This window comes from Apis florea, unplaced genomic scaffold (genome assembly GCF_048593485.1).
Source record: "Apis florea isolate Af1SG1 unplaced genomic scaffold, ASM4859348v1 contig_1653_pilon, whole genome shotgun sequence".
In the NCBI taxonomy this organism is placed as follows: domain Eukaryota; kingdom Metazoa; phylum Arthropoda; class Insecta; order Hymenoptera; family Apidae; genus Apis; species Apis florea.
This window is the reverse complement of record NW_028256433.1, coordinates 263,397-335,485: the sequence shown is the minus strand read 5'-3', so window position 1 is coordinate 335,485 and position 72,089 is coordinate 263,397. Positions and strand designations below refer to the sequence as shown.

The 72,089-nt window shown below is 25.7% G+C and overlaps 2 protein-coding genes and 1 long non-coding RNA gene across 5 annotated transcripts; 1 reads left to right on the top strand and 2 right to left on the bottom strand.

Annotated features, from left to right (window-relative positions):
• The first annotated feature begins 3,326 nt into the window (after nucleotides 1-3,326).
• On the top strand, nucleotides 3,327-6,153 carry LOC105737408 (uncharacterized). The gene is made up of 9 exons (XM_012495283.3): nucleotides 3,327-3,582; nucleotides 3,681-3,800; nucleotides 3,935-4,052; nucleotides 4,529-4,790; nucleotides 5,073-5,189; nucleotides 5,365-5,455; nucleotides 5,533-5,675; nucleotides 5,767-5,899; nucleotides 5,976-6,153. Exons 1-9 carry the CDS (start codon nucleotides 3,439-3,441, stop codon nucleotides 6,024-6,026), a joined length of 1,179 nt encoding a protein of 392 aa, XP_012350737.3. The 5' UTR covers nucleotides 3,327-3,438; the 3' UTR covers nucleotides 6,027-6,153.
• Nucleotides 6,154-14,294: 8,141 nt separating this feature from the next.
• Nucleotides 14,295-15,047, bottom strand: LOC147658761 (uncharacterized). Its single transcript, XM_086908275.1, has 2 exons — nucleotides 14,803-15,047; nucleotides 14,295-14,682 (listed from the first exon to the last, which is right to left on the bottom strand). Exons 1-2 carry the CDS (start codon nucleotides 15,045-15,047, stop codon nucleotides 14,295-14,297), a joined length of 633 nt encoding a protein of 210 aa, XP_086764401.1.
• An 11,729-nt stretch (nucleotides 15,048-26,776) lies between these two features.
• On the bottom strand, nucleotides 26,777-54,981 carry LOC147658760 (uncharacterized). 3 transcript variants are annotated; one of them, XR_015292123.1, is made up of 9 exons: nucleotides 54,608-54,981; nucleotides 51,217-51,496; nucleotides 47,027-47,986; nucleotides 46,442-46,631; nucleotides 35,383-35,516; nucleotides 31,984-32,157; nucleotides 31,720-31,884; nucleotides 27,272-27,338; nucleotides 26,777-26,953 (listed from the first exon to the last, which is right to left on the bottom strand). It is a non-coding gene; the product is annotated as an uncharacterized LOC147658760 (long non-coding RNA). The 3 variants fall into 3 exon arrangements; XR_015292120.1 differs by lacking the exon at nucleotides 35,383-35,516 and having other exon boundaries at nucleotides 51,317-51,496; nucleotides 54,608-54,957; XR_015292114.1 differs by lacking the exons at nucleotides 35,383-35,516; nucleotides 46,442-46,631; nucleotides 47,027-47,986; nucleotides 51,217-51,496; nucleotides 54,608-54,981 and having other exon boundaries at nucleotides 31,984-32,484.
• Nucleotides 54,982-72,089: the final 17,108 nt, after the last annotated feature.

Below are 72,089 nucleotides of genomic sequence, written 5' to 3'. Positions count from 1 at the left end.
TAATCTTCTTTTTTAAAAATATGTTTCACGAATTAGAGAAATGTTGTCGTATTTAATAATATATCCAACCTCGTATTTATTAAAAAAAATTGTTTTTGAAAATTTTTTTCTATTATACAATGTGGATTTTCATCTATCCGTATCTAATTATTATATGTATTAAATATTTCATATTATATAAATATAGTTTTGTCATAAATAGTTTATAGTTTAAATAAATGTATCGTCAGTATGTTTTCTTCGAAATTCTTCTGTAAAATAACAATCTTTATGATGTAATTTATTAAAGTTAATTCTAGTATTTTTTATCAAAGAAAGAATTTCGATGAATTTTCATGAAAAAATTTAAAAATTGACAGATCAATTAAAAAAATATTTTCGTAATGCAAATCTTATATATTCTTTTTTATTCAATTTATTTCATCCAAATTATTTAATCATTATTTTTGAAATATATTAGTTATTCGTTAATTTTTCTTCGAAATAAAATTATTATTAAAAACGAGTTTGTGCGAAGAATTATTTTTAAACAATGAATGAATTATAAATATTTTATTTCGTTATGTTAAATTTTACAAAATGTGAAAAAAATCGTATGAATGAAAATGATAATAATGATTCTTGATCATAATATTTCATAACATTTCATAATTAATACCATATTCGATGCTATTAAACAATTAATTTGTTTTGCACATGCTAAGAAAAATAATAAAAAAAAAATCGAAGATGAATAAAATAAAAAAAAAAAATTCATTGATTGTACATTGTATCAGTTTAATTTTTAATGAATGAAAGATAGAAATATCTTAGTAACAATTACAAAATAGAATTTTATAAAAAAAATTGCAAAAATGATAATATACTTAATTTTATAAGTAACAAAGCAAATATATATAATAATGAAATGAAATGAAAATTTTTTTAATATCTGTTACCAGTTTAAAAAAGTTACAATGAGTATTATATATTGTTTATGGGTCAATCTGTGAATCAATTGCAATTTTTCAATTTCTTTCATCAATTTCTTTCTTCAATTCAATGATTTGAATGAAGACTAAGGAAAATTAACTTCAAATAAAATAGAAATAACAGTAATTAACTGATTTACTGTCTAAATTGATTTATATTTGTTAACTTATGTGAATGCGATTCAAATTACTTTAAATAGCATTATGTTTCATAACATTTTTATCAAAAAAGTTTCATTCAAGATATATTCAAGAAATTTATTTTTTTAATTTAAATAATGTACATAAACATTTTATTATTAATATTTATAGATATTTATGCGATATATCTTTTCATATAAGAAAGAACTATAACTAAATAGGCAAAAAAAGTACATTCGATCTTTCTCATTCAAAATCTTATAAAGATGGATTAATACGATTTAATTTTATCGATCACTTTTAATCAAATATCGTGCAAAAATCATCATCTTACAATCGAATATTATAAAATTTATTGTAATTTATTCTAGATCTTGTTTTTTTTAAAAACAAATTAGATTTTATAACTTGCTAATTAAAAATGATAAAATTCTTTTTTTTCTAAAATGATAACACAAGTTAAATAATTATATAGTGCATATTAAATTTCACTAAAATTCAGAAATGATCATTTGTATCTAAAACATTGATTGTTCAAGTTAATTTTCGAATTTTTTAAATACACTTAAATATAATAAATTATATAAATAATATTTTAACCATAAATATAATCCATTATCAATCTATTATAACACTTTATATGAAGAGAAAATAAAAATTTTATTTTTTATAAACTAAAAAGAATCAAAATTTGATTTCAAAATGTTAAAAATTTTAGTTTTTTTTGCAAAACAGATATTTTAAAATCAAATTTTAATCTATATCTAATAATATTTAAGTTTATAGATAATACAAAATAAAACTTGAGATAACTTATTGCTGAATAAAAATTATTACTATTTATGCAAAACAAAAAATCTTATTTACGTGATTATCTCAATGCGGTGATATTATTATTGCATCTTACATTGCATCTTACATTTGCAATGGTAACCATGGAAATATATTTAATTCCATTATTTAACTTTATAATCAAATTAGATCATTTTAGATAATTAAAACGTATTTTTATTCAATGGAATAAAAATTTGATCGATTAACTATTATCTTTCGATATAAAATTGAATAATCAACATCAACAAGGAATATTCAATGTCAGAATATTAATGTACATTTTAGAGAAAAAAAAAAAATAAAATATCAATAAATGTTTAATAAAAGTATTAAAACAATTAAAAATTAAACTATTTTTAATTTACATATATACTTTTTTTTAAATATATAACTTTTCAATATTATTTTTCATATAATTATAATATTTGAAAATTAAAAAAAGAATCAATTATGAAATAATTTAACAACAAATAGTGTTAGTGATTTATCATATCATTTATTATGTATGTTAATAAGTTAAAGTATTTTTTAAATGATGATTGTTTATAATTCATAAAATTTATTTGTAAAATTTCATTTATTACACAACTAAGTTTATTAGAATTTTTTAGTTTATATTTAATGATTTGTGATCAATGAAATTTCATTGAGATAATTATGCAAAAATTAAATATAATTTTTCTTAATATTTCCTATCCTCATATTATTATTACATACTGCACATATAAATGTTCTAAAATAGTTATTTATTTTTAACTTCCTTAATTATAGTTTCCATTATTCTATTAATATATTATTTTTACAAAAATAAAATAATATAGAATTTTCTAATGTAAGTATATTAATAATTTCAATAAAATAATAAACTATAAAAATGCATAAAAATTTCAACAACGTTTATAAAAAATAAAATAAACACTAAATATCAAAAATCACGATAAAAATAATAAAAATAATAAAAATCACATTTGAAACTTACAATTGCTATTATCTATTCTGATTGTCTAGTTATAAAACGTATATTGTGATACACAAGTGATACGTTTCTATCAAAGATATATAAAACGAATAAAATCCGAAGTATTTTTTGTGTCCTTCTTTCCAGTCATATTGGAAAACGAATATATACATACGTATATTAATATTCGATAATTACAGAAGAATTATAGAACAATAGAATACGTAACAAAGAAATTCTTATTTTCCTCAGAATTAAAAATTATCTTAGAATTGAAATAAATTCTTACATTTAAATTCTTGCAACGTTTATATCTTGAAATTACCAATAACAGATCCCTAGCCCCACAATTAAACTATAGTCAGTTGTCCATCACTTGTCACGCGATATACAATCAACATTATTACTTTTTGATTTTCATAACGATCGGGCATATGGAAAATATTCAAGAGAGGAAAAAATTGTGGGAATATTCAATGAGACAAAGAAAGATAGTGTTCAGTTGCGTGGCTGTCGTTGAAATTTCCTGAAAGAATGGACTTCGAAGGTAGTCAATATTATAACATTAATCGAATTCTCATGATTTGCGTTGGTCTTTGGCCCTACGAAAGAACAATATATTCGAAATTGTTGAATATTTTTATCTTTTTTTTTTTAAGCACTGGGATATTTCTACAGGTATTTCATTATTTAATTGTTACAATTAATTGTATTATTAATTTTGTAATTGTGTAAATTAGCTATTTTATATTGAAATACCCTAATTTAATTTTTAGGCAATGTCATTCATAACGTTACAAATGGACATAAATTTAACATTAAATTTGTTGTCCTATATCTCGTGTACGTGTATATGCATTATGAAATACTTCAATTATTTGTTTTACTTTAAAGATGTGAGTAAAGAAGAAAAACATATATTTTCGATATTATTTGTTATACAATTGTTGAAATTTTGAATTGAATTTTTGTTTTTGTTAACTTGTACTTTAAGAATATTATCTTAAGGTACTATTTTTCACAAATATAGATGAAAGACTTTCTAGATGAAATTAAAAATGATTGGAACTCATTAAGGAATGTAGAAGAGCTCCGAATCATTCACGAATACTCTAAAACCATAAAAAGGATAACAATATGTTTCGTTAGTAAGCGGAAATTTTTTATTTTCTTTATGATCATTTCATAATCTCATATAACTGTCGTGTTATTCAAATTATCGTTCAAATTCCTATTACCATAAATATTAAAATATAGAATATTTTTGTTCCGATTAAATTATACGAACACAGATCGAGCAGAAATTATATCGATTGCATTGATCAAAAAATAATATCGAGTGTTCGGGCAGGAATAATCAAACATTGGGTCTATAGTCTGTAGATATCAATTGTACGCACAGTAACATCGTATTTTCAATTTTTTATCTAACATATTATTATGAAAAAATAATATACAATTCATTTCTATATTATATAATAATTAATTAAGAATTTTATTTATATTTTCATCAAATGCATGAAAAGTGATGCATGAATGTTATTATTATACGTAAGATTTCTTATAAAATTGTTTACGATTTCTTTTAAATATAACAACTGTTTAACAAGTGATATTATTACAGTTATTATCGTGCCACTACAATTGGTATTCTTTTTGAGTATATTCGGTAACAATATCCTGGATATTTTGATTCCTTTAAATCACACTCGTCCACGAACAGTTCCGATCACAATTTACTATTTCGTCGATCAGCAAAAATTTTTCTATTTTTTTGGCATGCATTTGAACATTATTAGCAGTTTTGCAGGACTAGGATATATCGCCATTGAAACAATATCCATGGCTATGATACAACATCTTTGTGGATTGTTAAAAATTACTAGGTAAACGAATTAAAAAACATAAATGTTATTAAATTAAAAAATAAATTATTTATTTTAAATTTTTAATTTGATATAGCCATTCAATATTTTATTTTCGATTAATATTTTTTATCAAGCATTGATATCGTCTTTGAATTGTTTGAAATTCGTTTCTTGATTTCATATACACATTTATGAAGCATTTCATTATTTTTATTATATAGTATTTGCTTAATATCAATTATTTCGTTTCAATTATTCATTTATCTATTGTACATGTGATTTCTCTCAGTCTTTTTACAGCTTTCGCATAAGTGATACATTCGTTGCAAACATACCAAGAATATCTTCTGCAGAAAGAAATATAATAATCCGCAAAAAAGTGATGTCAATTGTACATTTACATGTAAGAATCAAAAAGTTAGTATCAATTGATAATCAAAGAAACAAGCCTCTTAAAGCGTAATAATATTTTTTTATAACAATATGAAATTTTTCATTTATTTCTTCTTATTATTTATTTTCATTAAAATTTTCAAAGATTAATATATTTCGTACAATTAATGAAATTGTTTTTTTCTTTTTTTTGTTAAAGTTATATCAATTGGATTCAAGAAAAGATAATTATAAGCTATGATTTATTAATATTATTAGGTTTAATTGCATTTAGTATTTTCATGTTCGAAGTGAGTATCAAATGTCTGCACGATATAAATGATAATTAGTCACAACAATTAATAATTGTGATTATTTTCTGTCTTAGCTTGCCAAATCAATAATATCCAGAACTACGAACGAAATATTTTCATCTTTAGTCTTTGTAATTTGTATTACTGTTTACGGATTTATTCCAAATCATTTTGCGCAAGAGATAATCAACCATAGTTCTAATATTTTTACGGATGCGTGAGTATTTTTAATTCACGTTGAACACGTTGAAGAAAGATTTTAATAATAATACGATAATAATAATTCATTAGCTATGAACTAATTCTAGATACAATACAGAATGGTATAAACTTCCGATAATGGAACAAAAATTATTATTGTTCATCATGCAGAATAATTTGAAAAGTCTTAATTTCGTGTTATTGGGTTCCATGATTGCATCTTATAATGTATACGCGACGGTAATAAAAATGATTGAAACAATAATATTTAATCTTATTAGATGTGTCTGTTTATCGGAGCTGGATTATTTTTCAGATATTACGTACGGCATTCTCGTATTTCATGGTTATATATTCTATGGATTAAAAAACTGATGAATAATCGATTGTACGATTGATTGTAAATGAATATTTAGAAAAATTTGTCGTATTCAAATTTTGAGATATAGATTGAGACATAGATCATATTTTAGCAAAAGGAAAAGACATTAATAAAGTAATATTAAAAAGTAATAAAATTAGATTTTTATGTGATATATACTTAAAATCAATTTTTTTTTCTAACCAATAATTGCGATTTTGATTTTTTTTTTTTTTTTTGACATGTGTCATCGAAGAACGTTATTTTGAATAACTTTTCTTTATAGATTAATTGAGATATTTGCAAAAAATGTAATGGTATCTCATTAAATTTCTATGATGTGGTATATGTCGTTTCTTTAATTTAATATTAATTTCAAATTTATGTCTAAATTGTGGATATACAATTTATGTAAATTTATATTTTTATGACACATAATTGAAGAAATTATAAATTACTATACATGTTTAAGTTTAAAAGACATTAAATAATGTGAAGATAATAGTTAAAAAAAATTAAAAATTTTTCATAAATCATAAAATTAGTTACATCAGTAAGTAAAAAAAAAAAAAAAAGAATTCTAACAAAAAAAAAAAATTATATCAAGAATGATAAAAACATAAGATTGACAGTTGTAACAGGAATTTAACGAATAACTATAAAGACTAAAAACAACATATTTCAAAAGATGTATTGATTCATAAATTAATATATTTGTTTTTTATTATTTTTGCAATTATATCTATTTTTTTCAGAATTTATTAAATACTATAAAATTATTTTATATTATTGTCATGAATAATGAACAATTATAAAAACTTTATCAATAAAAAATAAATATTATATATTCCTCAATTTTTATCTATAAACTTGTAATGATCCTTAGTTTGCTATTCAGAAGCAATTTCAACATTGGTGAACAAATTTGAATTTGTTGTGTTGACGTTATCTGCATGATTCATGATTCAAAAAAAAAAACGATCAATATTATTATTGGATTCAAAATACAAAAATGTTCTAATTTATGAATAATAATGTATTTCTTTAAAAATTATTACAAGATTAATGATATACCAATGATTATATATATATATATATATCATAGACATAGTGTGGCCAAGCAATCAGTTAGGTTTCTCAAATGTGGTGCTATATTAAAGTTAAGATTTTATATTAAAGTTAAATGTTGCCTTTTCTAATAATGCAAGAAAAAAGACTAAACAAATTTTAAAATTGAGAATAAAAATAAAAAATATTTAATAATTTATAATAATTCCAAAAATATATTTATTGGATAGTAAAAATTGCTTTTTTTCTGTTCTAATCTGAAAGATTTAAAGTTTTTTTTATATTGAAAAATTAATTTTTTTATGAAAATGTATTATAAATTCTTATTTTCAAATCTTATTTCAATGTAAAATTGAAATTCAAAGTTAAAAACTAAAACTTTTTAAGAAAATATGATATTCATATTGGATCTAAATATTTTATGGTATTTATTTTTTGGTTTTTATTTTATTTCATTCCATGTCAATGATACTTTTCGCGATAATTAGATAATTATATATGTATATATAAATTAAATTTATATATAAATGTAAATTTTACATTTTTTTTAAACAAATTTGAATATAATGATTTAAATATCTTTCAGTAAAATTTTTCAGTAAAATTTTTTTCTAATTTAATGAAATTTATCATGTATCTATCTGAAAAAAAAAAATAATGAAAATACATTTGACAGAATGATTTATAATTATTTACCGATATTTTTGAATGCTATTCGTCAATTACTATCAAAAAACATAAAAGAATTTTTAGTACAATTCTAAAGTTGTATTTCTAACCATCGTTCTATATCTAGAGTCTAGAATTTAGTAAATCGCTTTATTTTTATCTTTTTATGATCTTTTCCTCTTTTGTTATGATCTTCTGTTTTTAAGTGTTCTCGCGTGTTTGTCTTTCCTCTCTTATGTCAATTTTGTTTCTCTTTCTTCCTATCTTTGTCTATTGTTTGTTTTCTGCTTTTTTAAGGATTCGTATTTTGCTTCACGACGATTAGTTTGCAATCTGCTCATACGAAAGATTGTCCATTTGAAAGGTTTTCCAATTTTTCCAATATATAAAAAAAATGTAAATAATTTATTTATTAAGAAAGAGTGCTTATATTATATTGCAAATAAATTAGTTTAAAATAGATTTGTGTATGTGTGTGTGTACTATTTTTTTATTTTATCAAAATGTGTGACTCTAATATATTAATTTAAAAAAATAATATAAAAGTGATATAAAAATGATAAATATTTTTCCATTGATCACAAGAGAAATCAAGAGAAAAATTAATTGTAGGAATATGTAATATGTCGAAAAGAGAGCAGAGATCAAAGATCATATCAATATTCAATTTCCATTCACATTTAAAACGAATTCATCTAAGATAATTTAAAGAATATGAAATTCAAATAAAATCAAGAAGAAGAAAGGCTCATGACATGGAAAGTCCTGGTGTGTCTCTAAAAAAACAAGTGGAACATGAAATATATGAATATATTATTGAAATTATGATATTGCTTCCATTGAAAAATCAAAATTTTAAAAATCTCATTAAAAAAGATGTTCATTCTATAAATTGGAGAATGGACATCAAGTTCATTGAAGCAAAATCAATAATAAAAGAAAATTTTAAAAACATAGAATACATTTGTACAATTGCAGATATTTGGTCAGGAGAAAAATGAAGCTTCTTCGGTATAAAAACGTACTGGATTTATTTATATTATATATATTTACGAACATAAATCCGTAACGTTTGTATATCGTCTATTTACAAGAACGCATTCTTTCAATGTAATGGCTGAGTTATTGTAAAACATACATTCAGAATTCTATTTAAATTCACAAAAGATTGTTGCATTTATTACTGATGATGCAATTAATTTTTCGAAAACGTTCAGATTATTTACTTTAAACAGCAAATCAATGAATAAAATGCTAGTCATATCAGTGAAGAAAATGAAGAATAAGAAAAAGAAGAATTAGAAAAAGAAAAAAAATCTTCAGAGAAAGAAAAAAAAAAGAAAGAAGGAGGAATAATCTCCTTCTTCCACGACATCTTCGTTATTCAGCTCATATATTCTATGTTAAATTTGTGTGATAAATTTTCAGATATGATCTAAAGAAATGAAACACTTTTTCAAATACATAATAATGTAATGGAGATTGAGAACAATATAATAGAGAAAATATAACGCATTGTAAAAGATGATAGGAAAGTCAAAGTCTGTTAAATATATTGAAAAAATTATTGGCTTTGAAAAGACTAGGCAAGACTTGGAACTCCATGTATGATTCGCTACATCTATTATTGTTATGCAAAAAAAAAAAAAAAAAAAAAAGACTGCTAAAATTCTCTATATCAAGTAATAACATAATATATATCGAAGAATCCTTAAAATGTACATCATCAATCACCGAAGCAATAAATACTACAAGATGAAAAACATATATTTTATGGTTTATTATTGCCATGTATTTTATCTGTCATGAATATATTTTATTTACAAAATTATTAGAAAATAAATTGATAAAATTTATTTCTTAAAAAAGGACAAAAGAAGCTATAACAAAAGAATAAAAAAAGGACATAAAAAGAGGATAGAAAGAGCATAAAAGAGAAGAAGATAAGAGAACATAGAAAAAAGAAGATAAAAAAATTGAAAAGAAAATAAAAATATCATGAAAATTTAATCTATAAACATCAGGTAATATCGTTTTTATATTAAAAAATATATTTTTAATATTTTATATTATATTTTATTTGTATTAGAGAAAAAACTTGCTACGTCGTCAGGAGGATTATTTTTGTGATAAGAGGATGAAACTATGAAGAGATGAAGAGGAAAAAATCATCAAAAAGAATAAACGAATAGAAACAAAAAAGAAAAAAAAAATGTAATGACATAATGTAAATAAAATGAAATGTAAAAATGTAATGAAATAATGTAAATGAAATGAAATGTAAAAATTTATTGAAAATAACTTAAATAAAATATAAAAATATAATACAATAATGTCAAATAATATATAAAAAATATAATGAAATAATGTAAATAAAATATAAAATATAAAACGTTATAAAACGTAAAATATAATAAAGTGTAAAAATATAATGAAATATAAAAATGTAATGAAATGTAAAAATGTAATAAAATATTAAAATATAATGAAATTTAAAACATTTATTTAGAATATATGCCAGCTATAAATAAAATATCATCAAATTTCAAACTGAAATTTAATTTGTATTTAATTTCTTAAGTTCATTAATAAATTAATATTTTACTAATAAAATTTTTTATAAAATTTTTAAAATAATTTTTATATTTTTTTATATTTTTTGTTCGCGAGCACCTACTGCTTGTGAGATTGTAAACAAACATTTGTTCGGGAAAGTTCCCTGTGAAGATCCTTTCCTGATTTTAGATCTAAATCTATTACATCTAATAGATTTGCGTTAAGGCGTAAAGCAGAGATTCCTATAGACAATGTCAGGCTAAACATCATACTCTTATACATATCGCGAAGATAGCCGATTCATTGAGGACTAAAGGTTACCTGAATCGTTGGAAAACATTCGTTGCCAATCACGTATATATTTGTATCGCAGATACAAACCGTTTCTCAAGATGAAGAGCGCCACGTTCCGTTCGAAGAAAATCTTGCTGATCTCCTATCGCGAGGAATGCGTCCATCTTCCTTACGAGACGCGTGTCTTTGGTGGAATGGTCTCTACTGGTTATTACGGGACCGCAATGAATGGCGCCCTGCAATCATTATCAGTGGAATTAGCCCCAATTTTTATGACTGTAAGGACACAACGCGATCCAGAATTCGTGGCTTTTCGTAAGTATTTGAATTATAAACGTTTAATACGAGTCATCGCATATTATTTATTTAGACTACGGACAGATGGTGTCCAGCCAAGCACAAATAGCTTAGAATAATGCTAGGCACAATTTATAAGTGAAAGTTTCTGTAAATTCCCTTGCATATTTAGAAACTTTCACTCATACCTGGATTGTCAATATGGTTAATATCTAAGACGACCTTTATAGCCAGTCCCAGCATGCAGTTAGCATCATCCTGCATGAAGGAAAATATTGTAAATATATGCGGAACAACTACTTGGAAAAACAAAGGATTTATGAGCGGCGTAGCCCCTGAATTCATCATAGAGAACTTTTCTTGGACCGGGATACCGTTCAATCGGGGAGTTAATTTGCACCTTTATTGGACATCTATGTTCATTGAAGACTCATAGGCTCATAATCAGAACATGGCGGAAACCTCAAAGACTATCAGGCTTGGGGAGAACCTTTATAAAGCGGGTGAGGATCTCAAGGACTTCAGAGTTACATAGAACCTCAAGAACTCTCACCACCTTCAGAAGCCTGGGAACTCAAGAATTATTTCGACACAAGAATTACCAAGAACTGGCGGACTTTTCGAAGTTAAAACGTATGTAATATTTTGATCAGAGTAATTCGTGCATGCATGAGTGGAGAATAAATGAGGCAGATATATAGAATCAGTCGTGGGAATATTTTCCCTTTGCAATCTTCTTCGCAAATTTTTAATGAATCGAAAATAATAAGCAATTACATGAAGTCGATAAGAAGAAAATTTTGAAAAAAAGTTTTATTTCCTTATCTTCGACCACCGGAAAGGTGTAAGTGCATTGTCTTTCCTTCGATAGATCTTCGATGTAGAAATTTATTTGTGGCCATTATAAATTGTGCAAGTAGCAAAGCATCGTAGAGTTCCAAGCGCAGTAGGGTAGTTTTGTTTAATGTGCCACTCTTGATTTGCAATTGCATGCCATTGTTCATTATCATCAGCAAGGTAGGTAGATGCAAGCCCATCCCGAGGCATCACAAAATTCATGTAATTTGATTATCTTGTGAGTGATTGTGGCTAGTCTGAGGATTGCAATCTTATTAATTAAATCTAATTCAATCCGGAAATTTGTCCATGAAGCATGAATATCCCGAGGAAGAGATTCATCTTAGGAAATTTTTAACTCACACAATTGTTGGAATAACAATTTAGCGTGTAGAATAACTAGTCTCAATTGAACTAATGGATCGAATATCTGTGATATGTCGGGGAGGATGGTGCGTTTCGTTACGTGAAGTTTATTGAAGGATAATTGGTCTTGATGCGCATCCCAAAAGAATCTTAGTGTTTTCGCTTCCTTTTACGATTTGATTTCGATGTCTTCTGATTTTCCGCCATAATTCAACAATTTGGTGTTATTGGTGGTTCATTTTCGAAGTATGAAACCTGCAGTGTATAAGATTTTGTGTACGTGCTAGAAAATTTGTTTCTGTTGGCAAATCATCGACATAGAAGTTCCGAATAATGACTTGGCGGCTGTAAGGGAAGCTGTCGCTGTGAATTTTGCCCAATTGTCGCAGGGCTCGAATCGCTAAAAAAAGTGCTGATGCAGTCCCATAAGTCACGGTGTTCAATTCGTAAATCTTTAGTGATTTTGTTTTATGTGATCTGCAAAATATATGTTGAAAACGGCGGTCCTCTTCGTTAACAAGTATTTGTCGGTACATTTTTTCGATATCAGATAGAACATATTTATGTTTGCGAAATCTTATTATTACTAAAATAATAAGTCCTGTTGTACAGTTGGTCCGACATATTGAACATCGTTGATGGATACATCTGATGTGGTTTTAAATGAACCGTCAAATACTACACGTAATTTAGAGGTGATGCTTGATTGCTTAAACATTTCATGATGTGGTAAAAAGTACGTTAATGTGGTGGATTCAGGATTGTTGATTTGGCGCATATATCCCAATGTTTTATCATAATGTTTTCTATTATAAATTCTGTGTATTGTTGTTTCAGTTCTGGATATTTATCGAATTTTTGTTCGAGTGATAAGAATCTTTTCCGTGCTTGTTTATGGGAATCTCCTAGATTGTATATTGTTTCCTTGAACGGAATTCTTACAATGAAGCGTCCGTCGCTGTGCCGGACAGTGTTTTGTAGGAAGTGTTCTTAAATTGGATCAATTACTGATGAGATTGATTTGGTTGATATGTTATTTTTCATGTCCCAAAATCGCTCCATCTGCTTATGAAGCTGTTCATTCGTCACTAATAACGAATTTCAGAATGATTGTAAGCGTTGTTGCGTACTATTCCATGGGATGTTGAGTCTGCCGGCAACAATCCATCCCAATTGGCTTGTTTGTAAGATGGGATTGTTTGGACCCAACGAATGTCTACCGATGCATTGAAGAATAACTGCGCCAATTATTATATCTATTTTGTCAGATTTATTAAAATACGGATCTGCAAGTTTTAATCCACAAGGTATGGAATGTTTGTCTAATGGGAAGGATGTTCTTGGAATGTTTCCGGTTATGGTTGGTAGAACAAGACACGAGATGGTACGACAGAAACCATTATATTTCGATGATATTTGAAAGCGTGTGCTGAATTGTGCATCGCGTATGGAACCCCCAATGTCTGATTCGGTACAAGATAAACCAAGTTTCCTTACCATTGCATTGGTTATAAAATTTGATTGAGAGCCTGAGTCCAATAATGCTTTGCACTCGTGTTTTTGTCCATATTGATCCTTTATAATTACTACTGCTATAGATAAAATCACTCTTTCTATTGGTGATTGTAAGAAATATGATTGGACTGGATCCTTTGGTTTTGTCTCGTTTGTTGTTGTTGAAGGTAAAGTCACTGTTGCAAGATTGTCTTGTATTTTAGTACGTTTGTTGTGATCAACATGCAAAAGGATGTTGTGTTTGTTGCCGCAAATTTTGCAACAACTGCGTGTACAATCCTTGTTTCTGTGCCCAGTACTTAGGCAATTGAAACATACGCCAATTTGTTGTGCGTAGATGGTACGTGTGTTGGCAGATAATTTTTTAAATTCCACACAGTTGTAAAAATTGTGTGAGTTATTGCACAAAGAGCAAGGGGTTTGTGGGACAGCAGTGTATGTGATCGTCTGTCCCATCCGAGTTCAAACACTCTTATTTACAATCTGTGGCTTAGAAGATTGCGATATTGGTTTCTCTATGGTCGTCCTTTCCAAATAAGAACACTGTCTTTCCAAAAACTTGGTGAGGTGTGATAATGTAATGTTTCTAATTATGACTGATTGTGCTTTCTCCCATTTCTTTTTTGTCACTGGATCCAGTTTGGCTGACAATAAATAAACCATGAAGAAGTCTCAATTGTCCACGTTCTCTCCTAAGGCTTGTAATGCCAAGAGATTGCTATTTGTGTTGTCTGATAGCCTTCTTAGTCCAAAAAATGATTCTTTGTTTAATGCAGGAGTTTCGCATAGAGTTCGCATGTGACTTTGTTTCAGGAGTCTTTTGTCCTCAAATCCGTTTTTTAGTGCCGTCCAAGCAACTGTGGAGTTGTGTTCAGAGATGCCAAGGGTTTCTATGACTATCGTTGCATCGCCTTTAAGACATGATTTCAAATAATGAAACCTTCCAATATTTGATAATGCGTCATTGTTATGTATTAGTGACTCGAAAGTGTCTCTAAATCTTATCCAATAGTTGTAGTTTCCGTCGAAGGTTTGTAATTTTATTATTGGTAACTTTATTCTACAATGTGAGTCAGAACTATTATTTGTAAATGTCGATGTAAGTAGAGCAAGTGGAGTATTATGAGCTCCTTATAATTGGGCTAGAAGCTCCTCAGCAGCACTCACGATATCGCAATACATCTGTTCGAATTCAGTTCGTACTGCGGCATGAGCTGCTTCGAATTCAGTGTTTAGTACATGTTCTTCAATTGTTGTTTGAACTGCGTTAAAGGCTTCAAAAATTGGAATGATTTTGTTTAGTCGAACCTTAAACGAGGAGATAGCCGTGGTTCGATCATAGATTTCTAGATATGATTTAAAACGAGTTAATGCGGGCTTGTGTGAGGCGCGTTCTCTGATGAGAGGTTTCAGTATGGATTCCATGGTGTTTCAGTAAAGGGAACTTACTCATTAAAGGGATTAAGATGATGTCACCCAGCTGGTATGTGTCTTGTATGTTGCGTTCAGAATTCGTTGATCTGCAATTCGGCAGATAGCAAATGTACTTGAAAGTCGAGTCTCTAGCAGATATCAGACAGAGTGATATACTTAATAACGATAGCAGTCTTAGAGTTGTTTTTGAACTTCTTGTGTTGCACTAACAGCACGACGATGCAAATGTTACACTTCACACGTTGTGAATTTTCGGTTAGAATCCGGCTGCAAGGATCGAAATGTTAGCTCCAATCCGTTGGTGGAATGTAATAATAAATAATTATTACAAAGTTCGGTTAATAAGTTCGGTTCACTAAAAATTTACGAAGAAGATTGCAAAGAAAAAATCTGTCCACAACTGATTCTACATATCTGTCTCATTTACTCTCCACTCACGAATTCATGCATGCACGGAACGTGTTCATCAAAATATTACAGCAAACCCATTTCAAAATAGAAATTCAGAACTTAAGGAAAAATCTAGAAATTCCAAGGGACAATGCACTGCATTCGTTAAACCCATTCTTAGATGCTTCCGGATTTCTTAGGATGGGCGGCAGATTAATCAATGTCCCACTCAAATCGATCACAAACACCCGATTATCATCCATCGAGATCATAAGTTAACCAGATTACTCATTATTCACAAACATTTATGGTTATTACATGCCGATTATCAGACTATCGTTTTCTCATTACGCAAACAGTTCTGGATACCGTCTGCTAGAAGAGTAGTGAAGAGTACCATCCGGAAATATTTGAGGTGTAAAGCTCAGGCCAACAACACAAATAATGGACAATTTACTTGCTGCCCGACTTATCCCTTTGTTACCTGTGGAGTGGACTATGCAGATCCGTACTTAATTAAGGAGAGAATTCTTAAGTATTGAGGTCAATACTAAAGCGTACATTTGTTCATATGTTTCAACAACAAAGATAGTTCATATTGAACTATCCATCGATCTTCCTACAAATGCATTTCTGAATTATTCAAAAAGATTTATTGCACGTCGAGGATTATGTCACGACATCTACTCGAACAACGAAACCAACTTTATTGGCGCAAGAAATGAACTACTCGAATTTAAAAAACTCATTTCGAATTAGAAAAGAAACTCAAAAATATTATAATTTTTTTTGAATAAGAAAATTCAGTGTCTCCTCGTGCACCTCAATTGGGAGGTTTGTGAGAGACTTCCATCAGCCAAAACTCATCTGAAGCGAGTAATCGGAAATGCAATACTGACATATGAGAAACTATATACTATCTTGATACGAATAGAGGCAGTCCTTAATTCCCGCTCTTTATCATCTGATCTTGATGACCTAATTCCTCCACCTGGTCACTTTTTAGTAGATGATTCACTTTCCGCTCCTCTTGAACTTGATCAAGATGTACCAATGAACAGATTAACTAGATCATTCAAAGGAGCGTTCATCATTTTTGAAGACATTGGCAGAGCGAGTACCCATCAAATTCGGACCCAGTACTATGATGGTTATCAAGAACGATAATCTTCAACCACTGAAATTGCGCTTAAGATGAATCCTGGAATTACACCCTGGAAACAACAACATCTCTAGGGTAGTAATAATTCTAACAGCTGAAGGAATAGTAAAGAGACCAATGACTAAGGTCTGCATTTTACCTACGGACGAAGATGCTACATCCACTTCATTCCAGGATGCACAAACAAGAAAACATTAAGAGCTAACTCAATAGATTCACAATATTTGTTAAGATGATCAATCTATTTGTAAATTTTAGTTTTAGAATCATGTGACTTACAATGCATTTTATGAATTAACATCGCACTTATTAAGGAACTATCGATTTGTATATGTGATTGAAAGCAACGCGTTCAAGGCGGGCGGCATGTTTAGACTACGGACAAATGGTGCTCAGACAAGCACCATAAATAGCTTACGATGATGCTGCAAGAGCAATGCAGTTAATGAGTGAAAGTTTCTATAAATGCCTTGCACATTTAGAAACTTTCATATCTGGATTGTCAATATGGTCTTAATACCGAAGACGACAATTAGCATCAACCTACAATGAAGGAAAACATTGTAAACATATGCGGAACAATTTCTTGGATTTATGAGCGGTGTGACCCCTCGAATAGAGAGCTTTTCTTGGACCGCTCAATTAGTCTACCGTTATTGGACACCTATGTGAAGACTCATAGGCTCATAACCAGAACATGATAGGGACCTCAAAGGGTACCAGGCTTGAGGAGAATCCTTATAAACCGAGCAAGAACCTCAAAAACTCTCAGCACCTTCAGAATCTTGGGAACTCAAGAACTACCAAGAACTCGCGAACTCTTTAAACTTAGAACATCTGTGATAGTGTGGACCTTCATTGATATAAAGACTTTGACTGCTTAATAAACCAAACTTACTAACCAAACTTTGTAATAATTATTTATTACTATTTTCCGTAGCTCCACGAACGAGTTGGAGCTAACATTATCTATCAAGCGGTTTGTGTCCAACTTTCTGATCGATAACCTTCACAAACCTTTGCAATATCGAAAAATCAACCAAGTTAGACTCTCAGTAGTCCGAATTGGATCTTATAGAGAACGCTATCTTAAGATGGTACAATCAAGCACATTTATATAGGAGAACGCGGAAATAAGTGTAAATAGAAAATTAGCACGGTATAGCACATTGCGGTAGTTAAATCCCTTTCTTAACAATTGGGGACTTTTCTGGATGGACAGAAGGCTTGGCCGAATAGATGTGCCGTATAATCAGCGACATCCTATTATATTATCAAAGAGAGAGTTCATTATTAAACTCATTGTGCGAGTCTGTCCTGTCATCAATCCATATCTGATATTGGCCACTTGCAGTTAGGAGCATTATATGAAGCGTGCTGCATAAATGCATACAGTGCAACAGGGCAGAACCCAGAGATATCAGTTACCTGCAATTAGAGTCAGAGTTCAAGCATTTTTTTACAATACGAGTGTGGATTAGCCAGACCGTTTCTCATCAAGGAATGGACACAGAATAAAGTCACGATAAAAGCCTCTTTATGCGTATTATTGTTTATCTAGCTACAAAGACAGTTCATTTAGAATTAACCATGAACCTTACAACAGGTTCTTTTTTAAACTGAGTAAATTTCTTTCACATTGGAATCGATGTCGTTAAACGATACATACTGTGTACAATAAGAGAAACGCGTTTCACTTTGAAAAATTGTACATCATGACTTGAAGAGGCTTGTATGAATTCTTGATCATTACATCCCATTTCATTCGATTCCAAGGATTTTAATCTATTAACTCCTGGACACTTTTTAATTGGAAGTTTAATAACTGACTTAACTTATCCTGACGTCACTGACGTCAAGATGAATCGCTCGATTTCAGCAGACGATGCACCAACAGTTTTGGAGATAATGGCAATGCAATTATCTGCATCAAGTTCAACAACAAATCAAATATGATCTGGAAAAATATGGATCTGAGACCTTTGGAGTGAGCACAATGGTAGTAGTAAAGGAAGAAAATCTGCCACTGCTACGAAGAAAATTGGATCGCATTGTGGAAATGCACTCAGTTCATTATTTATATAATATTGAAAAATTAAATCGGTTTCCAATATATTTCATTTTGATTTGAATGTCGGAAGTCTGAAAGAAGTTAGTGCAAATTCAATCCAGTCGAATCGAACATAACTGGTGTATTTTCAATCTATTAGCATTTATAAAACAGAATCGTCTTTTCATTTCTTATAAACTTTTTTTATAGAAATACCTATAGTCCATTATTTATGAAATCTGCAAATTTCAAAAATCTATAGACATAAAATAATTTATGTCTGTATAGAAATACATACATGAAAATTATTTACATCAATTTTTCAAAATTTATTGAAAAGAGAGAAATTTTGTGATTTCAAAAAATGACATATAATTTGAATATTTATTATTATAATATAAAATATCCAAGTTATAATTTTATGTAAATAAATTTAAGGGATTGTTTTTTTATGGAATAAAAAATATTTGAAAAATATTTTATACTTACTTATTTCTATAAATTTTGTAAACATTTAATTTATCCATTAAATCAAATTTCACTGTTAATATTTCTATAAATTCAATTTAATTTTGACAAAGTTATCTGAAAGTTATAATGTTATAGATTATATTTTGACATTACATGTTGAAATCAAAAATATATTTAAAAAAGTAAAAATGATTGGTTTATTTTAGAGAAAAAAGGATTTTTTGACTATCATAAATATTGCAATTTCTAGTTCAATAGATTAATTTTTATTTAAAATATAATTTTTTTTACATTATATATATATAAGAAATATTTCAAAAATCGTATACATTATTAGCTCTAAATCTATATGTGTTAAGACCCGGGCTCGTGAAATAGTCGGATTGTGTTTTACTGTCAACAGTTCGTTCAGAATCCCTGCCAAATAGTTTTACAGTAATTTATGAGTAAGCATGGGTTTCGTAATGGTTTCCAGATCTTAGTTTGAACAGAGACCATAGCAGCGACCACTTTACGAGCTGCATTTGCGTGCTATGATGGACCACTATAAAGATGAAAGCAAAGATCCTGACTCCCATGCACTATAGCGCGAGGACCCATCCCTTGAAACCGTCCTTCGACGTAATGATTGGTTCCTCTAATCTCTCTCTGTGTACATTTTCACGAAATGCAAGAATAAAAGGAAAAACCGAGACTCGCGGTAGAACATTGAGTAATCGAACCCGAGACGTCCAATGAGAGCCGGCGTAGAACATAGTAGTCGAAATAGAGTCGTCGAGGAAGATAATAGTCGATTTGGGTAGTCGAACACTGAGTAGTCGAACCCAGATGTTCAACAAGAGCCGGCGTAGAACATAGTAGGCGTAGTAGTCGAATTATAGTCGTCAAAGAAGACAGTAGTCGATTTAAGTAGTCGAACATAGTAGTCGAACATAGTAGTCGAACCCAGACGTCCAATTAGGTCCATCGAAGAAGACATTAGTCGAACCAGAGCCGTGAAAGAAGACACTGGTCAAATAGAACTGGCAGAGAAGACAGTAGTCGAAATAGAGCTGCCAGAGAAGACACTGTGGAGTCAAGATCCGTCATAGAAGACACTAGTCAAATTAGAGAAGACAGACAGATAGATCTCGGCGACGATACAGTTTATTAAAGCACAGTTAGCCGCAAAGAGTTAAAGTATCACCATTCGTTCACTCAGAGCTCATAAGATAAAATTTCTACAGTAGTAGAAATGATCCTTCGAGCAGTAATAATAGATTAGGCATCCTATTTGTGCAATATTCGAAATCGTACCAGCTTGCGGCTTCAACAATATGTTAGATATTTGATTTCATAACATATGATGTTATTAATTTAAAATGTATAAATCGTCATTTCTTTATTAATATACATATATATATTTTTACTGTCAATATATCGTTTGGAGAAACTTTCAACATTTTAATAAAATTTAATTTAAAATTACTTAAAATTTATAACTTAAAACAATTTTTTTGTTTATTTCTTTTACAATTGAATCATATTATAAATGATATATTAAAAATGATGTATTTTTATTTCACTTTTTATTTTTTAGAATGTTAAGAATAAATATATTTAATATGTAATCATAAATTAAATGAATATATCAATTCGATACATTTTATCTTATTTTAAATAAAATAATTAATAATAAAAACTATATATTTCAAATTTTTCAATATCAAAGATGAATAAAATTAAGAATTATCAAGAAATTGAAACATCAATTTATAGGTAAATAATAAAATGAATTTTATTATTTATACAAACTTATTTGTTGCAACAAATCAGAACCCGGCCAACATGATTTCTAGAGGGCTTCTCCCATCAGAACTACACCCAGCAACTCTGTGGTGGAATGGCCTAGAGTGGCTGCTGCAAGATTACATACAATAGCCACAAACAAATCTTCAGATTGAAAATCCACCAGAAGAAAGGAAATGTATTCACACCTTTCCGGCAATCGAAATCAAGGAAATGGAACTTTTTTCAAAATACTCATCTTACAGTCAATTACTTAATGTGACTGCTTATTGTCTTCGTTCATCAAAAACTTACGAAGAAGATTGCATAAGGAAAAAGATTGCCCGCGAATGATTCTATATCTTCTGCATCTATTCTCCACATGTGAACTCATACATGCACAGAATGCACTCATTAGATTATCACAACAAACACAACAGAAATTCAGAATTTAGCAAAGAATATAGAAATTCCTCAGAACAATGCATTATAGTCGTTAAACCCATTCCTAGATGCTTGTGGGCTTCTCAGGATGGGCAGATTGAAGAATGCCCCAATTAAATTTGAAAACAAACACCCAATCATCCTTCACTCTAACCACAAGTTAACTAAATTGCTCATTATTCATGAACATTTACGGTTACTACATGCTGGTCATAAGACCGTCGTTTTTTCACTACGCAAACAATTCTGGATACTATCTGCTAGAAGGGCAGTGAAGGATATCGTCCGGAAATGCTTAAAATGCTTTCGAGTCAATCCTAGACCAATAACACAAATAATGGGCAATTTATCTGCAGCTCAGCTCATACCTTCACGTTCTTTTGCTACCAGCGGGGTGGATTATGCAAGACCATATTTAGTTAAGGACAGAACTCGCACAAAGGCCAATACAAAGGTCTCTATACATCTGTTTATTTGTATGCTTCGCGACAAAGACAGTTCATATTGAACTGACCATCGATCTTTCTACAAATACATTTCTGAACTGTTTAAAACGGTTCATCGCACGTCGAGGACTATGTCACAACATATACCCGGATAATGGAATTAACTTCATCGAAGTTGACGAAATAAACTACTCAAACTCATTTCAAACAAAGACAGGAATTCAGAAATAGTACAATTTTTTTTAAATAAGGAGATTCAGTGGCACACCATCCCTCCTCATGCACCTCACTTCGGAGGTTTATGGGAGAGCTCCATAAAGTCAGCCAAAATTCATCTGAAACGAATAATCGGGAATTCAGTACTCACATACGAAGAACTATACACCATTCTGGTCGAAGTAAATTGAAGCAGTTCTTAACTCCCGCCCCTTAAGTCCTCTGTCATCAGATCCCGATGACTTAACTCCTTTGACACTTGGTCATTTTTTAATCAGCGATTCACTTTCCGTTCTTGAACTTTATTTACAAGATGTGCCAATCAACAGACTAACCAGATTCCAGATCATTCAAAGGAGCGTTTAGCGTTTTACAACAACGCAACAAATGGCGGTCAGTCTCATCCAACAAATTCGGACTGGGTACAATGGCAGTTATCAAGGACGACAATCTTCCACCACTGAAATAGCGTCTAGGACGAATCCTGGAATTCCATCCTGGAGAAGACAATGTTGCCAGGGTAGCAACAATCAGAACAATCGAAGGGATAATAAAGAGACTAATGACTAAGATATACATCTTACCCACGAACGAATATGCCGCATCCACTCAAATCCAGAATTAATTTAGAATTATGGGTCGCTATATATACAATGTATTCACGAATTAACTGAACACATACTATTAGGTTTTCAAGTTATCTTGAACACAAAGTGTTCAAGGTGGGCGGCATGTACAGACAAATGAACACAGTTGTTCAGATGAACATCTGCTGTCCAGACATGGACAAATGTTTATGATGATACTGAAGGCACAATGCAGTTTGTCAGACGACGATTTCTGTAAATTGCTTTGTCAATGCAGAAATTTTCACTTATATCTTACTTTCATTTTCAATATGGACAATATGAGACACCGCCCTAATATTTTATATATATTATATATAATATTATATATATAATTAGCAAGCCCTAATAAACATCAACACCCAAGAGGGAAAACATTGTGCATTTACGGAATGACTTAGAAAACAATGGATTTATAAGCATCTTAGCCCATTAGAGAACTTTCCTTGGTACAACCAGATATATCAAGCTCGAGGGAAAACCCTTATATACGGAAATGAGAACCTCAAGTCGTCAATGACGCACAAGGCAGTCATTCAGAACTCAGCAACCAGTTACAAGTCTAACAAGCACGCAGTGACCCGTACATTCCTCTCACCACGGAGAAGGAACTCAAAAACTATTCGTACATTTCTCTCACCATACTGTCAAGAATTCGTGAATTCATTGAACTTGTATTTTGTATTTGTGATAGTATTAAAAACTCGTACCTTTGTACTCTAAAATACGATACTCACATATAAAGAGAATTTACGTTTAAAAATAAATCGGACACACTGAATTTTGTAATAATTTACTTATTACTAAATCTCATAACTCTAAGGACGACTTCGAGCTAACATAATGTGGTTCTAGCTGAACCGTCAAATACTACATGTAGTTTAGAGGTGATGCTTGATTGCTTAAACACTGCATGATGTGTTGTAAAAAATATGTTAATGTGAATTCAGGATTGTTGATTTGGCGCATATATCCCAATGTTTTATCATAATGTTTTCTATTATAAATTCTGTGTATTGTTGTTTCAGTTCTGGATATTTATCGAGTTTTTGTTCGAGTGATAAGAATTTTTTCCGTGCTTGTTCTTGGGAATCCCCCAGATTGTGTATTGTTTCCTAGAACGGAATCCTTACAATGAAGCGTCCGTCGCTGTGCCGGACAGTGTTTTGTAAGAAGTGTTCTTCAATTGGATCAATTACTGATGAGATTGATTTGGTTGATATGTTATTTTCCATGTCCCAAAATCGCTCCATCTGCTTATGAAGCTGTTCATTCGTCACTAATAACGAATTTCAGAATGATTGTAAGCGTTGTTGCGTACTGTTCCATGGGTTGTTGAGTCTGCCGGCAACAATCCATCCCAATTGACTTTTTTGTAAGATGGGATTGTTTGGACCCAATGAATGTCTACCGATGCATTGAAGAATAACTGCGCCAATTATTATATCTATTTTGTCAGATTTATTAAAATGCGGATCTGAAAGTTTTAATCCACAAGATATGGAATGTTTGTCTAATGGGAAGGATGTTCTTGAAATGTTTCCGGTTATGGTTAGTAGAACAAGACACGAGATGGTACGACAGAAACCATTATATTTCGATGATATTTGAAAGCGTGTGCTGAATTGTGCATCGCGTATGGAGCCCCCAATCCCCACAACGCGAATGTCTGATTATGCTCTGCACTCGTGTTTTTGTCCATATTGATCCTTTATAATTACTATTGCTGTGGATAAAATCACTCTTTCTATTGGTGATTGCAAGAAATATGATTGGACTGGATCCTTTGTTGTTGAATCTCGTTTGTTGTTGTTCAAGGTAAAGTTGCAAGATTGCCTTGTATTTTAGTACGTTTGTTGTGATCAACATGCAAAAGGATGTTGTGTTTGTTGCCGCAAATTTTGCAACAACTGCGTGTGCAATCCTTGTTTCTGTGCCTAGTATTAGGCAATTGAAACATACGCCAATTTGTTGTACGTAGGTGGTACATGCGTTGGCAGATAATTTTTTAAATTCAACACAGTTGTAAAAATTGTGTGAGTTATTGCACAAAGAGCAAAGAGTTTGTGGAGCTGCAGTGTATGTGATCTGTCCCATCCGAGTTCGAACACTCTTGTTTACAATCTGTGGCTTAGAGGATTGCGGTAGTGGTTTCTCTATGGTCGTCCTTTCCAAATAAGAACACTGTCTTTCCAAAAAGTTGATGAAGTGTGATAATGTAATGTTTCTAATTATGACTAATTGTGCTTTCTTCCATTTCTTTTTTGTCATCTGTCATCCAGTTTGGCCGACAATAAATAAACCATGAAGAGGCCTCAATTGTTCACGTTCTCTCCTAAGACTTGTAATGCCAAGAGATTGCTATTTGTGTTGTCTAATAGCCTTCTTAGTCCAGAAAATGATTTTTTGTTTAATGCAGGAGTTTCGCATAGAGTTCCAATGCGACTTTGTTTCAGGAGTCTTTTGTCCTCAAATCCGTTTTTTTGCCGTCCAAGCAACTGTGGAGTTGTGTTCAGAGATGCCAAGGGTTTCTATGACTATCGCTGCATCGCCTTTAAGACATGACTTCAAATAATGAAACCTTTCAATATTTGATAATGCGTCATTGTTATATATTAGTGACTCGAAAGTGTCTCTAAATCTTATCCAATAGTTGTAGTTCCCGTCGAAGGTTTGTAATTTTATTATTGGTAACTTTATTCTACAATGTGAGTCAGAACTATTATTTGTAAATGTCAATGTAAGAGCAGGTGGAGTAGTATGAGCTCCTTGTAATTGGGTTAGAAGCTCCTCAGCAGCACCCACGGTATCGCAATACATCTATTCTAATTCAGTTTGTACTGCGGCATGAGCTGCTTCGAATTCAGTGTTTAATACATGTTCTTCAATTGTTGTTTGAACTGCGTTAAAGGCTTCAAAAATTGGAATGATTTTGTTTAGTCGAACCTTAAACGAGGAGATAGCCATGGTTCGATCATAGGTTTCTAGATATGATTTAAAACGAGTTAATGCGGGCTTGTGTGAGGCGCGTTCTCTGATGAGAGGTTTCAGTGTATTGCATGGTGTTTCAGTAAAGGAAACTTACGTAGGATTAAGATGATGTCACTGATATGTGTCTTGTATGTTGCGTTCAAACAGCGTGATGTACTTGATTACAATAGAATTACCTTTCGATTTCCTGTGTTGCACTAACAGCACGACGATGCAAATTTTCACTTCACAGGTTGTGAATTTCCGATTAGTATCCGGTTCGAAGGACCATTATGTTCAAAGTCGTTCTTAGAGCTATGAGATTTAGTAATAAGTAAATTATTACAAAGTTCAGTGTGTTCGATTTATTTTTAAACGTAAATGTTAAACGTGTATATGTGATGGTTCACCGTATCACAGTACAAAGGTACGAGTTCTTAATACTATCACAAGTATAAAATAGTTCAATGTTATAAGTTAATACTATCACAAGTATAAAATAAACGATTTCTTGACAGTATCACGTTGAATAGTTCTTGAGTTTCTTCTCCGTGGTAAGAGGAATATACGAGTCACTGCGTGCTTGTTAGACTTGTAACTGGTTGGTGAGTCCTGAATGACTGCCTTGAGGTTCTTGTCTCCGTATATAAGGGTTTTCCCCCAAGCTTGATATACTTGGTTGAGCTGTACCCCGGCCCAAGGAAAGTTCTCTATAATGACTCTAACGGGCTAGAATGCTTATAAATTCATTGTTTTCTAAGTCGTTCCGTAAATGCCGAAAACGATGTTTTCCCTCTTGGGTGTTGACGTTTACAGAAATCGTCGTCTGACAAACTGCATTGTCCCTTCAGTATCATCATAAAAATTTGTCCATGTCTGGACAGCAGATATTCATCTGGACAGCTGTGTTCATTCGTCTGAACATTATTTTTATTTTATAGAATTATAGAATTTTATTGAATTTTATAGAATTTATTTTATAATAATATATATATATTATATTTATAGAATTATATTGTATTTTTCTCTTTCTTTTTCTTGCCAAAATAATAAAAAAAAAAAAAAAAAAAAAAAGAAAAAATATCGTAGTTTCTTATTATACATAATCTGTGTAAGTGTTATCCATAAGAATATATCTTAAAATTTGCATAAAAAATTTATTATTAAAAAAATTCAAATATATCAAAATTGTCAATGTTTATTCTTTTCTATTTTCTGCACAAAAAATTATAAAATTACAGAAAATTTACATTTTTAATAGAACTTAAATATATTCAAATATAATAAATGATATTTGATAAATTTTCATGTTTTCCCAAAGGTGATTTGATATTAGTAGGTTATGCCTCTTCCTCCTATAATGAAAAATAAAGTAATAAAAAATTAGAAATCTAATCATTATATATGTTTCTTCTTCTATAAACAAAAATATAAAAAATAAAAAAAAATTTAATTACAATTATTGAAGCTATTAAATTAGATTATGAAATTTTTAAAAAATAAAAAATAAAATACATTGAATAATATTGATTTAAAAGTTCTTAATTTAAAATATTAAATAACGATATTTACTAAAATTTTATTATATTATTTAATTAAAATTTTTCTATCTAATTCTTTTTTTAGTACTTTGAAATATATTTAAAATTAATTTTTAGAAATAAATGTCTTACCAATTGATTTAAAAATCAACAAGGATTAGTGGATCAATATTTTCTTTTATTCCAATAAGAGCTTGGGCTGAAATATTACAAAATAATTTTTGATAATTAATTTTATTATTATAATTATAAATTTGTGTCTAAAAAAAAATAATTAATGATTTATAACTTATTCTATCCATTTCAAAAATATATCATTGATGTTTACAAGTTTTATATGTCAATTTTAGTAACTTCTTATATATCAATAACTATTTGTATCTGGATCAATAGATTATAGAAATAATGTTTCTTTTGGATAATGCAATTCTATATTTAGATTTGATAATAATCACATAATGTGAAATCCTATCTCTTATTATATATATCTGTAATATGTTATAATATATAATATTGAAACATGTCTATAATTTTATGAAACTATACCAAAACATAATTATAAAATTAAAAGATAAGTAAAAAAATATAATTTATTAAAAATATATTTTTGTTCTTACATCACATTCGAGGTCACATTGCATAAAGAATTTTTTGAAAATTCGTTTTCACAAGATGTTTGAAGTTCGACAACAAATCGAAATATGTCGAGCGACGTGCAATCATGAATCAATCATCGATTATCCGAAAACAAAATATTTTCTATCTTAAACGTAATATCAAAATAAATATAAAAACATTTTATTCTCTAAAGAGACAGAATTATTGTAAAAAACATTTTTAGCTTTGAATCGAATGCTAAATAAACACATTTAAAGAGAATATGAAAATATGTACAAATATGATTGATAACAATTTTTTCTAATTTTTATTTCTTAATTACTTTATATATGATTAAAAAGCAAAAGAAGTAAAACTTACAATAATTATTGTCTTCTATTCCAATAAATTTTACCATATTTGCACGAAAGTCGTAATGCATAACCTATTACACCTTTGAAATCATTCCATTAATTATCTAATCATCATTATTTAATTAAAAGATAGTCTGCACAAATATAAATAGAAATCAGAACCATAAAACCAATTTTACATTGAATAATGTTAAAATAAAACAATAACTAAATTCAAATCCGACTTCGAACGTTTTTAATCCAGATTATTGATAACAGAAAATAAATTTAATTTCAATGAAATAGTATTTGTAAAAAATGATTTAATATAAACATATTATATTAAAAAAGAACTAATAATCTAAAAATTAAATTCAATAAATATCGAATTTTACAAATTTCTAAATTTATATAACTATATCGAAGTAACACAATTCCTCTCTATGATTTTTGACAATATACTAATGCCATGCACACTGACTCATCTAAATATTGAACTTCAGCGATTTCCCGATTGTTTGAAATGATTTTTTATTCATTTAGTCACGTGAAAATTGAAATATAACTATATTAATAATAATAATGAATAATTAATAATAAATTTTAAAAACAAAATAAGAAATTCATAAAAATTAAATACATAATAAGTAAAACATAAGAAAAGCATAAAATTATATAAAACTGAATAAAAATTATATACTGAAATACTACAAGAATTGTTTCAATGAGCTTTAATATAGCAAAAATTAAAATATTGATTTCATCATATCATATATTTGTGATTATTTCCGATTGACAATTTTAATTTATGATTATTTTTAATATTAATGAATAATATTTAAAATATTTTAATATAATTTAAAAATTAAAAATCAATAAAATCAGATTTAATTTGTATTTGTAATACAAAGAATATATTAATTTTTAAATAAATATATTATTGTAATATATTAATTATATTTATATAATATAAATTATATAATATAAATTAATAGCAAAAATCTAATAATAATTGAATTGAATTATAATAAAAAATATCATTTTTCATAAGATGAATAGATACATTCAAATCCAATCATTATTACTTTACATCGCATCACAACTTCAGAAAAAAAAAACCATGATTTAAGAATCATTTTCTCAATCAAATTTTTGTAAGAGACACATCTAGTTCAATTTTTAATTTTACCTAAATTTAATTCTTAATTTGTTTTAATTTTTAACTTTTAATACTATTTCATTTCTAACTTTAATTTTTAATTTAATTAATAAATTTTTGATTTTATATTTAAATTTTTTATTTATTTATTATTAACTTTTATTTATTAACTTTTAAAATTTATATTATATAATTTTAATTTATTCTGTAATTTTTAATTTTATTTTAACTTGTTATTTAATTTTTAATTAAATTTAACATTTAAATTTAATTTTATTTAGTATTTAAATTATGATTTACCATTCAACGATTAATTTTATTTTAATTTAATTTATAATAATAATCTATTATTTAACTTTTATTTCAATATAATTTTTAATTTCATTTCATTTCTAACTATTAATTTAAAAAAAAAACTTTTAATTTTTAATTTAATTTGATTTTAAATTTCTAATTTCTTATTCGCATCCATTACTATAAAATTGTGGTCCTAGTTGTAATTTTTATAACATAAAAGTTATCAATTATAATATTTGTCTTATTATATGCAATATAATATACAATTATAAAAATATATTCCTATATTTCTAGTAGTATATAGTTTAATTTTTAATTCTATGATTTTATGAAAATTTACATGATATTTAAGAACATTAGGGTCCAAACTTTTTTCATGACTTTCACAACAAAACACAATGTAGTAGATTGTAAAATGAATATTGTCATTTCATTAGAAACTGTGGTATTTAATAACAATTGAACAAATATATGATAATTTGGACCTTTATCTCCAACTCTTCTACAGAAAAAACTTGAACAAATCTGCCCATAATAAATTTACATATGCTTCACAATTTTCATTTTTCATCAGATTCTTCTTGAAATATTCTTCTTCTGCATCATAGTATTTGTTTTTATGCAACACAAAGCATGAGATCCATTATAAGTTCTACATTTTGGAATATTTTATTATAATTTAATTCCATGTAATGTAGCTTTATCTAAGTCAAAGACTAGTTTCCTCAAAAAGTAACTCCTCATTAGACGTAGTAAATAATATTAATCTTAATTAGTAATAAAGAGAATTAAATGTTATTATGGAATAAAATATATATATTAAAAATAGATTATTATTATAATTATTATTATTATTATTATAATGAATGTTTATTAATATATTTAATCATAAAAATTATTATAAGTTTAAATATTTCTATATTATAATTTTTAATTATATCATATAATTTTTAAAAAAATGTTAAAAATAACAAAACTATGAAAATTAATATGGATACAAATTATATGTGACATTTATATTTATTTATTTTTTAAAATCCTATTATATAAATAATTGTTAATTTTATAATAATAATAATAATAAATATTTGTTCAATGTTTGTAAAAATATTGAAAAGAAAAATAATTAAATTATTTACACTTTTACATTTTCAAATTAAGAATAAAGAAATAATACATAAGAGAATTAAAACATTTTGCTTAACTAAAATACTTATTAAAATATTACTATTTATTTATCTCAAACGATTGATATTTCTTTTTTATTTTTTTTAATGCCAAATTTTAAACTTTTATAGGACAGTTATAATCTTTTCATATAGCTTATAATCATTAAGGTTATGTATTTATTCATATAGCTTATAATCATTAAGGTTACGTATTTATTCATATTTATATTGTATTTTTAAATATATTTTTAATGTATTAACTGTATTTTGAGTATCGTACAATTAGATTGTCACGCGGACTGTCTCGCAATAATTTTTTTAAAGATAAGATTCGAGAACTTATCAAATAAATTGATTGGATCCAGAAATTGGATTTAATTTCGTTCGATTTTTATGATGATTGCACAATGCAAAGCAATCGAATTTTATGTAATTTATTAATATTATAAATCTATTCGACAAACTTCTCTTTTCTAGATTCAAATTCAAAATGGAAAAAGAAAAAATTAAGCCATTATGAAAGTTGATTAATCGCAATGATACATTCCAAATTGTCAAATCAATAACAAAATATAATACGGCATTCTCATACAAAAGGAAAAAATTACTCAATAAAAAATATCAACCGTAAACAAGATTCATTCTAACAAACTGGCACTAAACTTCTTGTACAAACAAGCAAGATTTAGAAAATATTTTCTTCAAAATTCATTTAGATTCAGCAATCCAAATTAAATAATATTATGATACATATAAGATACAGTAAATGTATTCATTCTCATATCATTATAAAATCACTAAATATTATTTTCTTTGATAAATTATATTTATGTAATTAAGAAAATAAAAAAAAGAATTCGAATTCGTATATTTAAACAAATATTTTTTCAGATAGATTTTTCTTGACATTGCTTACAATATATTAATTTCATCTTCCGATGAAAAGTATCGAACAGTTTTTTTTTTTTTTTGAATCCGTCATGGAAAATAAAGATTTTTACTCACCTTATAAATTGTATTCATAGTCAACATATAAATATTCATTAGTCAACTGATTACAGACTTCTCTAAAAATTTTTGGGTGGCTGCACATTTTCATTTATTATATTCTAAATCTCGATTATCAATGATGGTGGAAATACTTTTATTGTTTTGTCATCATCTTGCCAACTAGAGAATGTCAAATTAACGATTTGGAATTTTTCTTGTTTCTTCGAATTGAAACAATTGCAGATAAATTATAGAGAATAAATTGAAATTTCTACTTACAATTTTTTTATATAAAATAATCACTTCCTTCATTAAACTGATAAAATATATTGCAAAAACTATTTCACATAGAATTTCCTGGATTCATTTTTTTACTATCAATGGTTGCGAGAAGCAAAAAATTCTTCAAGCAAATGATAAAAAATTTCTCGTTTCTATGATGATGCCATATTTCTAAAAAGTTTTGAAATACCATGTTGAAAAATTTAGGTTATTTAGCACTAACATCACGAAATATGATGTACAGGAAAATCATATGAAATGGAATAAAATGTTAAAAAATATTTTTTCTGATACTGCAAATATCTGTATGTTTTTTTTTTAAATGATGCAGCTGATAAGGATTAATAACATAACATTCAATAATTTTTTTAAATGATTTAAGGTAAAAAAATTTGTTAATTTTTTTTTAATAACATTACTTATTAATTTTCCGTTATTTAAATTAAAATAAAATCTAATTATAATTATTTGAAACATTTTGTTTATTCAGGAATAGATAAAGAATCATAACATATATATGACATAATTTATTCATATCATATATAGTCGATGATGTAAATTATAATAAATAAATTTTTTTATTAAAATTATTATTCTGAATCAAAAAAATATATCTCAACTATATTTATACAAATATAATAGTAAAAAAAATTATATAGAGTTTACACTAATAAAAAATAAATTAAATAAAAAATAATAAATAATAATAAATTTATTTTATTCGTTAATTATTGTTTTAAAATTAGTTTTTAAACTAAATTTATTACCACTTGTTTAAAACAATATAAAATTTTATTATAGTTTTTAAAATAATTGAATTTAAAATAATTGAATAGTGATTTATATAAAAAAAAATAAATTTTAAAAATTTAAATATTAGTTAATAATTAATTCTATAACAATTAATAAATTTGGAAATTAAATTAAATAAAAATAAATTTAAGTACTAGCAAAAGCGGTTAAACTTAATTTATAAATTAATTTATTTCAATAAATTAATATAAAAATATTTTTTAATAATTAAATTTATTAATTTTGAAATTTTGAATTAATTTATAGTTATAAATTAATAGTAGTAAATTAATAGTTATTAATCAATTTAATTAATTAATGAAATACTTTAATTAAAGACTATTATTAGATATCCTATTATAGAAAAATTAAAAAATTTATTAAATTATTAAATTGTTAAATGTAAATCATTATTTATAAAATTAAATAATATAGCTGCTTGTTCTAATTAGAGAAATACTTAACTTATATTTATGTATTTTTGTTTTATTAATTTTAATAGTTTAAAGTTATCAATATTTCATTAAATTTAAATCAAATCAAAATGTAGTATACTTAGGTTAGTTCAATTAGATTAATTCAATGAATTAAATTTTTAAATAATTTAATTTTAAAATAAATTTGAAAGAAGGTTTAGAAATAAATTAAAATAATTTTTATTTGAAAATAATTTTAAAAAATGTACAAACCATCTATCAATTTCATTTAAGTTGAAATAAGGTGTAACATATATGCAATCAAAATATTGGAAAGTGTTCTTGAATTTTATAAAATTATAATTCAATAAAAATATTTTTTTTCATCAAAAAATTAAATAATTAATTTAAAATTTTATTTATTTAAAAAATAAATATTTTTATTAGGATTTAAAATTATAATATATATTAATAAATAAATTAAAAAAATATAATATATATTAATAAATAAATATTAATAATAAATAAAAAAAATTAATAAATAAAAAATTTATAATTAATTATGGTTAAATTAATTATTTTGAAATAATTAAATATTTCATCAAGTAAAGTAATATAAATGAATAAGTTTAAATTTAAAAAAATAGAGGTAAATTTGTACTTCTTATATATCAAGATTAATTAAAATTATTTTAATAATAATTAATAATCATGAAAGTAAATGAGATAAATCTTTATATCTTTTTGTTGTTTAAATAAAATTATTAATATAAATTTAGAGATTAAATATTAAACGAATTTATTAATATCTAATTTTTTAAAAAATAAATTTTATTTAAATATAAAATTATTTAATAAAATTAATTTAAAATAATTTTATTAAATTTTACATTAAAAATTTATGGAATAAGTTATAAATTTAATAATAAAAATTTAATTAATATATTTTTAATGTATAACTACTATATCATTAAATTAGATAATTTAATACTTTTAGAACTTGGTAGATATATTATTCATTTGTTTATCAAAACATGTCCTATAGAATATAATTTTGTAAGTCAATTTGTTCCATGAATTTAAATAGCTGCAAGAATATATATATAAAGATAACGTAATAAATTGTCTTTTGAATTGTATAGAATTATATAAATGAATTAATGAAATAATTACAGAATCTAAATTAATTTAAAGGAATTTAAATTTTTAATTAAAATTCTAAAATTTAATTATAGGATGATAAGACTCTAAAATTTAATTTATTTAATTATTTAATTTTTTCAATTAATAAATAGGTAATTAAATTTAATTGGGAGAATTAATAAATTAAATGAAGTTTATTTTAATTTTTATTTAAAGATAAATATTGATTTATAATTTATAAATGAGAGAATAAATTACCTTAAGAATAACATAATATCTTTTGAAAAATCTTATTGATAAACATTTAATTATGACCTCAATATTGAATTAAGATAAAAATTAAATACAGGAGTTTATTTTTTCTTTCTTTCTTTTTTCCTCTAATTCTTTTTGCTATTAATTCTTAGATTCATTTTATTTTTTTCTCTCACCTATAGAATTCTATCTATCATTTCTTTTATTCTCATTAATACTCAATATTAATATATACTTTTATATTTTCTCTTATATTTTTCAGTTCCAGATTCTTACTATCCAAAATTATTATTCTTATTTTTAGTTATTTCCATTTTTTCTTTTTCTTTTTTTCTATCTCTTTTTTTTTCCTTTCCTAATTTTAATATATTTTTTTAATCTTCTACATCCACCTTTCTTTTTAATATATCTGTTTCTTTTTCCATTTTTCGTTTTTTTTTTTTTTTTTTTTTTTAGACTCTATCTTTTTTGAGATTGATTTTTATCTCTTTGATTTAACCTCTAATTCTTTAATTTTTTTTCTATAATGTAATTGTATCCATATCATTTTTTTTTTTAATTTATCTTCTTTTCTTTTTTACATTTTTTTTTTTTTATAAAACCACAACAATCTTAATCATTGATTATTTTTATCTAACCTCCTTTTTGGTTTTTTTTATCTTTTTTCTTTTATTCTCTTTTTCTCTTATCTTTCTCTCCTTTTTTTATGTTCTTCTTAATTTTACTTTCTGAATTTCATTTTATTCTTAAATAAAATTTTATTTTTATTAAATAAAACTTTTGTGTTTACCTCTCTTCCTTATTCGCGTGCTTAGATTTTTAGGTGTTCTTCCGTTTTTCCTTCTATGATGTAATTTTTTCGATCGACCACGAGAAGGAGCATCATTCGTCCAATAAGAAAACAAGAAAATTTCAATCTCCTATCTATATAGGGAAAAGTTAAAAAAAAAAGTACAATTTAATCTAATAAAGAGTTTGAAAAACGAGTTTCGACTATATAATAAAAGTTATTTTATAATTTTTGATTATTATTTATTTTAATAAGAATAAAACTTTTTTTTCTAAAAAAATAAATAGAGTGAATTCCCTATACTTCCCTATACTTCTATGAAGAATTTTATTATATATCACTATTTTATCGAATCTTAGGAAAATCATTTGAATTATTTGTCGATTTTCAATGAATTGCTTTAATAATTGTTTAACTATTATATTAGTTTTTGTTATATAAACTATACTATTAATATATTGTTTTGTTATTGCATGAATTTGGTTATTATATTACATTATTATCGCATAAATCTGATATCAATATGTTCATATTCTATAGTATATAATACTATATATGCTATAAATAGTATATATATAGTATAATATTTAATAATATTTAATAATAATTTAACGCATAATTTCTAAATCAGCTGTATTTGAAATCTATATTGTTCAAACATTCGCTGCAAATATAGAAATAAAAAACTGAAACTCAAGAAAGATTTTACTAAAAAATTTTTAAAATGTTTGACATCAAGCCGAATTGAATCAGTTCCTAATCATATTCTTAGAAAATATTGAATTCTTGAAATATTTCATTCTATGTGTTTGTTCACATTTAAAGGAAATTATTTCATGAAAGATGTTGTTTTTGAGTATGTTTTTTTCTCGATTTTCACATTTTCATGATATTCATGCAACGCAAAATTTTACAATAGTACAGTTTTCCATCATCATGCGTTCAAGAGTGAATAGAGAATTTAATTTATTATTGAATTAAGATAATTTAGAATAGATGTGTTGAATCTTTTCCTTCCTAAAAGCCATATTTGGATCTCGATTTTACTTTTTTCTTTGAGAAACAAAAAACTTGCATTCTCGATTAATCCTCTCATCTTGAACAAAAAAGTACAAAATATTAGTAAGGGACGAAATTATTGAAGAAATATCATGTATATAATATTCAAAGTTTAATATTAATATTTTTTTTATAGATATAAAGAGACATCTCCTATGATTTTTTAAATAGACGAAGAGAGATTAAGAATCATAGTAATCAGGTTAATTTATGAGTTTGAGTTTGCCTGAATATAAAAACTGAATCCAAAATTTTTCTCAAAAAAAAAAAAAAAAAAAAACATTAAGAAACATAATATTCTTAAATTCAATAAATAGTATAATCAAATTATATATTTTGGTTTTTTGCGCATTTCATCGAGCTGTTGCAGTACATCACTTGAATATAGAACTATTTCCCTTTTCCTAAAATTATTAGAAAATTGCAACAATTTTAATCAAAATTAAAATTAAAATAAGAATTAAAATTAAATACATATATTAAATTAAATATTTTTACATAAATATCTGTTTTTGAATATTTCTTATGAATTAATTTCATATGAACATAACTGCTAATAACTGAATAAGATCGAAGTGTATGCACAGCGAAAGAAAAGATTTTTCCGAAAAAATGAGAAAAATATTGACCGCTTTTTTCGCTGAAAATTATATTTATATTATTATTTATATATTTATATATTATATTTAATTATATTTATTATAATTATAAATATATTATTAATTTTTTTTACCAAAAATGCAATTTTTGGCAGATCGGCTGAACGGATATAGAAATCACTACATTACTCTACCTTAATCTATTTATATCTATTAATATTCGACATATGATTGTATATCGAAAAGTAACTCTTTTGGTAGAAGAGTTTTATTGAGTCTCTAAAAATATCGCTTTTTTCTCTAAAAATTATATTATTAATTTTTTTTACCAAAAATGCAATTTTTGGCAGATCGGCTGAACAGATATAGAAATCACTACATTACTCTACCTTAATCTATTTATATCTATTAATATTCGACATATGATTGTATATCGAAAAGTAACTCTTTTGGTAGAAGAGTTTTATTGAGTCTCTATAAATATTGACCGCTTTTTTCGCTAAAAATTGTATCATTATTAATTTTTTTTTTACCAAAAATGCAATTTTTGGCAGATCGGCTGAACGGATATAGAAATCACTACATTACTCTATCTTAATCTATTTATAATATTCGATATATGACTGTATATCGAAAAGTAACTCTTTTGGTAGAAGAGTTTTATTGAGTCTCTAAAAATATTGACCGCTTTTTTCGCTAAAAATTATATTAATTTTTTTTACCAAAAATGCAATTTTTGGCAGATCGGCTGAACGGATATAGAAATCACTACATTACTATGACTCTCTATCTTTTTATTGAGTCTCTAAATAGTTGATATATATGTAATAGACATTATTGTATATATTGCTTTCGCTTTATAAACTTGTACTGTGAATCTATTGTTGATATATTTTATAGAGCAATTTACATTACAATTCGATTCGAATCAATTTCTATAACATAGTGAATAACTCGAAATAGCTATCATGAAGAAAATTGAAAAATTCATAATGCATGATCATTTTTTTAGATTTATTTTTCTTTTAATAATATGCTGTAGAATATTTAATAAAATAAAACATTTTATTGGAACTTTTTATAATTAAATATTGATGTTTATAAAGATCAATTTTAACCAACATTGAACCAAATTTTTAATGATATTTTTTTCATTATTTTTCTTTAAATAAGAAATCTTATATACGTTTTGGCTCACTTAAGAAAATATGAGTGATTTCCTTAAATAATATCGGAGTACTTTTCTTTTCTCAAATATTGGAACTTCATTTGAGCAACAAAAACAATTTCATCCATATTTCTTTTATTAATACCTTCAAATTTTACAGTTTTTCTTTTTTTTTTAATTTCATTTGATTGAATTTTATACGTCAAAAATAAAAAAAGAAAAATACGACAATTATTTAAAAATAGCCTTTTTATCGATTTCAATGATTTTAAAATTAAGATTCGTCAAGATCATTATTGCGAACAACTTTTCCTTATACATACTTTCCTCTACTAACAAGTTTTTTTTAATCATTCGTTTTTAAGAAGTTATTAAAAAAAGAAAATCCGTGTAATACGAAAATATAATAAAACATTTCTCAGATGAAATTATAATATTCGATATAATTATAGTAATAAATGCTAAATAAATATAGAAATAATATCACTATTAATATAATTTCAATTATGATAATAATAATTAAAGAATTTTATATTATATTATATTTACGTCCTTCGGATTTTCGGAATATCGAAGCTTTAAGTTAGAGATAATTTTCGTATAACATAATTGAATATGAATAATAATAATTGAGTACATGTTATTACATATCAAATATGAATGATAAGATAAAAATTAAACAAAACTATAAATTTAAAAATCTTATGAATATTTGTATATAATATATCTATATCTATTTGTTAACTCTACATCAGTCAAAGTTAAAAGTTAAATTATTTCAAGATTCTAAATTTTCAATATATATATTTATACGAATTTATTAATTTAACATACAATTTTGGAATTTTTTATGTGAAAGAAAAATCGTAAAATAATATGTCTAATATGCCAAAATGAATCGATACTAATAATAGTTACTAATAATTCATAGTTCTGAAAATCATTTATTTTATCGTACAAAAATCTATATATTGAATAAAAATTTGTACGAAAATATATATAAGTTATAAAAGAAGCGATAAAAAGTTATCATTATTGAAAGATGATACATTATTACTGTCTTTCATAGAACATGTACATGATTTAAAAGAACTTGTACAAATAACGCAAAAATTTCTTATTTTATTGCTTATTTTTTTGTTGTATAATGAGATGTTTGATAAATGAATTGAAATTAAATGCTAGATATGTAATCGATGTAATTAAATTTTTGTTAATAAATAAGTAACATTATATAACATATAATTATCATTTCATGTTATTCATTTATATTTGTATTTATGTTGCTAAATATTATATTAAATTGCTAAATTACATTCATTTAATTCAATAATAGATCAAAAGTCAATCAGTGAAAAAATCAAATTGAAATAAATAAAGCTAAAATAGACAAAATATAATTAAAAACATAATACATAATCAATGAATTTTCGATGATATTGAACGTGATAAAAAAGTCTTTATTTTATTTTATTCTAATTATCTCAAAATACTAAAATACTTTTGTCAATTATTATTCATTATTGACATGCATATAATATTCTATGTAACGAAAATTATGAATATTGAAAAATAAATTATTTCGGCTACTTGTAGATTTCGAAATTGATGTTATAAAACACAAAAGAGAAAGGAGGAACATGAATATTCCTTACTACTATCATGACTATCATTTTACAAATACTTGGCAGAATTTTTATTTATGAGAATTTATGATATCATTCACTATCATGAATACATAAATGCTTTCTTTAAAATAATAGCTTTACTATACTTTGTGTCCATTAGATCATTCAAGTATTGATTAAAATCCTTATTTCGCATATACTTGTTGATAGCCTATTTCTTATATCATAATTCTTTTCATTATCGATTTACATAAAACTTTTTTATTAATAATATTTTAATGAAAAAACAAACGATTTATGTAAACATATTTTACTCAAGACAATGTTTTTAACAATATGAAGATCAAAGTATATTCCTATAAATATAACATTTACCATAAAATATAATATTATTGTATCCATTTAAAATTCGTTCTTCCATAATTAATTTACACACTTTTACATTAATTACAATTTCACATTGATTTATGATTATTTAAATCATGAAAATCAGTCTATATAATAATATTATATCATGCGATATAATATTCTTGAGAAGAGCAGAAAGCAACATGTTCGCTTTACTCCGTGACTAATTTCGATATTAAATCGATATTTTTAATTTCGATATTGTCATCTCCTATATCGCGATTCATATTGATCATTGATGTTCCATGTAGTTGTTACGCTCGCTCACAATATATAATATAATATAAATAAGCATATTATACAATTATTATAATATTGTTGCGTTCAAAATTTTTCATCATATTTATTTATTTATAAATTTGTATACTTTAGCAATTTATTTATAATTATTTATTATTATTTATAAAACGATATAATATTTTCTCAGGAAAAGAGTAGAAAGTAAGATGTTTATTCTATTTAGTATTCAGAAAATGGTTTCATTTAATTTTATTATATTGATTTTAATATCTTATTATGTTAGCATTATTAATATTATCTTCTTTAAAAAGAAAGTTGCTCCTCACGACAAGCTTTATTCTATTCGTTACTGTACTATGAAATACTTCTACTCGAAAAAAAAATTTATATGTATATCTGCATGGCCTTCTTCAAACAGCGAATCTCGATATTTGTCTTTTGTTTCAAGGAAAAGCATGTCAAAATTCTAAACAAGACGCTTATTCAAATACTTTGTTCTTTTCTTATGTTCACCAAATCTATATTCTCGTCCTTCATTTGAATCTTTTGCTTTGCATTTTTTTTTTTCTTGACATCTTTTCAGATTTCGAATGTTGGTGATGAAATTTTCCAAGATGCACTTCCGATTCACAAAAAAGATTCCTCTTATATCACAGGAATTTGAATTATTTTTAAAATGAAAGAGTTCAACTTTTTCATCGTGAATGGCACTTATCGTTTTTGGCCCACTATAAGAACGGATCTTGTTGCGAAAATATAACTTTTCTGAATCCAGATTCAAGAAGAAGGCATGCTTTAAAAAAATTCGATTTCCTCATCCAAGCCTTCTTTATCGTTTCTTTCATGAAAAGAAATCGAAAATTGTCGATAATAAGGAACTTATTTTAATTATATGCTCTAGCCTTCTGTAATGAAGAGTTAAAAGAGAATTGCTACGTGAATCCAATTTTTTTATTTTATTTATGAATTTTGTATTTCGTCAATCGACTTGCATTGACGACTTTACATTTTGCCTTTGATGAAAGTTAGATTCGACAAATTATATCTTTGCCTCATGAATTGATAGATTTTTTCTTTTTTTTCTTCATTTTCTCAATATGCATTGTAACATGCTTTTCTTTAATAGGAGCAAGTATTTTTCACAATTGGAATGCAATTCCTATTCGTACAAAATCATAGCTGGCAATATTTTATTCATACTATGAAGTACAATAGGCTAGAAAGAATAAAAAATTCTAATTATGCTTTTTGCTATTTATAGCTAGCAACGAATATTGCTAACTATTGAGGCAATGTTTTGATTAGACGTTTTAATAATCCATCTGATTGGAAGAGTAATGAAATCATTCTTGTTTTCCTGACTCCAAACAATTTCATTAGTTTTTGAAAAATTTTCAACTTGAAATTTGTTCTTTGATCAAAGTGAATTTCAAGAAATATTCTGTAGTGGCTTATAATGTATTAAATATATAAATTGTTATCAATGAACGTTCAGAATTTTAGCGAGTATTTTTTGTTTTGAAATAATAATTCAAGATATTTTATAAAATATAGCAGTGCATAGTGATTTAGTATTTTCAGAAACAGACTCAGTAAATCGAACATTACTCTTTCAAATGGCACTATAATATTATAAATCTTTAGAATTTCTGCTCTTTTTTTAGAAAAAAGAAGCTTTTTTCTTTGCTCGCAAGCTCTTCTACATCTTACCAAGAAGAGATCTAATAAAATTGTTGATGTACTTTCAATAATTTTTTTATTTGTTTCAAAATATCTGGTTCCTGCTGAATCATAATCAGCCTCTTAAAACTTCTGACATCTTTTAAAAGAGAGCATTTATAATTATCAACTTTTCACTATTTTTTGATTTCTATTTTTGAAATAATAATTCTTTTTTACGAAATCTCATATATTTCAAGGAATAGTATTTCATAATAGGCGGAAATTGCACCATGTCTTGTCAGGTTGGTTTTTTATTTTCCTCTTTCTTTTTAAAAATTTCATCTTCCATTGTTCATCAAAACATTTCAATTGAATCAGCTTTCAATTTTCTAAATCTGGAATTTCACAAATCATCCACAATATAACAAAGAAAACATTTTCTTCCTCTTTACATCTTTTTTTTCTGATGTAGACAATTTTTACAATTTATTTCAATACAAAGTCTTCTTAACATCGCCATTAAAATGTATTTTTCCTTTTCGATGCTGAACTTTCGAAGTCATATAATCAGCTATCCAATAAATTCTTGAAGGACATTAATCAACATAAAGTTGTATAGTTTATTTTTAACAAGAATTTTCATATGTAAAGATATGATGAAAATAGTTTTATTCTAGTAACCATTGTTAAGAATTCTTATTACTAAATTAATTTATATTAATAATTAATCCGTGCCTTTCCTAGTATTTTCGAGAAGTAAAAAACTTTTCTTATTTCTTTTCCTCCTGGAATTGCAAACTGATCCAACTTGATATCCATATTTAAAATAAATTTGCCATCTTCTGAAGGATACGTTAAAATAAAAGATTGCGTTTTTAAATCTTGGAATGCCTTTAACATTCATTCATCAGATCCAGGTGTATTGTATTTTATTTTTAACTCATTTTGCAATCAATAAAAAATTCTTGTCGAATTATAATGAATACAAATAAATTTGCTGCTAATTAGAGTTCTCCCACTTTTAATGAAATATCTTCAATTGGAAGGATCATAGTTTCATAATAATAACAAATAATATTGCCTAACTCATGACATCCTCAAGTTAGAGAAAAAAAATTTTTCGAATTGAATTGGTAACCAGTGCATAAAGATATCAAGATGCTGATAGCGTATATTTATTATAGATTTCCTCGAAACAGAATGATGTTGCTTGCTGCCGAGTCAACCGTGTCTGAAATATATCACTCTTTGCAAACGTTGACCAAACTTTTCTCGAGAAACGGTAGTCTTCTCAAACAATATCCTTCTTTCTTTAGATTTAATTTTGGATTTAATTTAATTTAAATTTAATGGAAATTAGAGGACCGATAATAATGGAAAAAGATTTCTATGTGAGAAACTCGTCATAAATCTTGCGAGCAGTAAATTCTGGAGACAGAAATGAAGCGCAATGATTTTCTTTTATAACATAATTATGGTGCAAAAAGGAGCAACGCAACGAAAGAGAATCGAAATCATCCCGGTTCATAAAGAGACAAAAGAAAAGCTTCATCTTCAAACTCTTGAAATGAAATTTATTTTGGTACTCGATTATAGAGACATATATTATAGTAGCACATCATGCTAGTCTATTATAGCGGTTTCAGTGATGCTGTGACTTATAATCATAAAATCATCGTCGACGTGAAAATTCATGTCGACAAGATAATGACAACCGTGTAATATCATTGTCAAAAGAGTACAAATAAAAGGAATTATAAGAAAAGATCATTATTCTAAAAGAATAGATAGATTTCGGCTAAGTGGTAAATTTCAGAAAATGAGTCGTCATTCCTGTATCCTCAAGAGGATCCTCAATCATCGTACCAATAGTGGAAATGAGAAAGCCAAAACTGTTATTTCTTTGAATCGAGCATAGAATCAACATCAACATCAGTGGACGAAACTTATCATCCAGTTATTGAAATATATTGGAATAAAGTTTGAAAAAAGAAAGTCTAGTGCTGAAAAACAATGTGTGAAATTAATATAATAACATTTTGGAGATCTGAACCATTAATGATATCCAAATTGGAAGCAGAGTGTAACATCCAGTAAAATAAATGTTATTAATCTCCAAATCTCTTTTTAAAATAAGTCTATTTAATTTATATATACTTCAATTTGTACAAGACAATTTAAATCCTTGATAACAAAGCATGCAATCAAGCGTTTTAGGCGATTTTATAAAAAATTTATTAGTGACATATGAATGACTGCTGAAGGATTTATAATCGAATATGTAAAATTATAAGAATTTAACGCGGTTCAAAGAAAGATTCAATTAGTGATCAATAGTATTAATTAGGACTTGATTTAAAAATATATATTATGAGATTAATGAAAGATTAGAGACTTTGTGAGAAAAAATTTCGCACTCATCAATAAGTTCTGTCTTTACCACGATGATCAGTGTAAGTAAATTATTGGTAATTGATTTTAAAATTCAGTGGTTAGAGTTTTTAAGACATTTTTCATTATTTATATTATTAAAATGAATTACTATCAGTATATAGAAATATATTCCTATACAGAATATGTAGAAATATCATTATTGCCTATAAGGATTTTGCTCCAAGAATAAAAAAGATATTAAATATTATAAAAATTATTAATTACAAAGGAATCTGAAGAATATTAAATCATTGCCAAAATCGCATAAACACTATGCATAAACACTATATCAATGCATTTTTAAATTAACTGCCCATTCAAAACGATTAAACACCAACATTCATTATTCATCCAAAATTTAGATAGAAACAAATGATGAATAAAAAAAAATTATATTCAAACATTTTATAGATTTTATAAAAGAAAAATCGAAAGATTTAGAGGTCAATGAGAATATTGCTTAGTTAACAACTGAGAATAATAAACACAAACTGAAGGCAATATTGTAGATCGACTAACAGTAAATAATAATACATATAAAATTTTAATTGGTTGTCGATAGAATATAAAGTTCAAAACCTCTCATGCTCACTTTGACGGGTTATAAAAGAATATCAAATTGGCAAAATATTTATTTAGAATCATTGAGGAAAGCGTGTCTATCTATAATTCTATATACTTTCGATACGAATCTTTCACTCTCGATTATTTTTTGATTAAGTGATACTTTGAATACTTTATCAAAACATGATCTTCGAAACATTAATAAATTAAGCAGATAATTTTTAATCCAGCAGATGTTCCAGCATTTCTGACAAAGATGGAGCAAATTTGAGTAGTTGCATCAAATATCACAAAAGAATAAAATGGCGAAGATTTTGTTCGTTTGACTATTGATCATAATCAAGAACAGCAACTTGTCATTCTTGAAAGAATAAAAATTGAACATCTTAGAATTATATCTAAGAACAGATGGCACAAGAGTGTTTTCAAACAATCAATGAATCGAATTTGTATCATTAATCATTGAAAAGAATGAAAGAACTAGAAAAAATGAAAATTCCGAGATATATGATGATCTCGTCTCGAATAGTTTAATCCAGTATCTAATTATTTAATGTAAGATATAGATATTTTGTAAATAATTTTATTCAATATAAATAGTTTTTTAATAATAGTTTGCTAATTTATTTGCTTATATATATATATAAGTTGAATATATTGAAGTAAGCAAAATATTGACTTTCAAAATTTGATAAGATTTCGAAAGCCAGTTTTATGTTAAAACAGATAATATATAATAATATATTCGATAAACAATTAAAAAAAATATATTTTTTAGTTTTCTGGAACTTCAGAAATTAGAGATTTCCACAACGTTATCAAACTTTCGTCCATCCACGAAATTCCATTCTCTATCCTCAAGCTATTATTATAAATAAGAAGGATGTGAGAAATTACTTAAGAGAAAAAAACTGCGAAAAACAGAGAAATAAAAAACTAAAAGAAATTTATAAGCACAGAAATTAGGAATTTCCACAACGTTATCAAACTTTCGTCCATCCACGAAATTCCATTCTCTATCCTCAAGCTATTATTATGAGTAAGAAGGATGTAAGAAATTACTTAAGAGAAAAAATTGCGAAAAACAGAAAAGTAAAAAATTAAAAGAAATTTATAAGCGCTGATAGAACTATTTCGGAAAATATTATTGTGCGTTATTGCACAATTATCCGAAAAAATAATGAATCTAGTGAGATAAGCCAATCTAAATGAGAAGTCAATTCTTATAATGGGCTGAAATCATCATATCTATTAATTACTATCAAATATATATTGGTGTGATAAGAAAAATGGCTTACCATTCACCTCCAGATTCCAACTTATCAGCAATGCATTATACATTTATCTTCAATTTAGAATTGGAAAACATTTAGCTTTAATCTTCGATCAACATCAGGAAGCTCACAAGTTCATTCAACATTATGATTTATCAAAAACATATTTTGCTTCGAGCATTATCATTCTTGAAAATACTTGTCGTCTTAATTCCTAGAAATAAAGAATTTTGTACATTAAAGATCCAAAATAGGTATTTTTTTGATTCTTCGAGTAATAAAAAATAGTGTAAGCGAATAAACGAAGCATATCATTAAATATGACAAGAATGTTGCAAAATCCAAATGACATTATTTTAAATTGCCAGTTCTTACACAAAAAAACAATTTGTTCTTTATTTTTTTCAATTTTAAAGATTAATGAAAAAAATCAGGAATAGAATAAAATATCAATTTCTTTTATTTTTGGGAACGAATAAGAATCTTTTTTATTGGATGACTGTACTTTTCTTTAACAAACACAATGAAATAAGATCAGAAACTATTCAATTTTTCTATTAATTTTAATTATTATTTTTTATTTTAATATCTTTTTTGACATTCACCTACTTCTTCATAAAAATTATAAAGCAATTGTCGCAGTACTTGTTTAATAGATCAATGTTCTTTATTATTAATTTTATGCTAAACGATGGCATATTTCTTAATTTCTTTTGAATTCTTTGCGAACACATTTTGAAACTCGATAAATAATTTTAAAAATTCAACTTTTTGTCGTTCTGTCAATCCTCCTGCATAACGTTGATAAAGTTCCTGTAAATGTTTAAAAATTTTTCCTTTACTCTTATCACTTTTTCATTTCTTGTTTTTTGTTTTTGAATACTTCTTTCTTCTTTTTTGAAAATAATTTTTTTTTCATTCACAAACATTTTTCTGAGTAATTGAAAAATTTAACTAAATTTTTCTCAAGAAAATTAAAACTTAAAATAATCATCATTCATATTAACAGAAAATCTTTTTCACTTTTAAAATTTGCTATCTTTAACAAAAAGCTATATCGATTATTATTATATATGATTTTTTCCAGAGATCAAAAGATCATTTTTAATCTGCTATATCAAAATTTATCTTGGGAATATGATCCATTTTCAAAACATTTAAAATTGAGTCTCCATCAATAATTATTTTAATTTTTCAATCGATGATGGTTTCTCAAACATAAGCCATCAGCCGATAAATTCGAAGATGAATTTATCTTTATTATGACAAAAATAGTAAGAATCAAAATCGATTCATCCTGTATATTGATTTCTTGTTTTCATTCATCCTCTTCTTACTGTAGATTTATTTTAGAAATAATTTTATTTCTTACAAATTCAGCATGTTATTATTTTTCTTTTTGATTCTCTTTTTCGTATTATTGGGAACAAAAATTGATTTCTATTTTTTTTTCGATTTATTAGTTCACAATCTCGAGACATAATCTCAATAGCTTGCATCTCTAGAACTTTAGTGATGGTAAAGATATAAATCTATCGAGATGCGAAGATTTTTTGATCTCTTTTAACGCTGTAATAAATTAAAAAATGGCTAATTCATTCCACGTTTCTGAAAAATAATCGGCAAAAATTATTTGTGTCAATCTCTCAATCTTGCTGGCCAAGATGCTGAGATTCCCTTTTTGTTATTAATAATTTTGAAACAAAACAATTTTTTTTATTTTTCTTGATATAATTTACAATTTGTTCATGAAAATATTAGTAAATTAGTATGATATTGATATGAATTGAAATAATGCTTGAAGATATATTCCCATTTTCCTTGAGATAATTTACAATTTGTTCATGAGAACATTTGATAAATTAGTATAATTAGTTATATAATAATAGAAAACATAGTTAAATACATTGTTTGTTATTGAATATTTTAATCAGATTTGAAATGTTTTTTGTTCAATCTCGAACAAGATGAATGTAACATAAATTTTTTAACTGTTCTAATCAAGATTTAATTCTTTAATCAAGATTCATTTATGTTAATTTTAGGATATATATTTCTAAAAACTTCATAACTTTTGTCTTCTTTGAATTAGTATTCTTTCTTTTAAAACTTAGATATATTCTGTATTAATTTAAATTTTTACTTTAAATTGTTATGTAATCATTTAATATTATATATTTATTAAAAACTGCATCTAGAAGTTTTCTTAAAGATTCTATTATTCTATTTGAATTGCTAGGAATTGTGAATGTATCTTATGCAACATTTGGTATTTGGTTATTATCAAGAGAAGAAATCATACGAATTCGATAGAGAAATATCTCTTAGTAATTTACTAATATTTACATTCTATGAGCAATTTATGCGATCGGATATATGTTGTTCTATTTTTGAATATTGTGAGATATTAATATCTATAATATTATCGATTTAATTGCTTCTGTATTCATGTTCATTTTTGTCCACTTTGAATATAGATGTTGCAATGATTCTTTTTTTACATAAACTTTTATTGATGAAATAGTGATTATTTTTTTTATCAAATAAAAAAATGGACTAATTTTTGTAAATGCTTCTTTTTTAATTGATTTTTTAAAATCGGCCTATCGGAAAATGAATTATCAACAATGGCCTTTAATGTTCTTTATTTGTATAGACAGTATATAAATACAATATTACTATGAAACTTATTTCATATGACACATCCTATCAATATGCTTAACTAGACTCAAAACATAACACTTAAATTTTAATGATTTTCGCAATGAAATTTTCTAATTGAAGTTTTGAGAGAAATAGAATTTTGAATAATCTATAAAATGATCAACACATTATGCCAATCTTTCTAATGAGGCGATCAAAGTCATAGTCTTAATTTTTACCAATTCTTTGATTTCTGTCTTTACAGGACATATTACATTTCAGCTTATATCCAATAAGTAGTCTAACAGTTTTGAAGTAATCTATATAAATATAATAAATATCTATGGAGCAGCAGCGACATAAAAGGCAGGTTAGATACCTAATCAAAATCAAATACTAGATCAAATCTAGTTATTATTTAAAAAAGGCAACAATTTTATGAAAAAACTATGCTGAAAAGAAATTGATGAGTGAGCTGAATATATATTTAGGAATTATCAGAATGATCTCTATATTTATGATAGATGGAATTTTAAAAAAAAAAATGTTCCTTCATTATCTCTTCATCAAAATGTACATTTATGTACAATAATATTCCAGAAAACGACGAAAAATTTTTCTGCCTAGTTATCAAATTATATGTGTCATGTATATTCATTGAACGATTTAAACAATAAATTAGACATAAATCTTTTTTTTTTTGTTATGATACCACACATATATATATTCAGAATTATTTATCGTTCAAAATGAACGATATAATACAAGGCAATGGGATGACTTTATAATAGATTATTTATGGAAATATTTTCTTATATCTAAAAATATCTGCAAAATATATAAAAAAAATTTGAAAATTCTTTTAATTTGTAATTTGACAATATCATGAAGTTATATTCCAATGATAGTATGAATCTTAGTAATAGCTTTTAATAAATATCTGGCCAAAAAAAACCTGTGTCAAGCTATTTCCACTGATGACTAACCACTAACTAACTAACATAGTAATTTTATCTCAGAAACACATTTCCTAAAAAATAAATCTATCTTTAGTTTCTTAATTTTTTAAAAAGTGGAAAGAATATGATTCAAAATAGTTGAGTCTTAGAAAATATTCAGAACATTTTCAAAGTTGTATAGAATACATTTTTTACATAGAACATTTCGCTTCTTCATAGAATAATTTAATAATTTATATATTTTTAAATTCTTAATAATTATATCAAAGTTGATTTATCTTATTTTCTAAAAAAGTGATTTTTCGAGAGTTAATTCATATAGTCGGCATATACGCTAAATTTAAGTAATCCCGAAGGATCTGAAATTAATTACAAGCAACAAGATTTACCAATGAGATAACATGATTACAAATTTATAAAATTTATTTAAAAAGTGTAAAATTATACACAAAAAAGAGAGTATTTCTCATTATTATTGATTTATAGAAATAACAAATATTCATATGTATAATGAAATTTTAAAAAATAAATTAAATTCCACTTTTTACATATTATTTTACATATTTACATATTATTTTATTAAATGTGCTAAACGTCAATTAAATAATAATAATTAAATAATGAATTTAATAACATCTATTTTTTTAAATAAATTCATAATAAAAAAAATTCATAATTTCAATAACTTAAAATTTAAAATTATTGAAAATATTTATCAATAAAACATGAGATATGATATAATTAAAGTTAACAATTATTGACATATTATTTATTATATATATTTTTTCATAATTTAAAAATATTGTTCGAATATTTTACAATTATCGAACAAACACAATATACTTAGAAATATTATATTAAAAATTATATTTCTAAAATAAGATTTATTTATAATAATGAAATTTCTTTCATAAAATTTTTTGATGCAACAATTTTTTATGCTTCAAATTTTTTTATAATTTTTATATGCAAAATTGTAAAAATATAGAATATTTTATTATAATAAAATAACTAACTAAAATAAATAAAAGAATAAAAATAATAAAAAATTTTATAAAAAAATATTATAAAAATTAATATTAAAAAGAAATATAATATTAATATTAAAAAAATTTATAAAAGAAGATAAAAAGTTATTTGTTCAGAATTTTGAACTTACGACTTATACGAAATAAATATTCAAGCATTTATACTCACTCGGCTATATGCATATAGTATATATATTTTTGAATTCTATTTATATTCATATTTTTCAATGCTTAATATTTTTTTATTAATTTTTCAAAAATAACCATACCATTTCTTTTGAAAATGATTTATCGTTAATTTAACAAGCGTCGAATGCACAAGCTCGAAATTTTAGTATTTGGCATCCTTGTTAGAATCAATCCATAAAGAACTTAGATATTTCTCAAATCCTTCTCAAGTATGACGATCAGATATTCACAAATATACAGCAGTTTTTTGTTGATAAAAGCTATAAAATAGAATAAATGAAGAATAAGTTTTTTTTTTATAATGCAAAATAACAAAATATAAATAAAATAAATATAAATATAATTTTTTAATCATAAACAGATATATTTATGATAAATCAAAATTTTGAATTTTTTAAAATATTTAATTAATATATCAATAACATTATTATTAATTAATATATAATATTAATAATTTTATATATTATTACATATTAATATTAATGTATAATATTAATAATAATATTAATATATTAACGACATTATTTCATCAAAATTAATAATAATAAATATTAATATATATAATAATAATAAATATTAATAAATATAATATAATAATAATCAAAATTAATAATATTTAAATAAATTAAAATGTAATGAAATAAAATGTGATTTTAAATCTGTAATATTCTATTTTATTTAGCTTCCGTTTATTTTACTATGCATTATTTCATTTTTTATATTTTCATTATTTCTCTAGATATCATTTATAATTCTTAATATATATTACAAACTATAAATTAAAATGTACATAAATATATTTGAAATTGAAACAATTCCAATATATTTAATAAATTGATTATAATTTTCTATTAATTTAATAATAATTTGATTGAATTATTTATATTAAAAAATATAATTTTTTAATTTTCTATACTGACTTCAATATGTTAATAACAGTCTTTGAATAAAAATAATAAAAATGCTTGTGAGATATTAAATATTTGTTTCCAAGACATTCAGAATGTAAAATGATAATTTAAAAATGATCTTCTCATTGATTTCATAATCTAATTGATTAATTTGATTAATTCAATAAGCTTAAGTATGTTTATCATTTTGAACAACTTTCCATTATACATATTATTATTACTTTGCTTTCTAAGATACTTACAAAAAATTTTTGACAAACATAATAATATATTGATTTATATATTATATATTAGATTTATAATTAGTAATATATATTATATCCTGCTTATTACAATTAGATATTTTAATTGCTTGTACTTGAATATTTCTCTTGAATAATATTTTTATTAGTAATTTACATACATACATACATGCAGAACAAAAGTAATAAGATTATTAAAGAAATAATAATAATTATGGTGAAATTATATAAATTTTTAAATATATATAATAATTAATATAAATTGGTGCTGTTTTTAATCAAACAAAAAATAATTTACGCCACGACGAATTATATAAATTGTAAATAATTTAATCTAATCTAATCTACAGCTCATTAATTTTTCTGCTTTATTATTATGTTTAAGTTATTGTAATATTATAAATTACTATATGAGAATGTATCGTCATTAAGCAATAAAACTTAATCTTATTAAACTTAAAATTTAAATATAATCTATTAATTTTTTTCTTATTATTATTTAAGTTAGATTAAATTATATAATGTTATATATTACATTATATTTAGCTATATATTAAATTATATATAAAAATATAAGCACTATCTATATAACAGAATTCACATCAAAATGAATGTATTTATGAATAAATATATTCAAGAAAAATTTTTTGCAAATATCCCGAAAACTAAAATCGAAAATAAATTATATGTATAGAAAAAAATTATTCAGAATGTAATATTGTAATATTGATATCATATTTTAAGGATATAAAAATTATTATTACATTTATAAATATAAAATAAACATATATTATATTCTACTAATAATATCTAATAAATTCTAATAATATATTCTATATTTTTTTTTTGAACATACAAATTTTGAATACAAAAAATATATTATCATAAATCAGTATTGTAGCATTATTAGCATATTAATAAATTATTATAGCAATATCAAACAAATAAATTATTGAAGATTTCAAGTATTATAATCAATTATTAATTTATAATTATTTATCAAGTTTGTTAATATAGTAATAAAGCAATATCAACTAATATAAATAAATGATCAATCTTTTAGAAATACATATCATTAAAACCAAAATTTAAAAGTTCAATATTATAAAAAATCATATGGACATATAGAAATTAAATTATAATGATAATGTTCTATAATTTTATTAAATTTATAATAATCAAATTCTAATAATCAGTTCTAATTATCAAATATTTTAAAAATATTTTAGAAAGTAATCTTATTACATAATATAAAAAAAATGAAATCTTTTTTTTAAAATAGTTTATAACATATTGAATTATGATAATTAGAAGTTTTAAATATTTTTAAATAAAATATCTATATATTATTCAGAATTGCTATTTTATATTACTACTATTATATGATAATCTCTGATTTAAAAAAACATATGTAATATTATATTAATATATTTAAACATTTATATAATTTGAAAATAATAAAAGAAATATAATAATATAAATATTAATTCAAAAATATTAATATATATTAATATAATTTAATATAAGTTTAACATTGAAACATTAGATAAAAATTTACTATAAAATAAATTAAACAGAAATACATAAATTTCAGATTATATTTAGTGTTTGAATTTATTGTATTTAATATTTATTTTATAAATTATATTATAAAGTTATTACAATATGAGAATAAATATCAATGCTTATTAAATAAAAATATTATATATATAATATGTACAAAGCATATTATCAAGTAATAAAAGATTTAAATATTTCTTAATATAATATAAAAACATAGAAAATTTATTGAATATATCTGAATATATCTAAATATATCTTGCTACATAAGAAGTTTATTATAAAATTTATATATTATAAAATAAATATAATTATACCTATATGCTAGTAATAAAATTGATAGTATATAACATTTTCAGAGAAAAAAATTATTGTGCTCTTTCAATTAAAAATTAATAAAATCTTAATTAAATAAAGAAAAATTATTAAGATAACATAAAACATTCTTCTCATATTTCTCATAAAAAAAATTAACTATTAATATATATATATATAATAATTAATATACATGGGATGAATATATTTCAAAAAAGTAAAATAGATTCTGAAAACATCTTGAATAAGAGAATAATTAAAAATATATTAATTCGAGATATTTTATCTGCAATTATTTATTTTTAAACTGTATATGATATTTATTATTAAATAAGAAACTTACCATTAATTCCATATATATATATCCATATATATCCGATTGGATATATGATATATTTTTAACAAAGCCATGTTTGAAATTATTACAATTTTATTAATTTCTATAATTTTTATAAAGAATACGAGAAAATTATTACAAAATATATTTTTTCATTAGACAATTATTTTTTTAAAAATAACCTTATTATTTTGAATTTTTTACTGAATATTTAACTTATAAAATTCAGATTGAATTTTTTTTTTTTAATATATCACAAACTCATTCCAGATTTGTTAGTAATAAACTTTATTGCCTTACATTTGTATTTCGAAATAGTAAAAGAAAAACGAACTAGATATGAAATAACATGATACGATTGCTACGCCGCCTATTGAGACATATGTCTTAAGTTATGTTTTCATGCGATAATAAATTGTAGTTTTATAGTTATAATATTAAATATGATTTTCGTCGTTGTTACATTATCATAAATATTGAATTTTTTTTATTATTATATAGTATAATATATTATATGCTGTCATATAATGAAAATCACAAAAACTTAATGTTTTGTTATAATTAAATTAATATTTAATGTCATGTAAAAATGTACCTTAACACATGAATCTTAGGTGACGTAATAATTGAATCATATTATTTTCTCTTTAATTAATTTTTTCTTCTTTATTATTTCCAAATAAAAATATAACATCAAAATCTGAAAATCTAGAGTCTCATTTTGACAAAGCATTAAGGGAAAAATTCTTTGTTGGTGTTTTGTCCAATTAATTTTGAGTGAAAATATTGTATTTTTATTAGTATTATCTGCATGTATGAAAAGAGTGCGCTACTATCATATTTTGAAGGTAACTAATAATATGTAATAGACTTATCTAGAAATGGATATTCATTGGTAAATATTTTCATAAAAAGTTGTCACGAATCTTTTAACGAACATTTTAATACTTACAATTTTTTTGGTTTCTTATATCTTACAATAAATATATAATACAAAAAATATTAATATTATACAATATATATATATATAAATTATTATATATTAAGGATATTAATATATTCATGAAGAGAGGTATAACCAGAAATAGACGAATTTCGCTTTATTATCAATTTATCTAATACAAAATTACTTATAATTTATAAATAAACTATCTACACTTTTAAACTACTTATATCAATTTTTAATAGACTTGAATCATTTAAAAATTCAATAATTACGAAGAAAAAGAAGTTATAATAAGATAAGAATTTTATCGCGAAAAATGAAAAATCATTCTTGCAGCTTCGAACTTAATTTTAATAGCAAAGCTATTAATTATTCATAAAGCTAATATCAACAACAATCAATATTTGCCAAAATTCTATATATGAAATAATATTAAATTTATTATATAATAAATTTATGAAAGAATTGAGGCAGGATTTGGTAAATAATATTTTTCAAAAAGTTTTATATTAAAAGATCATTATATATATAAATTTTTTTAATCAATTGTTTAATGCATATAACATTTTTACAATTATGATTTGCGACAAAAAATAAAAAATACAAATATTTTTTATTAGAAATAGTTAGAATAAATGAGCGGCAAGTCAAATGAAAACGACATAAATTCTTTTTTTTTTTTTTAACATTGGAGAAATCCTCATAGGATATCTCGACTTTCTGGAATAATGTCGAACTTTTACCGACTAAAAGCTACACGGTGGCGCCTCCGGGAAACATCAAGAATTCTTGATCAACATCTCCGGCACTCCTTGCGCCTTATCTCATTGAAACTCATTCCTGAAGAAGGTGGAAGTTGTTGCCTCTTCGAACAGTTCATTTGGCGACGCCGCACAGCAGAGTATTTATCTCTCAAAAGCAGAAAAAAGTCCTTTTTCATAAGTATTCGAAAAAATTTTTATACATATTAATTAATTGAATATTTGGTTCACAATAGAGTATGCTTTTTTTCATATTTTTTAAAATAATTAGTCTCCAAACTGCTGAAAAATAAAATTATTATTTATAATTTTATCTTTTTAATTTCATTAATTTTTGATTGAAATAAGTGTGATTGTTTGTTTGATTAACTAAGTGAAATAAATGTAAATATGCATTTATACTATATCAAATTTCATTTTGATTTAATTGGTATTGTTGGAATTTTTTAATATTTTTTATTTTCAATCGTAATTTTAAAAAGGATTTTAAATTACAGAGTTAGTGTTCTTTCTGGTGTTATTATAAAAGGCAAAATTTTAGCTTAAAAATAAAAAAAAATTAGCTGCTATTACTAGTTACTCAATAGCAATATCAACTCAAAACTTCAATAGGTAGTTATACATTGATCGAAATTTTCATGTAAAATTATTGTGGTTTAATATATTTTTAATTTTTTTCAAATAATAAACATTAAAAATTCACTTTTTTATTACTCTTTAAATCACTCAGAAAAAAGTTTTCTAAAGTATATAAAATGAAGCGGTCTTTTATATACAATGATAATAAAAAATCTATAAACATAATGACAACATTGAAGATGTGAAAACCTCTTAAAGACAGATCTTTTCTTATATAAATATATACATTTTCGAGTCAGGGCAAGACACGCGAATAAAAAACTTACTACTCATTAGTCGTTAGACAGATTAGCTGGTCGTAAGTTTCGTTTAAATTAGAAAGTTAATTTAATATTATATTCAATAGTTTATATTAGTTATAATTAATATTTAATTTAAATTTAAGAATTAATAATTAGAATTAGTTATTTTATGAAATTTTGAAGTGAATTGATTAACGATGGAATTAAATGAAGTAAGTAAGTAATTAAATTATAAAATCATGATTTTATTAGCGTTATATATGTTATTAAATATTTTGTACTTTCTTTTCATAGTTTTCTTCATATTTCATTTTAAAAATTTGTTTATAAATATCAGATTCATCAGGTATCAAACTATTATGACAATGATGCAATATATCAAATCATGGAATAACATGAAAATGGAACATTTAATGAAAAATTCGATTTTTTAAAAAGTATATTGTTAAATTTTAAAAAATATTTAAAAAATTTTAAAATCAAATTAAAAAATTTGAGATATCGTTTTAACAATTATTTGTACACCAAAATCAAAATTGGCTTATACAAAGTACAGTTTTACCAATGCTGACAAATAAAGAAGGACATCTAAAAAACATCTTTTAATACATTAATTGAATGTGGAAAAAGAAGAAATTAGGAGGAATCTTAGAGACCGAAGAATTAAGATTTGCTATGGAATCTAAATTACATACGATTAAATACAAGTCGATAAAATAGTTTTAAATTGGTGCATCTCTTCAAAAAATTGAAGAATGCATACGTGAAAAATTAAAAAAATAAGGGGGAAAAATTATATGAATATGAAATAATTCGCATAAATAATAAAAAGTTTTTCCCTTGTTATGTTTAAAAATTCAATCAGCAAAAAGAGATTGTTACCTAATCAAAGGGGTGAAATTACAAGACTTATTAAATTTATTATATAATAACCAGATTATTGGCGTATTTATATTATATTTATATTAAATTAATGAAAAAATTAATGAAAATAAACATATTTTATTAAAATGATATTAAAATGAAGATGTAATAATTTTCAACAAAAGGAATACAAGCAGAAATTTGATTTTGAAATTCTGATCCAAATTATCCAATGGTTCCTATACGATTGATTTCTGGTAATATTATAATTCTATATTCTTATCTTTCAAAATTTCTGTAACATTTTATAACTTTTTTGTAATAAATTTTTTTTAAATGTTCTTATAATTTTTAGATAAAAAAATTATATGGGAAAATCCATCGTCTTTGTCTCGCTATTATCGCTCTATTAGACTTCGATTTGAAAAAAAAAAAAACAGTAAAAACTTTTCAAGAGAAAATTAATTCACATTCAAGAATAAATTAATAATTTTTAAATTATTAAAATTGAAGGTAATAAAAAATAATTTGAATATCTTTTTTCATTAATTAAATTTCATGTATAAAAAAATTTACATTTTTTTAAATTGAAGAATTTGAAATAAAATATATGATGGTAATAACTATGATAGATTCAAAAGTTTGCAATGCCATTACTGATATAATAAAATGCTATATTTATGTAACTACTTTAAAAGATTTCAATAATTTATTAAAAAAAGAAATTGTTTCCAATGCATTAAAATTATCGATCTTCTACAAGAGTTCTATAAAGATTTTTTGAAAGTTTGTTACATTTAGCATGTAAATTACATGTTAAAAAATGACAAATGGATAAAAATATAATTAATTAAAAAATATAATTAATTAAAAAAAAAAAGAGATTCAAGACAAATTTAAAAAAAAGAAAAACTTAATAGTTGATATATCAAAACAAGAATATGATAAATACATTATTTACATTAAATATATAAAAATATATTTTACATTAAAATAATTTTATAAAAAATAATATATAGTATCTTTAGAAAATACAAATGATGATAATACGAATCGTAGATTTTTCACAAATTATAAATTGTCGGTTTAAATAACAGGTCTTGATTTACGCTTAATAAGAAAATATTATATTAATTACAAGTCGATATTTTCTTCAAAAATATTTTCAAATTGTTTATCAATTTTTAAAGGTTTTATTTTAAAACAATTCTTCTCATTAAAGGCATATTTGGAAGTTATATCAAGTGGTTACAACGTTGATGAAAATAAATTTAAAATTTATATTATATAAACGGCAAAGTTGTATATTGATTTGTATCTACTAACGCCATCATTGCAAAAAATACTGATTCATATGCCAGCAATAGTACAAAATGTAATTGGACAATTATTCGAAGAAATAGCAGAAGTGCGAAACAAACATATCCGTTTGTTTCGTTTGCATTATGCAAGGAAATTTTCTATAAAATAATGCAACAATGTTTCATACAGGTAGAATTAGATATCAATATTTTTTGTTTGAATTTAAATTTGATTCAAACAATCAATTATTATTTATTTTAGTTATAAATAGATTGTTATTTACATTGGATCTATATCTATTTCATCTATCTATTTCAAGTATATGAAAAGTAAGTAAAAAATTACAAAAATTTTCACAAAAGGCAATGGAGTTACTTATTCAGACGCAAATTTCTAAGGATAAAGACATACAATATAGATATATTAAATAAAGAATATTGGAGCAATTAAAAAGAAAATTAATATATAAATTGAACTAATTGATATACAAAGTCATATTCAATATTATTTCAAATCTATAATATGTTTTAAATTTTATTTCCTTTTGCAATTATTAAGAAAATATATCATATTATTTTTTTCTTTTTTTAATTTATATTGTTATAGAGAAGAATGTTATCATACCAATTTATAGTAATAATCAATATTCTCTTATAAACATTAGAGAGAATAAGAAATATTTCTTTAATAAAAATAACATATTATGTTATATTATATTAAAAAAAAAAAAATAGTATTATCAGTTATTCAAGCTAGTTGGTAATGGATGATTTTTCTTCTAATGTTTCTTTTAGAAACATTTGCAATTAAAAAATAGCAAGAAAAAGAAGCAATAAAAAAAAATATGTTCGACGATATAACACATAAGTTAATATAAGTATGTGTAAAAGAATAAGTTATAAAAAACATTATAAATTAAAATAGATTTTCACTTATATTTTTTAAATTGTTAAAATAGATGTTAAACTAGAATGTAGTTATATTTATTAAAATTGATTAAAAAAATTTGTAGAATAATATTTTTAAATTATAAAATATATTTATAATTCAATGTTCGCAAATACTTATTACAGATTTATAAACAACTTATTCGAAGAAATATTTTTCATATAAAAAATTCTTTGTTCTCACCGCCTCTATTTAGCCTAAACAAAGGACGGTGTTATTTGAGAAGACTGCTTTGAGAATTTAGCTGATACTTATAATTGTATATTTCTGACATACTTCAGTTGAACCGATTCTAACACTGATATATTCCAAACGCAGCTTTTAAAAATAAATAACATTATTCTATTTCGAGGAATCTATCAAAGAAATGCGCCGATCCGTTCCAGTTTATCGTAAAATCTTTGTATACAAATCACCGCCCAAGCGAGAAATTTGGGTGTCGCGAACCGAGTACTGGCCGCAATATTATTGGTTATTGGTGTGTCCCACCAAAACTATGATCCTCCAAATCGAACTAAAAAGGGATTTTTCTGAGGGCACGAGCTTCAAATAAAGTCTCATGGTGATCACGTCGTAGTTTGACTGCTGGATACGACATTAGATTGTTTGTGATATCGTGTTCTAATCGTCGGATACGATTATCTACTGCGACATTATAAGAGACTGTTCTCTAATGGACACGACTAACCATTTATACAATCCAATCATCTTTAAGAAGTATACCATTTGTTGTGAAACTATCGAAAGGCATTTGACAAGTATCCAGCTATTTAGCTTACATCTATCAAAATCATTATTCAATATTATATTATATATATAATAACAATATTATTATTAACAATTAAATAATTGTATTTTATAATTACATTAAATTTTATACGAATAAAAAACATTTTTATTAATCTTTATTTTTAATAATTTATTTATAAATGATCTTTAAAAAATAAATTTTATTAATTATTTTATATCCGTAAAATCATAAATATAATAAAATCATAAATATAATATTTAATAGATGATATAAAAAAACAAAAACATAAAAAAAATTAGGAATAAACATACGATTTTAGTTAAAAAATAGTTTTTTCCGTTGTTTCAAGAGACAAATATTCCATTGTGCCCCGGTTAAACTTTATATCGATTGTTATCGTTCACAATTATTATCGTGAAATTTATAAATTGATGAAGTCTAATATTGATAAAATAGTGTCCAAGCAATTTTATATCAAAAAAGTGACATAATCAAATAATTATTTACTTTTTAGTTGTATTGCAATTAGAATTGTTAATAAACTATATATGTTTATACGAGTTCTTGTAAATTTTTTATTATAATTTTTATAGATAAAATAAACATGAATCTTGTAAAATCGATTCAAAATTTCACTAATTTGCAATATGCATTTCACTGTTACATATTATAAGCAAATTCACAAAATAAAAAGAGATGCAAAATATAGTATGATTTTAAAGTGAGTGTTTTTGATTGGAACATAGTTTATTTATAGCTAGTTTCCAATAATAAGTTATTGTTTTCGATATTTTTTTAATAAAAATTTCTTTACGCACATATTAAAATTACTTTTATCAAAAAGTATCCTATTTCATTATTAAAATAAATATCGCGGCAAATTGAAGTATATTTTTTATAGTTATATAAATTATAGCTTGAGTATATATATATAAATAAGTTTAGGTATCAAAATTAATGAATATGAAGTATTTACTATTTTAAAGAACATATAATTATCAGTGGATCTTTGATAATTTTAAGAAGAGATATTTATAATAATATTTATATTAAATCGTATATTTATTGTTGAAAATACGTTAGCAAATTGTTAGAAGCTTATTAACATATTACTTAATCATAAATGCTAAAACTATAAATTCCAAAGAAACATATATATATTTAATATAAAATTTAGTGATAATATTTTACGATATAATCCAAAAAGTGTCATACATTATATTATGTTATCAGTTTTAAATGGAAATATGTATTTCTCAAACATATCGGTATATTTTTTTTAAAATTATGTCAGAATTGTATCTATCAACACTATACGAATAAGAAAGTTTAATATATAAAATTTATATATTTTGTTTTTTGTATCTCTATTCACTATTAATATCTATTTGTAATTCTATTCATTACATTATTTGAGAGATAATTAGTTTGTTAATGATAGTTGTATTTGATTTTTTTTTCTTTTTTTTGACTTAATAATTCGAGCTTGGGAAAATATTTTCAAAATTTTCCATAGGCTCCTTTTTCTCAACTTGACTGAAGGTAAATTACTCTAACTTCTGATGCAATGGCCCGAGTAACTTTATGATTATTTCAGTCCAGTACATAGATTATACTGATCGTTAGTATCCAATGATCGGGACAATCTTGTGACATTTCCAATGTTTTATTGCTTTTTTTTTTCAGACTGATTCAGTTTGACTTTTTTTCTGGATTGTTGGGAACTTCTACTGAAGATGTTGTAACCGAACTTTGAAGAAGGGCTATTATTAACTATATATAATAGTTGTTACTACTGCTATTACTATTGCTGATAATGGAGATTAAGATTGGAACCTCGAATAGGATAGCCAGTAGGAATTTAGTGATTGGATCATATGGAAGTTTATTCCTATTGAAATTCAAGGTATTCGGCACCAAGGAATCCCAATGGTTTTGAATTTGATAGTCACTAGCAGGTTTAGGATCCTGGATAGATATGACATGTTGTCCTTGCATGTAGGTCTCCCAAATGAAATGGATGATCTGATGCCAAATTGAATATTATCTTGAGGACTTTGAGGGAATGGTTTTGCACTCACTAGATGCGTTTTGGAAGCACACAGGCTTAATACACATTTTGCATAATTCTTGGTTCAAGAGTGAACGCTATAAGGACACGAAAAGCAGCGATCGCTGCCAAGACTTTTTTTAGTCTATCTAGTACAACTCGACTGTATTATAGTCAAACACCATGCTCAGACATCTGACTTTCCTGGTCTGTGACACACATACTGATTGTTGATCATTGGAGGAATTGGTTTCTTTAAATGTTTGATTTTTCTGGCGAATAGTATCGTTTGAATCTTGCAACTGTTTATAGAGATTTTCCTTGGAAAATCTTGCTATAAGATTAAAATTATTTTGCAGATATTTTGCCAGTTTTAAGTAGTTATAGGATGCATTCAATTGCAGTGTCATCAGCAAACAATGAGATTTTGGTGCAGGAAGAAATGATATATAATAGGAATAATAATGGCCCCAAAATTGAATCTTGGAGAACACCTGTTCTTATTACTTTTAAATCAGATTTCATGTTGTGTACTTGCACAAAAAATAATCTGTTATTAACATGTAAACATGTAAGCATTTGATTAATTTGAAAATTTGAGTTTGATTAATTTATATATTAGTTCATTATGCTATTGAATCAAAGATCTTGTTTAAGTCCAAGAGGATGATACCTGAGAATCTATTTTTGTTCATATTGTGACAGTGATACTTTTTATCAATTGGTGAATAGTGGAATGCTTCTCTCTGAAACCAAACTGTTCGTTAATGATGATATTGTTTTTATTGATGTGTTCCATGAGTATTATATATGTGTATACTGTTTTTTTCAGAATTTTTGTTGTTATCGGTAATAGGTTAATTGGCCTGTAACTTTCGAAGAATTTGTGATTCTTTTCCGATTTATGGATGGAAATCACTTTGACTGAGGAAAGTAGGCGTTGAAAATGTAGAATAGCTGAAGACTAACCTTGAAGGATGCTTTTTTTTCAGCATTTCTAGGGAAATTTTGCTCCAACCACTTGCTTTATTGGGTTTGAGTTTGGTGATCTGTTTGTGAACTGATGCAATAAATATTTAAGGAATTCCTCACTGAGCGATGGTTAAAATCTTTTCTAGTGTGGAAGGTCTTTAACTCTTTAACTTACAATGTCGTGTAAGAGATGTGATACAACGATCGGATGCTTACTAATTTTCTTGGCATTCGGACGTACGGATATATTTTTTTAAAAGATTAAAAAAGATTAAAAAAGATTGAAAAAATACTTTTAAAAATGTTGTCAAAAAGAATATTAAACGTTGTTGATGACAGTGAAAGTTTTGCTTATTGCAAAAAGTGATTTTATAAATATTTTATACTTCCTCTACAAAAATGTTCTGTAAACGACTTACAGAAAATGATACCGACGATGAAGATCACAATAATCAACAATCAGAGCTATGAAAGAAGAGTTATAAAAGAGGAAGCTAATGTAAAAATCTGGAACTATACGGACATATTCCTGACATAAAACTTTAAGTCAACTAAGTGAAAACAAAAAAGAGTTAGACTTTGTTAATATTTGATAATATATTTTGAGAAAATATTGTCATGAAGACGAATCGATACGCAAAGTAAATAATGTACAATAAAAATGAAAGACAAAACATAGTAGATTGTGGTGAAATCAAAATATATTTTGCATTATATTTGTATAATAACAGCTGAAGTTAAGAAACCAACAATTCAAATGAATTGGTCTAAGAGAGTAATTATAAAAATTCCAATTTTCAGAAAAATATATCTGCAAATAAATAGATGTTTGCATTTTGCAAGTAACAACAATCAGTTAACAATATAGATAAATTATGTAAAATAAAACCTGTGATAAATTTTCTGAATCAAAAATTTAAAGAAATATGTACAATGCAAGAGGAAATTGATATCGATGAATCGTTAATGAAATATAAAAGACGTTTAAACAATCGTTTAATCTATTGAAAAGGGTGAGAATAAAATTTTATAAATTATGTGAGTCAAAATTCGGTTACTGCTATGACTTTAAAATATTCATCACAGTAATGATAAAATAAATTTTAGTGACAGTGCATCCGAAAGTTTGGTCAAAGAACTATTACAATTAGTATTACATAAAGGACTTTATATTTAGACAACTGGTACTCTTCACCAAAACTATTTAAAACTTTAATTAATAATAAAATCAACGTTGTTGGAACAATGCGCTCGAAAAAATAATATGCCAAAAGATTTTTGTAAAATAAAATTAAAAAAGAATGAATGTAGAATAAGAAGTTGCAATGGCATACTGATATTGAAAAGGAAAGATAAATGAGATGTTTATATTTTGTCTTCAAAATACGAAACAGCTGAAATGTCTGAATTAGACAAAAATCAATTCTATTGTAGTTTAAAACCAAAATGTGTCATCGAGTATAATAAGGGAATGATTGAAATTGATCGGCAAATGCTAGCGTGTTTGCGTGTGACGAGGAAATGTGTGAAAAATCGAAAAATTTTCTTTCATCTGTTTCATATTGCTCTGATATTGCTCCTACATTTTATTCAACAAAATAAATACTAGCAGAAAACGAACTGAAATAGTGGAATCATTAATAAAAATAATATATCGTTATAAACGAAAAGGACGATTATCGAAGATTGACCAGAAAAACTGCAAGCGAAACATTGGATTTTCGAAATTAAAACCAACAAGAGTCTGTAAAGTTTGCACAAAAAACGTAGCGAAACAATATGGAAGTAGAACATGTAAAATTGCATTACAACATGCTTTGAAAAATATTACACGATCGAAGATTATTAAATCTTTGTAAATTTTATCGAGACATTAGTAATAATTTAAAATACGTATTTTTTTATAAATTGTAATAAAAATGTTATTTTATGATTTATTATTCCCTTCAAGATAATAAATCTTTATTGTTAAATGATCATTTAATAATAATTATTTATTAAACATCTTGCAAAATAAAATAACATTTGTATGCATCCATTTACATATCAAAAAACATGATGTAATTTGAACAATTTCGAACGCTCAGTCAAAATGAAATGGCTCGACGTGTGACCGATATTCCTGTTGTTTATGGTATACGATATTGGAACTTAAACCATGAGACAAGGGATTAATTTGTTAATATTGTTAGAGGTGTCCTCTTCAAAAGCATACTTGGTAAATGCATAGGTGTTGAATATTCCAAATCTGTTGCTTGTAGGTACGATACATGTCTGAGACTGTAAGGTTTGAATGCTTGCAGAGGCATTGTGAAGAGTGATGTTACGTTTGGGTTCATTAGTGCTGTTCATTATTGTGGAATAATCGATTGTGTCAAGATTATCAGTGATTCTCACTTATGATGGAATCAGAATGGTTAGTGCCGGCAGGGCAACTTCACTTTCCTGATTGAGGTTAGGATCCTTAGAGTCCTCCGAATTCAGATAAACGCCACAAAGAGCGTTTGCCTGGTCTTCACTGAAGTCAAACGGTAGTTTTGAAGGACAAGATTAGTTTCGAGGATTGTGGCAGATCTGGGATAAATCACTCGCACGTAACACTTCCAACGTCGCTTCATCGAACGCCCATGAACGAATGGGTGAGAGAAATATCTTTTAAGGAAATGATACTTGAACATAATTTCTATAATTTAAAATATCCTAATAATAGGAATTTAATGTGATCTCAAACCAGTAGATGATATATTTCAAACATAACTATCTCAACATAAGTGGCATCCAGCATCATCCTAAAATTAAGAAGGTTTATGACGAACATCGAATTAGCATTGTGTGATATTGGCCTAATTCAAGGAATTTTCTCGAATTTTGGGATATTGATCCTATTCGTTATCATACGTTAAACTGTGGAAGAGATTTTTCCAGAGCACAATCTTTCACTAAAGATTAAGAAAAATCACATCTGATTACTTTTCTATTATGAACACGTTATACTTTGACTGACGAACATGATCACCTAACTTGACACTGTGAGAGACCGAGTTCTCGTATTCTACATCAACTATCAAATCCACAATCGCGAGTTCGAATATTCTTTCAAACCGGATACTTAATGAATTCAAACAATTACAAAGGTATTCAAGAAACCAGAGATTCAGATTAAGCTTACAAATGGCCTTTGATTGTCAGATTCCAAACGACGAGGACCGATCAGGCGACATCCGCCTTCAATTCTATCTATTTAAAATATATAAGTGATAAGTCAAGTATTTATGAAGTCTCCTTTGTGTTGAAACATATGTATAAAAGATAAGCTGAGAACAACGTGGCTCAAAGCTAGCTTAACAAAATTCAAACATTTTTGCGACATACATAGGAAAACTACTTGAGCTCCTTTAGGAGCATAATACTGATCGATAAATTCAAAGTGTAATACAAGATCGCATGGAACTAGTAGCAAATCGCGGATGAGAAAGCACAGCATTCAACAAAAACCTCGAAATCACTTCGATTATCTCTGATTCTTCTGCGAAAATGAATTTTTTTTTCACGATAGCTTCAACGATAAACGTAATGAATCATTTACGAACATTGAGAAGTTTAATTATTTCATTATAATTCGTTATAATTCATTACAATATATATTACATTTCATTATAATTCGCGTTGAAAGCAGAGGCTGCTCGTGTGTTGAGATTGTTTGATAATGTCAAATGATAGTTATTTGATTGGAATGTCTTTCATCAATTATGCTTTTGCGTTCATACATCTGCTCTCAGCCATCATAGCAAAGAACCATATTGATCTTATATTATATTAAATCGACAAGCTTTGAAGATATGTAGAATTGGAAATAACATCTTACAAATTGTGTAATTAGGCATTTTCTTAAAATACTTTAAAGATAATACTCTAAAACGGCAAGAAGAGTGTTATCGAAATAAGTGTACCGTGAAATTGAAATTGGAAAATTTTATTTTGATTCTTCGAACATTGATTTTGATATAGAAAGTGATAATGCTTGTTTTGAAAATATTTATACTAGTGATTCTGATAATGACACAGTTCTAGCGTATCGACAAGTGATGCAATTAGATTAAAGTGCTATTTAACTCGTATCATTCTGTTCTATAGCTGTTCGGGAAAGTTCTTTGTGAAGAATTCTTTTGTTCTGTTTTTGTGTGTGTTGATACACAGCCTTTCTGTTTTTAGCTATTAGGAAGAATACTTGTTTGTTTGTTATCCGATGTTTGTGTACAATTCACCGTTTATTCTGTTTTTGTGTGTGTTGATACACAGCCTTTCTGTTTTTTAGCTATTAGGAAGAATACTTGTTTGTTTGTCATCCGATATTTGTGTACAATTCACCGTTTAGGTATGAAATTTTCTTGTCCTTGGACCATATTGCACTATTTGCGAGTTATTGATCATTGGCATGTTCCATTAAAATATAGGACCCAATTAGCCAGGAAGGGATTCAAATTAAGACGATTACTTCCTTTAAAAGACAGTATTACAGAATAAATTCTGGTGACGATCTCGGTTACGAGCAATCAATTGAGTAGAGGTCGTGCTTCGATCGTTGAACACGATCGCATCATTGAAACTTTCATGGGAGATACTGTTCTCTAATAGTCAGCGCCCTATTAAATTTTGTAGTAATACAATCTATAGTGGAACTATATTAACGTTGCTTCGGGCGCAAAAACATTCAAATGAACAGAAAATATATTCCAGATGTGATTAAAAAAACCAGCTGTAACAAAAAATAAATAATATTGCTACCTGTCAATCAGGTGATATTTTATTATTAACGTGGAAGGATAAAAAAATAGATACCATATTAAGCAGCTACGATAACTTCATGAAAAGTTATATATAAACAAGATTAAAAGGATACCGTCAATATTAGCAAGTCAAAAGTTGTTATAAATTACAATTTAAATATGAGAGATGTCGATAAAGTTGACCAATAAGTTCATATTATTTCATGAGAAAATCATGTAAATGGCAGAGAAAAATTTTGGGAATTAGAGATATCAATAGCTATATCTTATATAAGGTAGAAGAGAAAACAATGCCTACGTCATATTTTATGTTTGTCTGGAAAGTGATGTGAAACAACTTGGTAATTTTCATAATGCAACATCTTTAAAATCAGAAAGACCATCGTCCTCAGATAAAGAGGAAAGACTGAATGGCAAACTGCATATATCGCGGCACTGTGTGAAGATGTAAAAAATAAAGATTGTTCTGTATGTTCGAATAAAAAAATTAAAGGCGGAAAACGCCAAAATAATTATTTTTGCGACACAACTATTCTCGAAAATCAGGGCTTCGCATCGAAGACTGTTTTTAAAAATACCACACAATGATGAACTGATAAAATATAATTTTCACATAAAATTAAAACATTATTGTGTTACATATATTTAAAGTTTAAAAAGGAATTAATAAATTTTGTTTTTCCTTCATAATCTTGCATACTATATATTATTGTTCGTTCAACGAAAATTAATTCCAATCAGCATGTTATAACACCTATGTACTTAACTTAATACAATTGCAAAAGGTTGACAATTTTACGTCCTTGAAATCCCTATAAGAAGCTATCGATCTACGAGCGATCGAAGCACAGGAAAGGCACGTGTTCGAATTAGATCGAAGGAAGACTTTAAACGATCTTCAGATTTTTCTCGAACAAATTTCCATCACTCAAGATACTACTATCGCAATAATAACGAAAGGATCCTGTCGAAAAATCAATATGTGCTCCTCGACTCACATATTATCGCAAAGAGTTTAAAACTTTCGCAGTGAAGGAATTGAAAGTTTGTTTTAATTGTGTTTGAATGGATATGGTTAGTTGAAGCGTGTAGCTAAACATTACATTCTTCTACAAAACTGACTAAACCGACTCAGGTCACAGAAAGCTATCGTATTCGCGAGCACTGTTTCACAATATTTCGCGTATTTTGACGAGCTGAAATGTGTTACTTTCGACAGCTATCATTATTGACGATACGGGAAGAACATCGAACATTAGATCAAAATTCTCAAGTAAATGTCGTAAAAATCTCTTTAGCAAAGCATCTCAAGCTTTCTAATTCATTCATTTCAGGTGTTGGCATCGTTGACGCGAGGATTCGCATTGAACTGCTTTCTATATACTCTTTCATGTTTGTTGATAGATAAGGTCATTTCCAATTGAAATTCGTAATTTCAGAATTTTCAATTCTGTATTACACATGGATCTTATAATTTGTGATTTAGTGATTTGTGGGCAACATAAGTTAGAAAAGAGTTTATCTATTCTTGTTAAATCAACAGTTTTCGAGCGAATTAGGGCTGATCAAAATCTAGAATCATAAATTTACAACGTAATTAGGAACGTCCAACGAGGAAATAGTTAGTCACTTATGTGAAAGTTATTTTATAAAAACGATTACGCAAATGTTAACACTATAATGTTAATATTCCATTCATCGAGGAGGAAAAGTGATTCCCCAAATTCTCAAGATCAACCGCGTTGCATGAGCAATATGTGGCTTTCATGCGGAAATATAACCTCAAATTCGCGACTATAATTTTTATTTGCATCATGCCGTTATCAAGACCTCGAATACGACTATTATTAAAGTAGAATTCGATAATGAAATTATCGATCTTAATCCATTTTCGTATCGTTTTAAAAGCTGATATCGAGAAAATGTCAGCAAGTACCACCAGCGACTTCTAGAACGCAAGAGTTTACTCATGTTATGGAGAGAAAATCCCCAAGAATCTATAGCAATATAGGAATTAAATACAGTAACATATGGCGCCATCTGGTTTCCTATCTGGCTAACCACGTCAGATGAGGCACATAACAGCGCGAATCAATCGATAAAACGAATATCGTGCAACATGTACATGTACATATAAAAGTGCTCATATCTTGTATATTTATGTACGAATTGGATGTCACTAGACGCGATCCTACTTTCTCTTTCCCCTTCTTTTCAACTGTCGTGCGACGCTGTTCTAATACTAGAATTAGAATAGCAGTAAAACAAAGGCATTGGCACGATCTATACAGTCTATACAGTTTATTTTTATTTCCTTTGTTAAATATTATATTCTTTCTTATATGTATATTCTTTATTTTACTCAAATCGTTTCACAATATATTTTCTAATAAATCACAATTAGACGAGAAATAAATGCTCTCCTCTGATCAGCTGGATCAGAGTTGCGAAAATGGGCAATCGAACGAGTCTTCAATTCTTAAAATTCTTGCGGGCAAGTTCATAATCCGGATTAGTCTTTCGAAAATAGCTCGAACTTTTGAATTCGAACTCTCGGTCTAATAGATCCCGTGGTGCGAAAATATTAATTCAGATACTCTGGCAATTGAGTCTTTCTTTTTGGGACAAATCGGTGCTTCACAGCATTTGTAACGAGTTTAAGAAGCATCAATCAGATCTTGAATCCTTGTAACATATTCTACTGTGATCTCACAGTGTGCATTAGATAACGATAATATGGCGAAGTTATACATAGATTTAAATTATTGCTTAGTAATTTACTTATTAACAAATTCGCTATGAGGTGATCGTTTTGGAAAAATATTTTCATTGTTCAACAAATTAATTAGAGAAGTAATCGAGAAATATTCAGAGAGGAAAACATCGTTATTGAAATATTAAAAACGATATATATTAAATAAAGACTACAAATACGGTATAAAATTGTTCAAGCTGTGCTCTCTTGAAGGATACACACGTTCGATAAGAATTTATTGTAAAAAGTCAGCTAATGAAAGAGAAAACAAGATTGGCGCACAATGTATGCCAGCAACTTGCAAATAAGCTTTTCAACCAATTTTTATACGAGCTATGAACTGGCTATTTCATATTTAAAACAAAAGAATCACATAGTCGGAACGGTGAGAAAAAGAAAAAGAAGTTCATCCCGTAAGATATCTTTCAAAGTTAAAAAAGGAGAGATGATATCTAAAAAGGATGAGAATAG

Excerpts from the sequence above, each read along its gene's own strand:
- LOC105737408 (XM_012495283.3), top strand. The coding sequence starts at position 3,439 with ATGGACTTCGAAGGTAGTCAATATTATAACATTAATCGAATTCTCATG. Across the intron at positions 5,676-5,766 it reads TCTAATATTTTTACGGATGC|ATACAATACAGAATGGTATA; the intron begins GTGAGTATTTTT and ends AACTAATTCTAG. Across the intron at positions 5,900-5,975 it reads CTTATAATGTATACGCGACG|ATATTACGTACGGCATTCTC; the intron begins GTAATAAAAATG and ends ATTATTTTTCAG.
- LOC147658761 (XM_086908275.1), bottom strand. The coding sequence starts at position 15,047 with ATGGAATCCATACTGAAACCTCTCATCAGAGAACGCGCCTCACACAAG. Across the intron at positions 14,683-14,802 it reads CGAACTGAATTCGAACAGAT|AATAAAGTTACCAATAATAA; the intron begins GTATTGCGATAT and ends CTCACATTGTAG.